Source organism: Paramormyrops kingsleyae, chromosome 23 (genome assembly GCF_048594095.1).
Source record: "Paramormyrops kingsleyae isolate MSU_618 chromosome 23, PKINGS_0.4, whole genome shotgun sequence".
Lineage (NCBI taxonomy): Eukaryota > Metazoa > Chordata > Actinopteri > Osteoglossiformes > Mormyridae > Paramormyrops > Paramormyrops kingsleyae.
In genome coordinates, this window is record NC_132819.1 from 18,715,399 (window position 1) to 18,776,346 (window position 60,948).

Here is a 60,948-nt window from a genome sequence, read left to right on the forward strand (position 1 = left end):
CCCGCTCCCCCCACACACACAGACACACACACACAAAATGCACGTATGACACAGCGGAGGCCCAGCCCACCCACCATAAAACAGCAGCAGTAGGGCAGTACATTCAGGGGACCCCCGGGACCTTCCAAGATACACACACCTGAGCAGAAGCCTCCAGGACACAAGGGGGAGCTCTGGGCCCGGTTGTGGGCCCCTACCCACTTTTTGATCACTTAAGATCTACAAGGAGGGCAGCCGATTCAGCCCAAGAGCGTAAACAAACTGTTGGACGAGCAGGACATACGCCTAGCAAATTTGTCTGTGGTGGACTTTGGCTGTAGAACATCAACATCTCCAAACAGGTTGTCTGGTCTTTAAGCCAGAACCCTCCCCCTTCTACCATGAGCAGCAATTTGGTGTGAATGAGAATCGGCAGGATACAGTAACCCATCCTAAAGAGAAGTACATTCCTATCAGGTCGCCATGAGCACGTCTCCCACGTTTTGTTTTTCTTGTTTCAGTTTTGGTATTTTCATCACATTAAAATCCTGCAGGATTAAATCAAGGAGGTAACTACACTTAGGCTGAGAGGTAATGCTGTATATGGACACGAACACAAAAGACAATTTGAGGTAATAATCACTAAATTACTACATTACATAATGTCTCAATTACTTAAGCTCCCAAAATCCAAGACTCTGGGAAGCTACCTGAGTTTATTGTCCCCTCCCTCTTTTTTTTATATTTTTTTTATTTTTAAGATTATATTATAAGCATTAAAAGCGGTCCAAGACCATGCACTTAACTAACATTCTTCCATTTTGGTAACTCCATACGGGTATCAGGAAAAACGAGATCACAAAACAGGTTAGCAGAGCCATATGCCCAAAGGGACAAACGAATCCACACCCCCCACCCCCTCCCCGGCGTGCGATCCTGCCGTTTGGCTTCGCTGCTGGGATACGACGTCGCCAACTACATCTTGGAGAAAAAAATCTACTGGGAAAAGCAGCACGTTTCTAACTTTGTTCAGGCAACCGTTCCAACACCAGCTCCGCCTTCCAGATCGGCTGCAGTCATCCACAACAGCGTCAACACCACGTACACACTGAACACTCACAAAAGCAAACGACATGTTCAGACCCTCTTAAGGTACCAGAGGTGGCATGTTAAAGGTCACATGGAGAGGTATGTTAATTATGGGTAGGGTTAGAGTTAAGATAGGACTGGAATATTTGGTCTCAGATCCAGTGAGTCTCCTGCTTTGGCCAATAATGAGGTATTAATAGACAGCAGGACCTCAAAGAACAATTAAAAGTTGATTTCGTTCATTTAGCTATGGATGCAGGAAATCTTTGGCAGTTACAGGAGATGTACCGTACAGAGAATCAAGCATACAGTGGTTTCTACGGTATCACCATCTCAACACGATTCAGTTCCTGCAGGGTCATGCCTGGGCTTTGTAAAGCTATTTTTTGAAGGGGACGGGCAATGTAATCTAAAGCTCACAACAAAACCAACCCCCAAAACATTGAAAACACACACTTTTTGGTATGGTCACAATTTAAAAAAAAAAAAAAAAAAAAGAAACAAAAAAAAAACATTTTGCTTTGATACAAAACACTTCTCTACTATGACTTCTTTTAAAGCATGCGAAACAAGTTAAAATATTTTTCCTCTTACAGAGTGAAGACCTAAGGATCTTTGTGAGAGCACTCGTTTCAAAGGGATGAATGTTTTACATAATACTGAAACACAAACATCATCAGCGTAGCTCTTGTGTTCGCAGCAGCAGACTCAAGCTAGTTCACGCACCCCCACCCCACCCCGGCAATGTGCTAACAACTCGGTAAATAGTTTATTCTCAATATATACTTATAAAACATAGCTCTTTTCCCACGTTTCATTTGCTTTCTTAAAATAAGTTAAATTTCTTCAAGGACGTCTGAACTAACCACGTCTAAGCTACTACAATCATTCCACTGAGGTAAATTCGATTTTGTGCTGAAGCAGAGGTCATACGGAGGTCAATGGGGGGGGGGGGTTCAGGTTCGGTGTGGTGCCGTCGAGGAACGAAGCCATGTTCCAATGAGCATGACCAGCTTGTGAGGAGCAGGGGATGGAGACCAGGCTGGACTCTCAGCAAATGTCAGACCAAAAAAAAAAAAAAAAAAGTAACATTCCTCAAGCTCTACTTCTTGCTCGACGTTGGACAATTTGGAACCGGTCTATCTACATGTGACGCCCTAAAATGACCACCTCCCCTCCCCACAGCTCCAGCTTAACAGGTTTCCAGGTTAAAGGAACCTGCGGTGATGACACTGACCTCCTGAACCTGGCACCCTGGGATTTCGATCTGTCACCCGTGCCAGCCATTTGGCAACAAACCATTTCACGGGATACTTTTTTGGCACATTCCTTTAGACGTGTCCTATCCGGCGTCCCGATAAAACAAAAGGCACCATTCACTAGACAGCGTAACGAAAGGTAACTGAATGTTTCTGAAGGGTCTTTTGTGCCACCATACACCCCAGAAACGTGGCAAACGTCACACTGATTTCGGATATACGGAGCAGTGAAAAGGGACTGACTGAACCAAGAGAAAGATGAACGGGACCCACTTCAGAGGAACTAATCCACATGTGCTCTTACTTCATTGCTGGATTTTTAGCAGAATAACGGAGTACAGAGCAGTAAATTTGTTTGCTGCTTTACACGGATTAACCGGACTAATCCAGCACAAATGCCTACAAGATCAACGAGATCAGGGCTTTGCAAGAGAATTGATCACCGAATACAGAAACCCTAGACAATTTTGAGGAACCAAAATTTTTTGACCATGTCTGTTGAATGGGATCCTCAGAAACATTTCTTGTGAATAGGGATTTAGTATACTGCGCAATTAACATTTACAAATACAACTAAGAGGGTAACAGATTACAAATCTTAGGGCCGACCCCTTTTAGGAGATTTTAGCATGGATGCTGAAAGAGGAAGAGAGCACTTTCTGCAAGTTAGCATTAGACAGGTCAATTACATGCACTCTGAAGAGCATCTGATACCATCAATTTTAGATTCATTGAGCAGTCTGTGGCGTCACTTTCTGAATAAAGCAGTTTCACTGCACATGTCCTTGCAGTACACCTGTTCGGGAAGTGCAGAGCAGCTGAGAAAACCAACATCACTTACAGAGCTGCACAGTTTGGGTGATGAGGCTCATGTCTTGGGACACAGGTAGACTTCACCTGGTCAAGAAATACCTGTAACCATACACTTGAAGAAAGCGCTCTGGGGGGAAGAGGAGGAGGAGCTGACAAGGCCTGAAATTCTACAATGATGTTTCGCTTGGAGAAACTATATATTCTACGTACAATCATGTCAATGAGAGTCGCGAGACTGTCTCAGCCATCACTTCTCGAATTTACGCATAGCATGATGTTAGTGCTTTTTCTGGGAGGGTGGGGAGGCCAGGTTAGTTACTCACTATATTATATATAAAAACTGTCAAAAAAGACTTTTAAAAAAATACCCAACACTAAAGACTAATTGGGCCACCACACAGAAGTTTATCTGCGGTTCTTTTGTCTAGCTGAAGCGGGAGGCATGATTCTCCAGTTGGCCTGCGTGCATCAGCACCAAAAACTTCCCAGATTCAAAAAAAAAAAAAGGAACCCAATAAATAGAAACCGACAGCAGTAGTCGTGCAAAGGATTGGATTTCATCCGAAGCTCCAGAGCCAATAGGAGCGTGTTTTACTGAGCGCCCAATCACAAAGCGCCGCTCTTCAGCGGTCACATGCATCGGACCTCGGGGCCGAGTGCCAGTCTGCCGCGTCCTCTGGCCACTCTTAAGTGAAGGAAATGAAAATGGCCCGAATTAAGTAAAATTAATTTTACTCAAACTAAATTGTCTGTCTACTTTTTGGTACCAAGTTAGGATAGAATACATGCTGTCCTGCATGTTCAATCTACCAAGACTAAGAATACAATAAAATCTCCACGCAGGAGTTCTCAATTTATAGCTCTTAAATTGACTGAAAGCCTCTTTAACACTAATTATTTATATGATCTTTAGATTCTACATCAATTATTGAGCATTATATCACCTCTAACACTACCAAAAACCTCATCCAAACTTTTTTTTTTTTTTTAAACTTCTGTTCAATACAGTTGGTCCCGTTATAAAGTGACAGGATTTCATGTAAATCACAGATTTTCCTGGCACCACATTAAGGTTGCCATTTTGATTTCCACTTTATCACACATGGGGAAAAAGACTTCCTGTTTTAGTTTCCAGGTAAGAGATGGAGGTAAACTCAAAACTACATTGAAGAAAGAAAAAAACTCAAATTCCACCAGTATACTGAACCGCAGACAGGAATCACTGCTGCAACACTTTTCATCTGAGACGTAGCCACGTGGACCTCATCTTCAAAACATTCAGGATTCGAATTGTCTAAATGTGCACAGTAAAACTATTTAACCAAAATCTGTGCAAAAACGTATTTTGCTTGCAAAACAGAAAAAATAAACACTGAGGTAGACTCTTCTTTGTAAAACTTCGCTGACTAAATCTCTGCACAACAAATGCAAGTACATTCATATATAGACTACATGAGGTAGGTATGATGCAGAGAGCACAATATTTCAAGAAGGTGAGAAATTCCCTGAGAATCAGTTAAAGGAAACTGTAGGAGGCACATCAGAGTCCACACTGCCCCCTAAAGGAACAGGAGACGTCAGAAGTTCTACCGATCCTCGGGAGACGTCAGTCATCGAGTCGGCGGCAGACTCCTGATGTGCTCATCAAATCCCCCTCTTCCGTTTCTTCTTCTGTCAACCCTCCCCAAGAGCTCTGGGGTCAGAACTTGAGGATTCGGTTGTTTCCAAAATCGACGACGACAATCACGCCATCTGGCATGACGGCGACACCCGACGGGCGATCCATCTGCCCAAAGCCATTACCCTGAGTCCCAAACTTGCATAAGAAGTTACCGTTGGGCTCAAACACTTGGACACGGTGGTTGCGGGAGTCTGCGACTATGATACGGTTCTCTTGGTCGACGGCAACCCCCTGCGGACGTAGGAACTGCCCATTACCGGTGCCCTCTGAACCCAGAAAACGAGCCGACTGACAGTCCGGCCGAATGACCAGCAGCCTGTGGTTGTTGAAGTCTGTCACCACCAGGTGGCCCTCGTGATTGAAAGCCACGCCCCTCGGTGAGTCAAAATGCTTCCAGAGGGCGCCTTCAAAACCATACTTGTTCAGGAAAACCCCATCGGGCCCGAAGAGCTGGATGCGATGGTTACGGGTGTCTGAGACTAGGATCTTGCCCTCGAGGTTGACAGCCACGTCCCAGGGGTAGTTGAATTGCCCATTCTTGGTGCCTTTCTCCCCAAACTTCAGGAGGAACTGTCCCTCGAAGGTGAAAATCTGAATGCGGTGATTGTCCTTGTCGGCCACGATGATCCGCCTCTGGCCATCACAGGCCACGCCAGCTGGTCGGTCAAACTGGCCTGGCCGCGAGCCCAGCGAGCCGAACTTATGGTGAAATGTGCCACAGGGCTTGAATATCTGGATGCGATTGTTGCTGCGGTCAGCTACCACTACGTAGCCCTCCTTGTCCACACAGACGCCCCACGGCCGGCACAGTTGTCCATCACCCTCCCCCTCACCCCCGAAGGAGGCTATCGGAATGCCCACCGACTGGTAGTTGCGGCCCGATTTGACCAGCACCTTGAAGGGGCTGCCCTCAATGTGCTGGTTGCTGATAAACACGGACACTATATGCTCCCCTTCCATCTTAGGCAAGTAGCTGACTGTGTAGGTGCCGTTCTGGTGGTCCAGCACATCGGCTGTGGATACGGTCCCGTCCGACCCCACGACTACAGCTGAGATGGCGTCGCCTCCTGAGAGGCGGGGCTCTCCGTCATGGTCGTACCCCACTACTGTGAATGAGGCAACTTTGCCCTTGAGCGCTCCCCGCAGGCCCTCCCCCGAGGCCTTGGTGACGGGCGCAAAGGCGCCACTGCTGACGAGGCCCATGGACTTGATGGCAATGAAGAGTGCCTGATCCGGCGGAGTGAACATGAAGCGGTCATCCTCCTGAGGCTGCAACAGGCCCCTGAGCGCCTTCAACTCCTGGATCTGCACCAGCATGCGTTCGCGGGCCAGGAGGATGTCCATGTTGCGGCCCTCGTCCAGCACCTGCTGTACTGCTGCAATGGTGCCATCCAGCTTGCTGAGGTTCTGGTGAAGCTTCTCCACCTGCAGGTAAAGGGACTTGGCCTTCACCTGCCGGATCTTCTCCACCTACCAAGAAGTCAAAGTAGCAGGTGTCACACACAGAAATATCCTGGAGGAGTGACCTCTGGGTGCAAGCCGAACTGGACCACTCACCTTCCACAGCAGCTCACACTCTCGTTCCTCCAGGGCCTTCCGGTACCGCAGGGCGACTGCTTTCACCTCTGTCTGGACCACCTTGGCTTTGATCTCCACCTGCTCGGCGATGGCCTGGACCTTCTCCATGCTAAGCTGAAGCATACGTACATAAGAGAGACTATTTAGGCCAGTGTTTCCCAATCCAGTCCTCGGGGACCCACAGACAGACCACATTTTTTGCCAGTTCTAAAAATGTGGACTGTCTAGCAGGGAGCTGGGTGGGAGCAAAAACGTGGACCGTTCATGGGTCCCCAAGGACCGGATTGGGAAACACCGATTTAATTGGCTGAACTGAACAAAACAGGGTTCCAAGAAATCAGTCTTTGATTTGTAGTCCAAGCCTAGACGGCTATAAAGACCCAGAAGACACACTGACCAAGTCAAAATAAACAGAGAAAAAGGGATACACTACTGCAGATATGAAAGCATATGGATACTGTAGCTATCTGCATCTCCAAACATTTACTCTGGTCAAAGCTGTATTCAAATAACAGAACCTTTAAGCAAACTTTGGATCGCAATAGGAATGAATGCACGGAGCTCTTTATCAGGACCACAAAAGATCTATCACTAATTCACAACAACCACATTCCTGTTGCCATTGAAAGGCTGTTGTTGACAAAGCCCTTCCTTCCGCCAGTGGCTGGGGGGGGGGGGGGGGGGGGCAACTGGTCACACACACACCCCTGCCCGCGAGTGTGACAGAGATCACACTGGGATAAGGGCTCCTTTGTGACACAGGAGAACCGCCAAATTCAGGGTCACAAACACGGAGCCGTTCATAAACCCCAAAGGGCCTGACAAAGGCCAATGGGATGGGGTGGGGGGGGGGGGGGTAACCTCCTTCCCAGCAGCAGCCATTTCAAGTTGGACCGCTAAAGGGGCAGTAAAATTTGGGAAGCGGGAAGTGGGGAGGAGAAGTCGGGGGGTAGGGAGAATGAGAAACGATTCACAGCAGGCCCCGAATCCCAAGAGACAGGAGGAGACACGCGTCAGACGTACCATAAGGGGGGGGGGGGGGGGGGGGGGGTGCCAGCCAGCACCTCAGGATACAACCGGACGGGACCAGATTTAAGGCAGTGGCACGAACACCAAAGCCCGTCTGGTTTAGCGACACTAAGCAGCAATCCCACTGAGGACAATTGACTCCCAGACATTCAACTAAATATTTAACTGACAGACACCCGCAATATACGTTTCTACCCAAGTCATTTACCGTTAGCCCTTATTTCCAGTTAAATCAGCTACAATATTCTGTGTAATACCTTCCATAAGAGAATTTTACAACATTTTCGCAAATTATAGTTTCTTCATATCAACAAGTATTGCTACCATCACCAATTGCTTGATAAATGGCAAAAAACAAAAACAAATTAAAAATCCTGAGGTCTGCCCCCCCCGCCCCTAGTGCTCCTTTTTTTCCCCATGGGCTGTAACAGTACATGTATTCGTCATGTACAATTAGTACATAATTTTCCATTCATTAAACACAATGAAACTAATATATTAATTTACTGACATGGCTAGAACCTAGATTCACAAGTAGATGTTCAACACAGAAAACATAATGCTACTACTACTAAACATACTAATCGTGGCTATGGATTGGTTACGGCTAGTACAATAATTGATTGTTTAGGAACAGTAGATTACACAGAGAGTACTTGATAAGACTAAGACTGTCTGCCGGCTCTGTTGTACTGAACTTCGATGTGTCGCAAGTGTTTCCAGCAGCAGCATGAAATGACATCTCCTCAGTGTTTACGACCGGAGGCAGCAAAGCAGAACCCGCCTCCACAAGACAGTCTTCCTATGGCATTTAAATCACTTTGCCAGGAAATTCAGGCCTGGCGTACTTAGTAGTAGAGAACAAATTATTTACATGGGATTGAGTTCAATTTGATTGTTGCGCTATTTTCTTTTTTTTTTTAATACATAAAATTGTTTCTACAACGTGCAAATAAATGTCTATGGTTTTGTCATTCAGAGACACAGACAGATGCATTGCCTTTTATTTTTTTAACTGTTACAAATTGGGCTTGAAGTTTTAATAAGTTATTAAAATAAAATTGTTTTCCCTGCCGAACTGATATCGCACCAAACCCAAAACAAAAGGTTTTTACCAAGCCGTGAACTTTGTGTACCATTACGCCCCTAATTACTAAGGATCCCAGCTGCACATAAAAACACGATGATCAGAGTCCCTGAAGGGTAACAGGGAATGGCCTCTCAGCTTCACCACGCAGGTATGTATGCTACGCTAACAGGATTACTGGGCATCATCAGAAATGGGAAACCGGCCCCCATATCCACACACCCCCAGCACTAACCCAGATATTCTCCTCCGGTGTCCACCAGTGCCAGACAAACATTCGACCAGTCCGAACGCGTCAATACACACACCTTCACCCTCCAAAACAACACGACATGGGACTCGGGCCAGAAGCCTTGACGAGACCCACGATTCCCAGCGGCTAATGGAGACCTGACAGGGGGGCTAAGGGCCGGACCACCAGCACACTCAGCGACTCCCTGCGCCACCTGCTGGGTGGGATGGGGGTCAGCACCCATGCTGCTAAACCACATTTCATAGAAAGGGGATTTATGCACTCTGCTAGCATCCAACAAAACGAAAATCGGGTTAAAACGCGTTAAAATGTGGCACACAAAGATTAACCGATTTGATGGCATAATCGTGTAAAACGAGAGTACAGCTGCATGGTGAAGACTAGGCTTAGTGACACACCGTGAATAAAGGGTGGAGGCCGAGTGTGGAGGGAAAAAATGGCCAAACCCAGGCAAATGCGGGCCCCTGGAGACAAAGGGAGCGGAGCAGCCAATCAGAGGTGTCGGACGAAGCGGCTCCAGAAGGCCTGGGGGTCACAAGTTCAGGGTCAGAGGTCAGGCAAGATAATACTCTGAGCTGGGGTTGGGCATTTACTGGCAGGGAACTGAGTGCGGTTTGTTTACCAAGGTTAACTCTTGGGAGACTAACAAATGAGCAAAGCTTTCCTGGGGGGTGGAGATGGGATGGGGGGTAGGGCTGGACACATCGCAATGGCTTTCGATCCAAAAGGGGGGGGAAAAAAAAAAAAAAAAAAAGAGCCAAGCATGGCGCCATTGCGGATGGCCAGACGGGGGAGCCCTGCAAGAGAGGGACGTGAGCAACCCCTGATACTAAGCAGCTACTGTGGCAACGGTGACCCCGCCAGTCAAGGAGCCCAAGTTGGAAAGTTCCAGAAGACTGCCAGTTCCTTTTAAACGGACGAGGCGGACGCAAAGGTCAAATGAGAGGGTAAGAGAAAAAAAGACAAGAGCCAGGTAATGAAATGTTCCAAACAGGCCCCCCTAGATAAAATAAGGCCCCCGCCCCCCGGCAGAGGGGTCCCTGATGGCCAACCATTACTGGCACCGTATAATTCCAGCCTGTGTTTGCAAGCCTATAAACTCCACCGGTAATGAGATGGCATTTTCCTTTAGCCCAGACTTCTGAGAATCCAGTCATAAGCCAGGTCTGACCACCAGAAACGGGATCATATGATCCCCCACCCGTATTCAGATCCCAGCAGCCCACTGAATCACCCTACAGGAGTATGAGTAACAGTCCAGGCCGTACGTAAAGGACGCAGGCGTCGTAATAGTACTCAATCACATCTGCATCTTTCTCTGCATCACTCTGATTGTAGACAAACCGGCACACGGCTCTGTGAGAGCAGGGGGTGTGAGGACCCCCCCACACATAGGGGTTCTGGCTGGACCCGCTTTACAGGCTCAAAGACGGAGCACACAAACATCTGTCAAAAGCAGTGCGGACCTGTTCTGCAATGTTGAGAAGTTCCTGAAATGTTCCACTGTGAGCTCTGTAGAGGTCTCTCCCACAAACCCTGCAGATCCACCCCCCTACTCCACCAGCAGGATGAGCAGAGGGAGGGGCTGGCCCTCTTTAAAAACTTTATTTGACCAGGACAAATGGGCGCTTTGCAGTGCCACCCCCCCACCCTGCCGAATGGCCACCCCCCCCCCCCCCACACACACCTTTGAAGTGGCAGGATGACTGAAGCATTTCCTCTGTGTCGTGGCTCATCCATCAAACCCCAGGAGGAGGGGGGGGGGGGGGCTAGCCCACTGTCAGAGCTCCCCCGGGGAGGAGGAGGGGGGGGGGCATCCTCCTTCCCGTGGGAGGGGCCGATTCCATTGGAAAATCACCACATTTGCTCACAAGCCCTTTCAGAGACCCTGCCATTGTTCCCCAGCTGCATCCACCCCAGACGCACGTAGCACGTACGCACACACACGCACGTACGCACACACACGCACGTACGCACACACACGCACGTACGCACACACACGCACGTACGCACACACACGCACATACGCACATACGCACACACACGCACATACGCACACACTCACAGTCCACTAAATGCAACATTCACCAATTAAAAACGTCACAACAGGTTTCTTTGCCAGATACTACTAAATGACCAGTCAACAACAGGGAATTCTGGGATACGGCCACCCTGTTCCACTCTCCCATGTACACATCTCTCCACTTCGGTGATTTGCTTATTGCTTCATCCAGTGGGACCATGTAAAAATCTGTACCCTACGTGCCCCCCATGGATAAATCTTCATATTCTCTTCTGATTTAAAGAAAAAGGGGCCAAAGGCTTTCACCACCGGTTCCTCTTGTCCATACCCCCCCCCCCCACCATGGCATCCAGGCCCCCTCCATCAGGGAAAATGACGCACCTGAACAGCCTGCCTCCCTTGCTGAGCGTCGGCCAGAAGCTGGATGGTGACGGCCCGCGAGTCCTGCAGCGCCTCCTGCAGGTAGGTGAAGCTGTGGCCTGCATGCCGGCCCACGCTGCACTCCCGACAGATGGGCACTGAGCAGGTGTCGCAGAAGAAGCAGAACACCTGAGGAATGGGGGCGGGGGGGGGGGGGGGAGGGGGGATGTGAGAAAGAGGGGGTGAGCTTCACGCAGAAGTGGACTCTAGCTTCTCAGAACTGAAGGGCAATATTCGTAATTCAACAGTGGAACAATGTGGGTAGCGACTCCTATGGTGGACACAAGGGGGCGCTAGTGTACATCAACCATGCCACACATTTCTGGACACAAGCACGGGGGTCACAGCCAGCGTGACGATTTCAGAAGACCTATGAGAATATCAAAATAAAACGTCTCCCCTCCGCACAGTACATCCACTTCTGCGTGTGAACTTGGCTGTCGTGAAAATCCAGTGTGGATTTTTTTCCCTCCGGTTTCTCTCCTCCGGGGGAAATTCACTGTCCCCCCGCGACCCGGAAAAATGACAAGTAACGCGTGACGGGGACAGTGAAATCGATGGGCCTGTCAATAGGAGAACCAAAGAGCTTGGGTCCAATTAGCACCAGATGGATGATCTTCGTTAGCAGCACGTGCCCTGGTGGAGGGGGATTCCGGTATGAAAAACACGTCACAGAAATAACAGAGAAGTGAAGAACAACAGCGAGCTGATAACGGGCTGAGAAGGTGATTTGGAGGGCAAAGAGTGTGGGGGGGTGGGGGGGTGGTCTAAGGATCAGCCAGATGAGAAACGAGTGATTTTAAGGCCTTTGCTAAAGCTTTAACTATAACTTTTAACTCAATTATAAAAATATTCATTTTTTCCCAGCCATATTCCCCCAGTAGCTCCCTGCTGGCACCAATAAAAGGTAAATCTAAAGCAAAACATCCCCCCCCCCAGCGTGAATGAAGCTTCCAGATGCTCACAGGAGCAAGTGACCCTGCAAAGCAGACACCATGAGACACTCACAACACAACACGGACCCCCGCTGCACCAAGGGAACGGGGGGGGGGGCCTCAGTGGCCCAATGGAAATCACTCCATCTATAATGGATGACTCCCACACCCACCCCCCGGGTGAATGTGATGACGACGCAGCCCAACCCTCACCGAGCATCCTCGGCATCCATGCACCCCCTCCCCCCCCCCCCCCCGAGACCCACCCCTCCCCCAGGCCCTGCCCTGCCCCCAACATTTCCTAAATTCCAGGGTCAGCCGGGAACAAAGGCCTCTGGTGGGGGGGGCGCTCATTCCCCGCATCTACAAATCAGCTCTGGCAACATCCCATAATGTCCTCTGAGCCCAGCAATGAGAATTCTGTGTCCATTTACACGCTTCACCGTTTTCCTCGCCACTGTATCACGAGTGACACAATGCTCGTGTTTCACAGAAGCCACCCCCTCACCCCCTGATTATAAACACTGTCTTCCCACAGGAAGAAAATCAATTTATTGATTTTACAGGATTCCATCTCCTGTTTCCAAGATTAAAATTCCCACTCTTCCCAGTAGATGCTGTACAGCCAGTTTCCCCACTAGGATGTCCTGACGATGCATCTCTCACACACACACCAGACAGAAGACAACATTGGGTTCTACCATGAAAAGGCTTAAATGAATTTCTAAAAAATAAAACACTGATGCTCAAAAATTAATATTACTGCGTTATAGCTTAAGAACCGCACATTAATCCAACTGTAAATGTTAATTATGGGTGGAAGATGGTCTGCAGTGGGGGCAGGGGCTGGCATGTGGAGCCCCCCCCCCACACTAACCAGAAAACCCACCCAGGAAAACCCTGGGAGCATCAACACATGCAGCGTGCGCCCCATGTCCGTCAAGAGGTCCAAGACCCTGAAGACTGGTGGGGGGTCAACAACCAGCAGCTGAGAGTACAGCAGCGGGACTCCATGTTGTCAATCTGAACAAAGAACGCCGCCCTCAAAAGACAAAGCATAACGCTGAAGTGACCTCCCCACCCTTGTACCTGTACAGGTATCACTCGACATCACTGATACACGATCCGGTCCTGGGCCACATCTCACACCTCAACTCCTCTCCGCTCATCGGAGCAATTCCTAAATCGCAATTTTAAACCCTTAACATCCCTCAGTAAACCCATGCGACCTCAGTAAATACCTGCACAAAATACCCGCTCATCCCTCTGAGTCAGCTCTCACCAATTACAGTTAAATATACAACTAATTACATCCAACTCTAAACACAACAGGAGGTGGCATCGCCTACATACTCACACAGGGAGTGTCGATCCGGCCCAAACCGGTACCACAGTAGCAGCACCGATGCCTCGCCCACACACCAGCGTCACCTTTGACCCAATGTGACATGGGCCGGCACGGAACATGGGTTGAGCTACTCAGAAAAACCTGGATTAATTCCGGTAACATCGCGGAGTTTTCATCAGGCATCCCGAGATGGGCCGGCGGCGACAAGGGGCTAATCGGACAGTGAGATCACCCACCCGACTCGGGTCACACACCCTGCAGCTTCCTAATTTTAACGGTCGTGTGGGGGGCAAAGTTCATGGTTGTAGAAGCTTAGGGGGGGGGCGGATGCAGGGGCTCGGGAGCCCTCGGAAGGGAGAAGTCACCGTCCGGGGGGCCCGCAGCTGCGTAGGAAGGACGCTCGCTACCGAACATGCGGGAGGAGACCTGGGGAGCACATGGAGCTTCAGATAAAGAAACATCTGGGGGTGTTCAGGGGTTCAATCAGTGCCACACAGCAGGGGGCGCTGTGGGCTTGAGGAAATGATTAACACAGGCAGAGTCGAGGTCATGATCAGGGACAGTCCAGCTGAAGATTCGGGGTGGGGTGGGGGGCATCGCCATCAGCCCAATCAGCCAGGGCCCCCCAGAGGCACGGTATAACCCCTCTGCTTTTTTGCTCAACGAAATTCCACTCCAGAACCAGCCCCCCTCCATCCATCCATATTCCCCACCTGCGAGCAGCCATCTCTCTGGAGCCGCCGTTAATCATCAGTACAACTGCCGGTTCCCCCCTCCCCCCCTTCTCAGCCATGGAGCAGAGCGGAGGCGGGGCGCACAGTGACAGCAGAGTTCATTCACCTATGGGAAGCCGGACCATGGTGGGCTCAGTGAACGTCGCTGAAGAACTCAAGACCCCCGCTGGACAACCCCAAAAGGGAGCGAACCGAGCGTGCGAGGGCCCCGGTGAGCGAGGGCCCCGGCGAGCGAGGGCCCGGGCATTCCCTTTCCATGTTGTCAGCATGCATTTCTAAGAATCCTAGCCTACTGGCCTACAAGGGAGTTTTGGCAGCAGGACACTGTACTGCAGTGAGAGCAAGAGGATCACTGTTACAGGTTTTTTTTTCTGGGGGGGTGGGGGGTGTTACTGTGACAAGTTATTGCACATTATTGTTGTATATTTCATAATCACAGATTGTTACAGGTTCCCAAGGCAAACTACACAGATAAAAATGAGAAGCATGTAACTGGATATCTGTAGGTAGCTAACTACTTAGGCAGTAACGAACACTGCATACTTAGGCATTAACGAACACTGCATACTTAGGCATTAACGAACACTGCATACACGTACCTGAGAGAGAGGCACACCGCAGCTACATGAGATGACTCAGAACTAGACACGGACCTCATGTGGCACCCCCCCCCCCCCCCCGCCCGTATGAATAACACCCCAGGTAACTAAAAATCTACAATCCAATGACATAGATGCAGCAGGCCACGTGAGTGTGAATTCTGACTTACCCGGGGTGTTACAGAACAGGACACGTCTATCGTGGTGCACAGGGTCGAAAAGACGATCTCTCAGCTTCAGCACAGAGCAAGCAGTAAATCATAGGTACCGGATCAGGCATCAGAACTCAAAACTCAATCTTACCAAGCGCCTAGCAGTGAGTGACTGAGTGAATGAATGTTCTCTTTATTAAAGGAAATTGAGGAGGAGAAGAATTCTGTGACCGCTGCAAAGTAGTTTGCATCTGATCAATGTGTTTTCAGTGACAAAACATCGATCTACCCTGTTGCTATGGATGTTCTTAGAGCCAGTGGAACATGCAAGACAGCAACAGAAAATTACATGTCTGGCCCCCCTTCCCAGAAAGCCAGCTGCACAGAGCCAGTTACAGGAGGAGCAGAGAAGCTGATAAAGTCAGTGGTGCTGGCTTTCAGAGATGGACGCCGATCTCCATCAAGAGGCTTCTTAAGATCCACGCCCCGCCTCACGCTCCTCCGTTAGCAAACAAAGGCCGCTGGGAGATCCCACCAGACGAGAAGTCTCGGTCCTGACGTCCCTCACGTGAGATTCCCTTGTGTGGAATGAGCTGCCAAACCACATCCAGTCATCAGAATCCTTCTCCACCTTCAAGAAACGCCTCAAGACCAATCTGCTCCAAGAATACCCCTACCAGCCCGATGCCATTCCGTGCTCCCCAAATTATCGTAATGTTGCACGCTCCACCAGATTGAGTAGTTTGTCTTATTAGGTTCTTACTTTGTTAGTAGTTCTTGTGTAGCTCCTGCTCCAGTGCTGCTTACACCTGGGCATCCGTTGGACGCTCAGCCTAGCTGCACTTACGCCAACTCTACTCATCAACAGCACATGTGTTTGCAATGTGCCATTTGCCCCAACCGTACGTGTTGGGATCACTGCGGCACGGGTGGATTATCGGGGACCACAACCAGCCACAGGTTATCACAGAGAGCCTGAGAAGGCACCAGAAGAACCACCCAGCTCCCCATGATGGGAGACGATGGCTGCTGCTTGGTGGGGCACTAAGTAAAGCAGACCCTCGTAGGCAGATACCCCCCTAGGGTAATTATCAGTGATCAGGGTGGGATGGGGAGGAGTGGTGCAGGGCAGGGAGCAGTCGCACACACACAAACACACACACACCCACCCACACACCATCCCCCACTCCCACCCTGAAGGCAGACTGACGGTTTAATATGGAGCCACTGGGACATTCTAAATGGGGTGGGGTCATCCACCAGCAAGACGCCACACAACTGCTCAGTGTTTAAGGGCTCCCCCCCCCCCCTTTTCATCCTTAACACACTCTCCTGGTGGAACATTCCAGAAGGAAAGGCAGCGGCTGAGTTAGCGCGAGGAGTGCCAAGGGGGACCAGATGAATCACCGTCTCTGAAGACCCACTGGAGACTGAGCGCGAGTGACCGTCTAAACCTCAAAGTGGGGGTCCGACGGAATGACTCACCTTCAAGGCCACCACCCTGCTGGCGTGTAAAGCCGGGCCCGTGCTGCCTTTTCTCAAAATAAGGCCAATCCTTTGTGCCCCCCCCCCCCCCCCCATGCTGGGAGCCAGGATCTTCTCAGACCGGGTTGATAACGGGGCCCATTCGAGCAGTGACCACCTTCAAAGAGGCTGGGTTGACAGGACACCCAGGGCTATTTTCAACACCCCCCCCCCAATCTCCCAATGAGAAAAAGCCTCTTCAGTAGGTTTGCTGAAAATAACAATAAGAGTGAAACCCACTGATCAAGGACAAAGGGGGGGCCCCGGGCCGCTAACAGTTACTGCAGCCTTCGCTAAAACCCAGCACCACCAGCCCATCTCCGGAACATGTCAACATGCGGCGAATCCTTGCGGATTCAATTAAAGTCTTACTATGCATAAACTGTTTTTTTTTTTTTTTAAAGTTTGATTCATACATAAGCCAGAAGCCAGAGCAAAATTTGTGATGGACACTTTGAATTTACAATGAAACCATCATCTGGGTTCCTGACAGTCCTGGGGGGGGGGCACTTCTGTGGAGGTCACCGGATGCCTCAAAGCCATACGCCAGCCGCAGCCATATCTAAGGAATTAAAGCCCTCCACACATTTAAAGGCCTTCTCTCTGATTTATGAGGGAGGGGGGGGGACTAAGAAAGGCCGCCCCCCACCCCACAGCCTTTAAGCACATTGCAAAGGCACGCAGCAAGCATTTAACGCAACATCAGCCCTCTCAGGTTACAAAGCAGGCAGGATCTGGACGACCAGCAGGTACCAATATAAATGTTCGCTTAAAAAATGGCTTCTGTCCGTGCAGCTGATTTACCAAAATTCTGAGCCCCCCCCCCCCCCCCCAGTTGACAAAACCAAACTTTTATCTCCTAAAGGGAGCACGTGGGACAGAGTTATTAATCATATACCACATGTCGCGCATTACATCCCAGGGAACAGGATTTCTTATGCCGGAGACGGAATCTGCTCTGGGATAAGTGCCTGCAGATGACAACGGGGCAGAAACGGGGCAGAAACGGGGCAGAGACAGGGCCACGCCTACCCCACTGCAACCACACAGACCCCCAAAGCATCTCCCCAGTACCAGGTCGGGCACGCCGTCACCTGCGCAGGCGGATTACGGAATGATCGTTACATGGGAGGGGTTTCGGAAGGAAATAAATCATTCCAAGGAATCGGCGCTTTCCAGCTTCTAAAAGAGGGAACTTCACACTGGTCTGTGGCACAGAGCTGCCTTTATCAGACAATAACAACCAAAACATATCTAAAAGGTTACCCCAAGCCCAGCACGAGCGAATATAAAGCTGCTACTGTGTTATTTCTAGAGAATTCCACAGGGAAGTAACACTGCACCAGTCCTGGAGAAGACCAAACTTACTAGTCAGGACAGAAGCCCTGGGGGTAGAGTCAAACAGCCTGCGCACGAGGACTAAAGACGCAAAGCGAGCGAGCCTGAATGAGACCAAAAGGCTTCAGGTTCAGTCCCTGTGACGAACAAGCTGTTGGGCCTTTGAAGGGGATTCCTGAGGCACACCGCGGTAAAAAGGTGAGGTGACTAACGCAGCCTGGCACGCCAATGTATCTCCAGGTGGACCAAGAGCGTGCCGTAAACATATCCCGGAGATCTGAAGTCAGTCGGACCAAACCAAGACATCTGCCATAGATTACAGGCAACAGGACTTCCTGGAGAAAAAAAGACACCGGCCACCGGAAGAGAGGCTTGGGGGGGGGGCACATTCATCACCCCACAGTAGTGATGGTGTTAACCTTCAGGGGAGCACTGTCCTTTGGTCTGAGGGAAATGGCACTGAACAGAACCTGAAAGCCAAAGGACCCAGGATATCCAGAGACGGACCGTCAAGGCATCGAGGTACCAGGCGGAAGACCCACCAGAACCACAGCATTGTGGGATTGATTCCTCATTCGCACCGTGGTAGGAATCCACAGCAGGGGGCCTCCCCTGGCACATGACCACCGGGGAGGCGGCGCACAGCCCCAGAGAGGTGAAGATACAGTGAAGATGGGAAGCTGGAGAGGGGCAACAGGCTTAGCTAAGAAGCAGACCTCCGGCCAAGCAAGCCACTTAGCTGTCGGCCATTTCCGTCACTCCGCTCCCAGCCCAGGACTCGCTCCTTCATGAAGGTACGTACGGCCGGCGCAGCGACAGGAAGTCCCGCCTCCACCCGCATTTCCAAGAGGACCAGCGGACGTTCATTCATTTCCCGCCTCCTCCCACCAGCCGAGGGCCCCCATCTCTTAGGGCTCCCAAAAGATACGACGACATGAAAAGCTAAAACAGAAAGGCAAGTCACCCTTTAAGGTCAAAAGCAAGCCTTGTGTTTCTAGAAAACGGAGCGAAAGAAGCTGTAAAGCGTATTTAAAGTGAGGCATCCTACAAAAAACAGGCACAGATAGAAACACAAAGACCGACAATCTATAAAAATCAGCAGGGTGAGAGGGAAAAAAAAAATCATTTAAATGATTTATAAAAAGGTGCCTTCTGGTTGGTCTTTGGATAAATGTGACACCCAGTCAGCTCTGACCTAGCGACCTTTGATTTTTGACCCTGCAGAGGGGGAAGGGATGGAGGGAAGCGAGAGATCTGGTTGTGGGGGGTTTACCCACAAGGGAGGTTGCCATGGTGACAGCGTACTCCCATCATTTGATCTGTGGTGGAGGTTGGGGGGGGGGGGGGGGGTGGTGCTGACTGGATTTACAAAAGCAGTGCTTCTGGCTGTAAGAAGCCTCCGTAAGGGGTCGAACCGGTAACCTATTTACCCGGTGAGTCACCAGAAGACAAGCTGGTGAGCTGGCGGTCTCTGCTCGTCAAGCGGCTGAGGAGGAGCAGAGAGCAGGAGCAGAGAGCAGGAGCGTCGCTCTGTGTCGCTGTTAATGAAATACCAGGAGTCATAAGACGGCCATGTGTGGCTTTGAGGGGTCAGGCTGGTGGGGGGGGGAGGGGGTTGGGGGGGGGCAGTTCCTGGTTGAAACCGCTTATTTCCAGAATACGGACCAGGGAGTGAGGGAGGCAGTGTATATGGGAGGGAGGGGGGGGGGGATTCCCCAAAAGAAGATCATTTTCGAAATGTAAAACACCTAAATCAATCAAATCTCAGTCTTCTTCATATTATGCTAAACATTCTGCAGGAGTTTTAAACGATCACAGATCAGATACGTCCCTGGCCGGCAGAATACCTCTGACAGGAGATCACACGCTCACACCCACCCCTATCTGAGCAGCGAGGCAGAGTCCCGCATGAAGAGGCTTCGCTCTTCACAGAGCAGCAGCTTGCTAACTCCACCCAGTCCTCCATCTGATTTTGGGCTTCCTGCTATCTCCTCTCCAGATGCTCTGTCCCTCCCTCTACACCTCCACCCCAGTGGTGTTACACCCCAGGAAATGCCTTATAAAGTACAGCTTCCCCAGAAAATCTCATTAAACATTCCTGTCGAAGAGCTCTCCACAGACTTAAGTCACATGACAGTGTTAATTAGCCACAATTAGTCTTTACTCACAGCCTCGTCAGAGGGGTACCGCCCCCTCCCCCCATATTTATAGCCTGGGAGTGAACACAGCAATGCACATCTCCTCTCACAGACCTCTATCAGCCCACGACTGAAGCCCACTGACCATCATCTCTCCATTTTGAGGGTCCACTCCAGTTAAACCACTGCAATCTGCTCCGGAACTCCAGGGCAGGGCAGCTATGCCGCCAAATCAGCTCCGGACCCGCAGAGACGACTCAGCGGGAAAGTCACATGGGTCCCGGCACGGGAATTAATTCATTAACCCAAAAGAAACACCCAGAACATCTAATTCAACCTAAATGAATAACTAAATGCCAAGCAAATACTTTCATTAACCCCAAAATGGGCGATAATGTGCGTTTTTTGGTTCTGAGCCAAAGCATATAATTAACAAGCCTCGAAGCGCTTTGAATCCATTGCGGTTGGAGATGCAGACAGTCCAGTCGGACGGCATAGCGCGTCCCTCCCCATGCTGGCCCACACGCCCCCAACGCCCAGCAAGTCCCAGGACTGGATGGCGGACTGTTCTGCAGACGTGTCCAAACATCGCCACGTCACTCACATCTACGATCACCCGCACACCCTCTTTTACACGTATGCTGGGGGCGATACTGAACTCCCTCCCTCCTCCCTCCTCCCCCCCCCCCCCAGCTCTTATTTCCCTCCCATAAAACCCCCGATCGTTTCAGCTCGGACACGTCAAGTAGAGTGGGAAGCGACACCAAAGAGCCCTCGTTTAAGGTTTAAGCCTCGCGTTCCGGCACACGGAATGGTGGTAGAACCATAAGGCAAACAGGGGTGCAACATGGGCACCTTTCCGGGCATCAGACCGACACACATCCGTCACATACAGAGAGACAGAGGGAGATTAGTAGCAGGCTGTACCTGAACAGCCAACCAGCACTGAGGGCAAAGCGATTCTTCAATCAGAGAGGCTGAAACCGAATCGATTCAAAGATTGTTACCCACGGCAACACTAGGACAGGCCTGCATCCTCACTTAAAAAAAATGGTACACAGACACCCTGAGAGAGCAGAAGCCAAATCATGAGGACAAACATGCATGGGGGGGGGGGGGGGCTGTCCACAACGGGGAAAAAAAACAAACGGGGTCCAGGAATCTGTGGCGCCAACCACGAGAGTCCAGCAGCTCCCATTCGGAGAATCTTTCTGCAGACCAGCAGCTGCTCCGAAGGCCGCAGTTACTGGGTTTTGTGGAAACACTGGTGAGAATCAGTGGTGATTACAAACATAAAAAAGACAGACATCCCCACATGCGCGAAGGCCATACTGAGCTGTATTCTTAATCACTTCCCACAGACTCCGATTAAGGTGATTATCAACCCCTGAACCACCAAAACTGCTAGAAAGGCAACGATAAAGACAAAAAAAAAAAAAACTGATGAAAAAGGATTAATAAACATTTCATGAAGCCTTTTCCTACAGTGTTTTTTTTTCAGGTTCTCTACCTTGTGGGGGGAGACAGACTGAAATGTCCCCAGTCAGACAGGATGCTAAACTCAAAAAACCACCCCCCCCCCCATAAAATGGACAGAGCTTGGGGCCCTCACGCCTCCGGCCAGCCTCACACCACACCTCAAGGACACCCCCCCCCCGCCACCCCAACACACACACAGACACACAATGGCACTGGCCACGCCATAGTCAGTCCACCCCCCCACCCCACAAACAATGGAAGCTTCTGGCAAAGTATTTACATGTGAATGGAGACCATCATTAGCCAACTGTAGCGATACATGAAATGGCCCCTGATCCGGGGGGCTGGACCAGCATTCTTCCATAAGAACGTGGGCCGATTGGCAGGGGGGGGGGGGGGGATATTCCAATCTCCAGACAGCAGCACGATTTGGACAAAGTACAAGGGTCATCCAGAGCAGCCAGATCCCTAAAACAGTACTCAGTCACATGCCACCCACAAAGAGACGGAAATCAACAAATCTTTAAGAATTCATACTCAAAAAAAGACCTTAATTCCATTTAGTCAGGTTCGTTGACTTTAACGGCATGCTAGCAAGCAGAACTATATTGACAGCGAGCAAATGGACGGAAAAACACACCGAACGACGAAAAAGGCTGAAGCTTCATAAACAATTATAAAAACTAAAAAAGAAAAACATCTTGAACATCTTAAGTCAAGAAAGCCTCTGGCTTGACTTTACTAAAAACCTGTTAGAGAGAGTCTGTAAAATGCTAAACACACCAAAGGGAGTTAAAAACCAAACCAAAAAGACAGTACAACTAAACCAGCTTAATAGTCAAAGTAGTGTTACATGCAGGACATACAAGCGGATCTTCACCTTCACCAAGCATGTGGGTCAGCCTGTATGCCCAATAGGACACCCTGTATAAATGACCTGATCACATTGGTTTTTAAAACTGACCGTAGCACCATTAGTACCTTAATTCCATATCATCAACATATTTGCTCATCCTCCACTGCCTGTCATTAATAACCACACAGATTAGGAAGCTCTTAGCTTTATTTGATTTATAGCCACTCAGGGTAAATTCAGCAAAAACGCCCACATGTCCTACCGGGCGAATACAGTCACCCTGACAGCCGGCGGAGAGCTGGCTCATGGCGGTGGCTCCTGTCCTCCCACGACGGAGATCAGCCAGCTGAGATGTGAAAACCAGAGGCCGTGAAGGAGGGCAGAATCCCAAGGCCATCCCACCCAGAGACCTATCCGCCGGAGGATCTCCGACGATCCTGCTTACGGCCGACCTTGCAGATATAAGAGGACAGCGAGAGTGCTTTCCCGTTCTCATCTCACCCCCCCAGCTCCTCTTTACCGCAGGAGAATCATCAGCAGGTCATTATCTCAGTAAGGCCAGAGGACATGTTCCACCTGGACTGCGGCAGCCTTAAAGGACAGAAGGAGGCAAGATTCTGGCACTTCAAACACATCCATGTCACTGCGAGGATCCGTTTTCAGAGCGACATCAGCAGTGGTACAGCAGTGGTACAGCAGAATATATGATACTTGTAGTAGACGACAGACGCGACGGTGCCAATGTGGCGATTTCAGGGAGGTTACAGGGTCATTGCCCAAATGAACGACAACGTTTGTTTCTTTGACCATTTAATACGCAGTATCCGTCTGTTGATTTGTTCTTTTAATACCAAGTTTCAACTGGAGTTCTATTCCATCTGTTTTTATTGCTTCAATCTTTCCATACTTTAATTTACCTCCCACTGTGCAGCACTTTAGTCTGTCAACTTGTTTGACTTTGAAAACATACTATACAAATAAACTGATTGATTGATTGATTGACTGACTGACTGACGGTCTAATGTGATTCATGGAATTCAACAGGCCATCAGACAGGGAGACCAGGCCTGAGCAGAGAGAGCATCACACTGTAAGACATGACCACCAGCAGCCATCCCCCCACAGATAAGATGGGAGACAGACCATTGTAAGCGGCATCCATCTTGTCTGGAGCCCCATAATGCACTGCAGGTCATCACAAGACACTGGAACTGCTGCTAAACTCATTAGTGCGTCATGTTTTCCCGGACAGACTGAATCTCTTTGCAGTCTGGCCACATGAGTGCCTACATATTCCAACCCTAATTAAAAACCACTATTAAAATAATATGCACTTCACATCCATCAGTTCAACCAACAATTCAGAAACCTAAACCCACATTCTCCAGTAAGGACTCCTCTGTAGATACTCACATAAGGAATATGTTGACAAAGATCAACTGCTCATTGCATGTCAGAGGGATGATTGATATTTTTACCCTTTCTACACCACACTCCCTCATCAACAGATAGAGGGGTCAATAACAATCTGGTCCAATACAACTTGTATTATGCAATGCCAAGCCGTAATACAACCACGATGCATCTCGCCCAATATGACTGCTGATTCAATGACATGGAACTTAACGCGTAAAAGCGGCACGCATCCATTGCACTTTTGGCAAACAATCAAAAATTAAACGAATGAAGAAAACGAATAAAGACGGAAAGCAGATGCCTTGGCGTGTTTTTTCCCCCTCCTACATCACGGCTCCTCCGGACCTCGACGTCGAGCAAGGAAATCAGCGCCCCGGACCAAAGCCAATTTACACCGAGAAGAGTAGCTTTACGCACAGAAAGAAACGGGTCAGACCCAATAACAGACTCCAAACAAGCAGAAACTCGAAAACCAGGAGTGAAGATCCAAAAAAGTAGGCCCACATACACACACTCAAACACAGATACACACACACCAGAAGACCCTCCACACACCCCAATGCACATGTACTTTCTGAAATAATCAAAACGCATTAATAATTAAGGCTCACTCAGCTGTACATGTCCTGCTTAACCGCACCTCGCCATCAACAAAATAACCCGCAGGCTCTTTAAACCAGAAGACTATCTACACTTAGGAGCGTGAGCGACTCTCAGAGGATGAGATCCCTCAGCTGATCTGCTAAAACTGCGCTAGAATAACACAGACATAACAACCGTGGACTCACCTCGTTGTCGTGATGCTGGCAGAAGCTCATCCGGTCCTGGAAGATGGGAAGCAGAGAGTAACTGGAATGGAAGGATTGGGAGAGGGTGACTGGGGCGCCGGAGCCGCCGGTGCGCACTCCCAGGTGGAGGCTCTCCACCAGCCGCTCGATGAAGTGGTCCTTGGTAAGGCGGACCCTCTGGTGGGCTCGGACGCAGTTATCGCACAGGTACTCCTGGCAGTCCAGGCAGTGTGAGGTAGCGGGGTTGCCCTCATCGCACGAACTGCAGTGCGGCTCCCCCAGGCGGTGGGGCCGAAGCAGCCCGCCGTGCGGCCGTTGGTAGCCCCCGCCGCCGCCCCGGCACCCGTTCTTGGTCTGCTCTTCAGAGGACACCACCACATCCAGCAGGTTGCTGAAGAGGAAGTTGGACGACGGCAGCGACTCCACCCCGGACTCGGAGATGGAGACTTTTTGGTCACAGGTGGGACAGCGGAGCTTCAGGGGGTCGCCCGGATGGCGCTGTCCCTCCAGGCACTGCCTGCAAAAGGCATGAAGGCAGGGCAGGACGTGGAGCCTGCGGGTGGATGAGGTAGAGGAGCTGGAAGTCTGCGATGAGGAGGATGAGGTAGAGGAGCTGGAGGAGATGGGAGCGGAGGAGCCGCACAGCTCCTTGCACAGCGGACATGTTTGCAAGTCGGAGTCTGGAAATGACGCCATGTCGGACTGGAAAGTAGATAGTTATTAAAACGCACCCTCTAAAGCAGACATCTGCTTCACTTGGCAAAATCGTTCCTGCGCAGTTAATTGTAGCTAAACAGCGGATATTCGGGTCCGGCTTCTAATAAACATCTGAAATTACATGCGCCCATCAAAAACGTTTCGGTGGAAAAAAATTAAATGCTTGTACCTGATACACAATACATGTACGGGTGGAGGCCTAATTGCTTGTGTCGGCCGAATTGCTTGATTTTAGAGACAATTTCTGATATTCATTAATTCTTGTCATTCGGGAAACGCCGGCTATTACTACTTCTGTCCAAATTTTGCAATCCTCTTCATCGCCAGCTGCAAAGAGCGCTCACGTTTACTGTTTTTTTTTAAGTCATTGGTAATTTAGCCTCATTTTGAGGGTTTATTTTGTAATCCTGCGATATCCAGCTGCTGCATTCCCGTGAAACGCGGAATCCGTCGCGAGGCTGCCGCTCCTGCCCTCCTCCCCCAAGCACCGCATGTCCATGAGGGCTTCCTAAAGCCAGCTCCTTATCAGTCTCACTGATCCGAACATGAATGTATCTTTTTTTTACCAGTGAAAATAACAAAGGCCCGGGTTTTTTTGTGTGTGTCCCTTCCTCAGTCCACCATCGGGTCCCCTCCAGCGGACGGCAGCTGCGGTCGGCCGAGGAGCGCTTGAATAATTCATCAAAGCATTTGATCGGGAGCAATGCGACACCGCGCAGCTCCCGCCGTGTCAGTTTCCCCCGCGATCGCGTCTCAAAACGCGGATCCTCCAAAAGAGCCCCGCCGTGAGCCACCCAAACCCGCAAGCATGTGCACTCAAACTGCGGAAAGAGCCGAGTCTCTCCGGACGGGAAAGCCCGTGCTTGTTCTTCAGCTTTCCTCTCAGCGTCCGACCGAAAAAGAAAAGCACGCACCTATCCTTAATATTGCGCAAACAGACAGTGCAGTAATGGAAAAAAAAAACCAACGTGTGCGTGTCTGGCTCAATTTAAAGTGCGCCTTCCTTACTGCGTGAGCCAGGAGCGCTTGCTACGTGCCAGCCAGCAGGACTCGTTTTGCCGATGAGACTCCCTATAATCCCGATCGGGGTGAACACACTTCCGCCTGATCATTTAGGGGCCAGGCCAAAGCATGGGGGGGCAGGGCGTTACACTCTTCCACTGCTGAACTCGGCGATCCGCACACGGCGCAACCATGCAGGTGCGCTATGCTGCCATCCTCACCTGAAAGTGCGATAAACTGTCACGCCGGGCTTAATGCTCACTGATCAACCCGGTTCGGTTCGGTTCGGAAAGCCAGCCGCAATTATGTGAATTACATGCAGGATCCTCTAGACCTGGTCTCACTACACATCAAGGTTGGGGCCATTCCGGAATGCATTGATCAATTCCAGTCCAAATCAGGAAATTGAACTGGAGCTGGGATTGGAAAGAAAAACTACAGGGAACAGAATTGGAGTTGAATTTGAATTTCAGGGAGATTTAGGTTCCAATCCCAGTTCCATTTCCTGATTTGGACTGGAATTGATCAATGCATTCCGGAATGGCCCCAACCCTGCCACACATATGTCTTAGTCTGTGTCATTTAACTATTGGAGGACGAATCGCGTTTTGTTGCTGTTAAAGAATTACATTCCCCGTGTAAGAAAAACATCATTGTTTTGTCATTAACGAGATATGATGGTTAGTGGTTACTGGGTTGTAACACCACATAGAGAATAATGAAAAGGTTCTCAGCGAACCGAAATCCGTAAGGCGTCTTTAAGAAATATTAACATATTGCAAACCGAATTGTGCTTATGAAACCAAACTCGAATGCACATCCAAAAGATCGAAGTGTTATCTTTGTCGTTTCATTGTTTAGTTTTATATTTTTAAAGAGCAGATTGACCTTGGCAACCACACGATCTGGAAGTGTGGTGATCTGTTTTTCCTTTCTCCCAGTTTGTTATAGCGTGTAACCCCATTGTAATTAACATTTAACTAACAATACACCCTGGCCGCTAATTAGTAGCTTCAGAACCGCCAGTAACAATCCTGAGATGCTTGGACTACACGGCAGGGCTATTTGATCCCGTAATTTTTTCTGAGGAATCCGCCTTTTAAAACGAAGACCACGTAGATAAAACGGAGTGTAAGCAACACACACCCCTATATACACGCCATGCGTCCCCTTAGGCCCGTGTGTTATATGAATGTAGACTGTTTCTGCTCGAATTTTAACCTTCTTTCGAATAGCCAAGGTGACACCGACATGATTTATTATTGGAAATTGTGTAGAAATCATGGGAAATTAGCAGCTTTTGTTATATTTATTTTACTAATGGAGAAAACAAAACGAATATGGCGAGTAAGATCAAACAAGAAAAAACAGCTCGTTTTACATGATGCGAATATAATTTCATTCGTTTATATGTAACCAGTGTAATGGTATATTTACTGCATGTAGGCCTACCTTTACCATGTAATGGAAATATATTTCATACATTTCTGTTGAATGCTATTGCGTTGTAAATAGACGCCAGAAAGGCTGCAAAATCTTTTTGATTTTGTGAATGAATTTTAATTTATTTCAGAATATTGTATCAATATTTCAGGATCCTGAGACTCCCAACAATAGATAAATAATTTTAATCTTAATTGTACAGAAGTAGACAGACGGTATTATAAAATAAGGAGTGCGTGTAATATTTATGATAATTTGTTTTGGCTACTCCCAGGGTCGATCGATAGAAATAAGATGGAAAATCTTAGAAAAGAATCGGATTTGTTCCTACATTTAGCCTGGTTAACTAGAACACCACCGACAGTGATAGGCCATTAATTTCAGTGTATCTTTACTTCATATTTTTTTATTAATCTTTGTACAATGTAGTGTATAAAGCCAGACAATCTGGTTTGTGTTTGTGCTGTGACTTTAACGTTACATATGGTATATTTCTGTCGTCTCCGTACCGCGTTGTCCACACTTGCCCGTGGGGAATAGCAGCAACACTGGAAGAAAAGCTTTTAATGTCCCATCCCCTTCTGGCACTTCTGAGGGTTTGGGTGGGATTCCAGATGTGAGCATGCCCAGTAAAGCAGTGGGTCGCCAAGCAGTAAGACGCAGCGCAGAAAAGGACCTTTCGACCCCAATAATCCGATCCTTTATGAAAAGCAGCTCTGGATCGCTCCTGCTTTCGCCCCATCTGTCCTCACAAGCAGCTGCTCTGTCCAAAGATGCCGCAGCCATTTACTCCAGGAGGAAGCCAGGGCCCCCTCCGGCCAAAACAGCACACTTAAGAAATTCATTAAGCGCCGCCGCGTCCGATCACACGCAGCATATGATCGGAGCCGCTCCGGTTTTCCGGGAAGACCACAATGCAATTTTTGTGCTTTTGCCAAATCTGACCCACAAATTGGCGTCATTCTATATTCCTGAACTGCTGGAGTTAATTCAATAAGTGCATACTCCATGACATTCCAGGAAAAAAATGTGAAATAACAAGCAAACGGGGGAAAGGGACGCACGATGATTGGTGACTACCATGTGACATATTTCCAAAAATATACTTTTAAAGGATCTCGCTTAATGGATGTTCCATCCATCTTCCAACCGCTTGTCCCGGACAGGTTTGCAGGGTTAAATGGATGTTCATCGCTTTAGAAAGGCATAATCATACGAAAACGACGTAAACCATTTTATATTCCAAATTTCGGTTTTAGATTGAACCCCAATACTGGTAAATCTCACCAAAATCCTTTTAAAAAAAAAAATAAACGACACTCAGTGGTCGAGGATAAAACGCTCGTGATATTAGTAATTTAATTCGAGCTGATTTTAAACAGGCAGCAGAATGAAACTGCACACAACTGACACTGATTTTGACTGTTGAGTTATGAATTAGTAGAAAATCGCTTATTAGCTGAATTAATGGACAGTGCATTGAAATCCGGAGATCCATAAACAACCCCAGCAGCGCTTGATGAATCTCTTGGGTCTTTGGTAACGATCACCCTGCCTCTCGTTATTTAAACAGAAATACTGCCGTGGTGCAAACAAGCAGCCATGGCTGTGAGTCAGGCAGGGCTGGGCCCCTTTACGGTGTCTGTGATTGAGCACCATTGCCTGGGGCAAAAACTCCACAGCGTCAGGAAGTAGTCAAGCTAGCGGAGTGCTGCTCAATTGGGGGTCTTTAAATTAACACCTTCACACCCCCTCCGAAGGGGAGCGCGGAGCCAGGCCTGTGGAGGGCCAATCCATCTTCGGGGCCGCCAGTCAATGAGCGGCAGAGATGCAGAGATGTTTAGATCTCATGCTGATCTCAAATGCCCCCCCACCCCCATACTTCCTAACACAGGAAAGACCAGTCTTGCTCTAGAACCTTCTGGGGTGTGTCTCTTTTGATTTACGCCAGACCCAACATTAGACCCCCCTGGGTCATAAGTGTTTGGTTCACCTCTCTAAAACAGTCTGCGAAAACCGGCAAGTCTTTTAATGACAATCAATGACATACCACAAAATAACATTCAGAAACAGCATCGCTCAGAGTTCATGGTCCACAGTTCATGTCACAGATCTGACAGACTCATGCGTCCCTTAGTTTGATTTTTAAAACGCCAAAACTTGCAGAGTGCAGCTTCCAAGGCAAAAAAAAAAACACTCGCTAGATAGCACACTCCCCCTAGTGGAGATATTAAATATCTGCATTCAATTATCTATTCAAGAATTTATGAACCTGCTCTTAAATCAACGTCACTGATACAGTACTAACATCACGGTAAGTTTTGTGCAAGTATGTCTACAAATATATTTTAAATGCCCTTATAAATCACATCAGTGTGTGTACTGTATGTGAAAGTTTGAATTATTCCACATTATAAAATATAGAAATAACTAATTGTTATTCACAGTAAGGTAACACACATAATTACTAAGTAATTTCTTCTCAATTATATTCAGATTTTTTCATTAAAAGTAAGGAAAGAACAAAATAAAATATTAATTTAAAGAACCCTTAGTAACCTTTACCTATCTGTGCCATTCTCAAAGATGATTGAGACAGACCTTAAGGTCAACCAGTCAGTGACACAAGTCTATAAAGCCATCAAATAAGCAAATAATTAATTTAGGGCAGGGCTTTTCAAATCTGGCCCTCGATTCCAAATTCGGGCCTTGTTTTCAGTTCTCCCCGGTAGTTAGTTTAATAATTACTGATTCTGATTGGTCAGAGGCTTCACACCTGGCTCACAGGTAAAGGAAGGCTGGAAAACCAGCAGTGCTCAGACCTCGAGGACCGTGATTTGAACAGCCCTGATTTAGAGAACCGATGCAGAATTACGAGCGATAAAATGTCAGTAGTCTGCTTTAAAAAAACGAGATGGTTGAGAAGTACAAACTACTTTAAAACAGACGTGCAGATTGAAAGTATTTGAGTATAAACACGTTTTTAAATTGAAAAAAAGACCATTCAAGTACGCTGTGACTGCCATGCGAAGTTGAGATTTTTTGCAGCGTGGGTGGTAGCCCACCCTTGCCCCCTCCCCCCCACGGCCCTTAACCCTACTGTGTAGACAAACAAAGTGAAGACCAGCAGAGGAAGCTCACAGGTCACCCTAAGAGAACAGCCAGATCCCGGAGGCCCAGGTCACATTCTGAACAAGCCACCCACTATAGATTATTATTTAGCATTATAATATTTATTTATCATTTAACATTTAGTGAACGTAATCCTTAGGACATAAACATGTGACCTTATGGCATTGTAGCCCAATTATTGCTGCATGAACTAGCCTCAGAGTTTCTGTAACTGTATCTTATTTCCGCCCTGGTTGTATGAATCTTATTCATCTCTGTTGTTTACCGCTATGATCAAGGCCAAAGAGTATAATTGGCTTTAATATGCGGCCAGCGAAAGCTTCCAAAGGCTGCTGCTGCGCAACCACAGAGACACCTGGGTTCCCACGGCTCGTCTGGGCGTCTTGCCTGGACCTTTGTCACGGTGCCCTTGGCTGACTCCGCACCCTCTGCCATTACTATACAAAACATTGCGGTGGCCATTTTGGCATGACTGTGCTTCCAGAGAATATGATTGACAATTCTATCAAAAGGGAAGTAATTGGACGCCAAAGAAGACAGGGAGTAATGGTAAGACACATAGGGGTGAGGATTACCTGAGCCCTGGAAAAGGAAGCACCATGATTGGTCCAGAGAGGATGATGCTTAGGACACGCACCCCTCTGAAGAGATATGAAAAACGTATAAAAGCCGGTGTACCTTTGAATGACGGACTCTTGCGCAAGTGTCACATATTGAATGCAACCGCTGTTGGATATAATAAAGGACTAAGTTTTGGATTCTAACCAAGCGACTTCTAACTGCTAATTTGGCCCTATTGGAATAACCACAAGACCGTGAGCCAGCACACACTCCAGCCCCCCACCCAGGACAGCGTGGGCTCGAGCCCCCCCACCTGGCCTGATGCTTGATGATCAGAGTGGGGTTAGGGAATCTGGGCCTCTGGTTCCTGACAGTGTTTTGGACACTCCCAGAGGTCAGATCCTGTGGGTCTGTATCTGAGGAAAGATACTGCTTACCAGTTACAGGTTCTTGCGAACGGATAACAAAACATTCCACAAAGACTGGAGGCCAGGAAAAGTCAGACCCACTTTATCAACAGGGGTGCAGCCCAAAGAGAGGGAAGCCCAGCTCAGGAAGCTTGGAGAACAGCATGACATTGAGTGGTTAGCATGCTGAGTGGCTAGCATGTTGGGTGGCTAGCATGTTGGGTGGCTAGCATGTTGAGTGGCTAGCATGTTGGGTGGCTAGCATGCTGAGTGGCTAGCATGTTGGGTGGCTAGCATGTTGGGTGGCTAGCATGCTGAGTGGCCACTCATGGTTCCACCGTGCTCCAGGTAATTCAGCTTCAAAGCAGGCTGGAATCCACGGACATCTCCCAGGTAGCCATGAAATCTACCGCGCTGAGCACCATGCTTCTCTTACCATGCTGGTAGATGTCCCATAAGGGATGGTGGGCAAAAGTGGACATCAAGAAACTACAGGAGCTCTTCATGCTGAACCTTTGCAATTATAAGATCTTGGCTATGGAGAAACCGATTATGGATTTAGCCCTAAGGAAATACGCAAATATTTAAAAACACAATTAAATTACCATTGATTACCCTTGTGATGTTAATAAGCCAATGAGAGGAAGGTGCTCAGGACCTCAGGGTGCCTGTTCATGCCAGTTGCAATGGTCATCTGAGCCAGCAGATGGCCCTGTTCATACGTCTGCACTGAGGAATTTATTAACTGTGGGCAGACATGAGACCTATTTACATTTATTTAACAGATGATTTTATCCAAAGTGATATATAATGGAGAAAGAAGGGTGTGGCTGTCCCTGGGGCAGTTGCCGGTAAAGGCCCTTGATCAGAGGGCCAACAGTGAAATCACTCTGCTGACCCTGGGATTTGAACTGACAACATTTTGATTGCTAGCAGTATCCTAACCTGCTGAGCCACACTCCACTAATCTAGTGCAGTGTTTCACAATGCAGTCCTTAGGGCCCACAGGCAGTCCAAGTTTTTGCTTCCTCCCAGCTCCCAGTAGGAGCAAAAATGTGGACTGCTGGCGGGAGCGGGGAAGGAGCAAAATGGGGGAAAAATGTGAACCGGCTGTGGGTCCCTGAGGACCGGATTGGGAAACACTGATCTAGAGGACTCTGCAGTGTGTATATCAGGGGTCTCCAACTCCGGTCCTGGAGAGGTACTATCCAGTAGGGTTTCTATCCTACCTGGCTTCTGATGAGCCACACCTGTTCTCAGGTAAATACCAGGAGCAGGTGTGGCTCATCAGAAACCAAGTGGGACAGAAAACCTACTGGATAGTAGCTCTCCAGGACCGGAGCTGGAGACCCCTGGTGTATATCAATCAATAAAAAAGAAAAACACATGAATCCAATTTGAAAGTCCAAGATCTAACCAGTTATTGTAGGAGTTGTGGTGAGCCTGGGACTGAACCCAGCATGCTTAGGGTATTAGGCCGGAACCAAGGATGGGATGCCAGTCCATCACAGGGCTCACACAGGCAAACGGCATCAGAGACAGTCAGGTGACCCCAGAACAACCAATTCGAAAAGACTACAGCAAAAACTACAAAGAGATCATGCTGTGGGTTAGGATGGACATTCACCTCCAGCCCGACCGTGATCATGGATTGGCTTGTTGCCCCCATGCCACATGGGTGCCTGGGATCATCACTCTGGGTGTAAGGAGGAGAGGATGGGCACGGTGTTAAACAATGGACTCCGTATGATAAGCGAAGAGCAAAACTTCCAGATGTAATTTAAAATTTAACTGAAACAGTTTGGAAAGTGATTGATTCTATGTCTGGGAATTGAGTCTATCTACCAAAATAAAATGTTCAGTCGTTTAAGTTACTCCTCTATTATATTTGTCAATCCTATTATGGATTTTACTGATGACATCAAAGGGTAAGTTTTTTATAGTCACATCTTGTGGTCAAGTAACATCTAAATACAGACACATTGGTGTGTTTATTTTATTTATTTATTATTAAAATGCAAATTTGTTTAAACAAATAGTTTATTACACGTCAAGAACATTTTTAATAAAATACCGTAACGTCTACTAATCTTCCACATGCACAGAAAATCGACGCAAAATCCCCTCGTAGGTTCCATAAGAGGGCGCCATATCTCTTCGAACCAAAATCCCTTCAGTTCAGTTTGCTCAGGGTAGGGCCGTAGGAAGGAACTTCTCAATCCCCAAACACCTCATAGCATGAAACAAGTTAATTCAGTGCAAAACATAACAGATTTACATAAAAAATAGAATTGATTCTTTTTCAAGGATTGCTGGAATTTTGTGATGTAAGTGTTATCCTTAAACAATACGGTTAATTATAGGGGTGAAGGACAAAGTAATTAAAGGAAGAGGGATAATGCGAGGTAAATTAGCTCAATCATCTTAGGATACATTTGAATCGTGGCGGTTCAGGTCCAACAATTTTCAAGTGCATAGAGTTTTTCTTCAAAGCCGTTAGTAGTTTTGAATAAAGCTCGTTACGGCATGTTTGCTTAAACAGGCTTAGATTTCATCCTTTTTCGTCCTTCTCCAGATGTGGTTTAAAAATATATATATTATAAATGGGCCAATGGTAGCTGTTTAGCCATAATGTTTGCACAAGCAGCATAAAACAAAATAGGCGCGAGTTAAAAACATAAAACGGGAAGTTCTAAATATTAATACGTAATTTTAATAATTAATAAGAAAACAATTCACATTGAAATGTAGTGAAGAATCAAAATAATTACAAAAAATATTTTCATTAATGTGAATTGGTGGACCCACCCAGGCTAACCCTTAGATCCATCTATGCCCAGATTTGTTTTACAATTACGATTACAAGTCTTTTTTCTAAATCAACAGTTTTCATCACGTTATCTCAGCTTTTGCAAGGTTTAGCCAGCCACGGCTTGAAATCAGAGCGATAAAGAGCAAAGGTGTTACGGTCACATGATCTGTACCGTCATGTGATCTTTTGGCAGCGAATCAAACCGCCAATAGCAACGCTGGGTGAACCGAAGAAACATGAAATTATACGGAAGCACACTGCTTATCATTTCATTGCCGTTTGATGTACGATAAGCAAAAAATTATTCATCGCCTGATGAGGGCTTTAAATACTTCATCTTCAGCTATTCTGGTAGAGAAATGCGTTAGATAAATGCATTACATAAAAGCCGACTGATGCAAGGGGGCAAACAAGATTCCCCTCCCTGTCACGGTCTTTTGCAGTCAGCATTCCAAAACCATATTTAACTTTATTCAAATGGGATATTTCATTTCCGTAACTTAGAATTTAATGAGTTTGCACACCCATGTTTTGTGCTAGTGACCAGTTGGCTCTAAGGATGCTTTACATGTCTTATTCCAGTGCTAACTCACTGGATGTGCGAAGTATTAACCAGTAACACAGCCAGTGAAGAAACTAGTTTGTTCAAACATCCCACCTAAGAGATATTGATTGATATGAGGGGCACCGGCAGGGCGGGGATGCTGGCCAATGCTTGGCTGATATTACGGTAATACCGTATTTATATTACCGACTAAGGGCGGATTCGCTGATGGGGGCTAGAGAGTGGTAAAAAAGTTCTTGCCAGCTAATATTGCCTCAGTTGAATGGCGGAACAACAGATTTCTGGGACATTGCGCATCATTTGCGGGTGTCAGGGAGCTGGTGTCACTTTGCGGGAGACTCCGGGAACTTCCGGGAGATCTGGGACGTATAGCTTCTGGCTCACATGATCATAGCAGCAATCCAGCTTTGTGTACCGTCCTCTTAGATATCCAGTGCGCAGCAGACAGACTTCACATAGCCTAAAGAGACTTATACTCAGTCACGAGCACAGTAATGCTTCCGTGTCATCTTGAGCTGCATAGAGGAACATCTTTCTAAATAAGAGTGTACAGGAAGTATGCTTGGGGGGCATTACCCACCTGTGCCCACCAACGGTTTGAGGGCTTCAGCATGAACTCCTCAACTTTTACAAAGAAACGATTTGCTGGGCCAGGCAGCGATAAAGAACAGGGCACAGAGAGAGGGGGAAATGTTAATTAAACAAGGATAGAAGGGAAATTAAAAGGAATACCTAACAGGAAATGATTCATCCAAGCAGAGCCATCAGGCTGGTTTCTCTGTCTCGCAGCCGACCATCTCATCTTCCCCGTAGCTCCACTCAGATGGTTTAAATGGGCCTTTAATGAGTCAATCAGTCTCCTTAACTGGAACCACCTGGGCATGTTTAGCTGGGAAAGCATTCGAGGGCCTGGAATCCTCGTTACCGGGGGAGAACCTGCGGAATCCAGCCCCCCCGTCCCCATTCTGCCCCTCGCCTCCTGCGGTCACCACGGCAACAGTTGCTAAATGTAGCGCTAGGAGAAAGGATGGAGGGCAGATGTTAGCCGCCGTTAAAAACATTCTCAGTTGGGGGGGGGGGCATCGTTTAATACCTCGTCACCAGCCTCTCCGTGGCACCAGCACCCATCTGATTAAGAACAGAGGGGGGGGCTAATCAGGATTCATTTCAGCAGTCAGATCCAATATGCGGCAAGTACTGTGTATTCACTGGAACGTCATTCTGCTTGGCAGCAGTTATAACAGTGACTGTTTGCAATGTGAAAATGCACTGGCATTTGATGTGGGCGCCCATGTTTTTAACCATTAACCAGATGGACCAAACCGCTCTGTGTCGCCCTCTGTGGGCTCATTCCGATTTGGCCCCTGCAGCATGGCAGGATTTGGGGTCGGTCAGGTCAGTCCACACATGGAGCGCGTCCCACGTCGTTTCTTGTTTGGGCATCTTCACGGGATCTGGAATGGCCAATGACCAGCTGTGGGTGTAGGGGACTGGGCTGCTTTTCCACCAAAAGAGATGCTTTTCCATACATTTCAATGTTTTTTTTATTTTCAACAAAATTCCAGCTTTCTGTGCTAGATCGTCTGCTCACTTTGAGTATAATAATAATAATTATTATTATGATTATTATTATTAGATTTTAATTGTATTAATAATGTAAGTTATTATATTATACATTGTGTTATTACACAAATTTCATTTAATCGACATTGAACAACTTTTACTTCTTTACTCCCATCGTCTGTATATTTATTTTGTGATTTGTCAGCACTGGGGGTTCTGGTTGTGACGCTTGTCATAATTGTAATAATTAGTATTTATTTTTCATAATCGGTATAAACCTCTTTGAGTAGAACCACAATGTCGCAAGTGAACCACCCAAAGAGTGAAGAGCAAGTTGGCCTCTAGGGGGAGCTCGAGAGCAACTTCAGCACCATCCCTGTATTGCAAGATAATGAAATATTTTCTACAGCCGGGATCAAATCAGATTTGCAAGATTTGAAAGTGTAAATACGATATAACCTTGTCCTACCACACTGTTTCAGGTTCCAAGCGTGCAGCCGAGTATGAACGCAGATATGAATAGAAATAAACAGGATAGCAACGTGTGAAATGTGCTGAAAATACAAATTGTGAAAACGAGCTGCTGTGTTCGTGACCCCCGCAAAAGAGCTCCAGGAACAGGAAGTGAAAGCGAGGCTAATATTGAACCAAAAGGCTCATGAAGCAAAGTTTTTAGGGAAATACATTTTTCATGAGACCAACGATGCATGTGACATCCAAAACCATCAGATTTATATACATATATTGAAGTGTATTTGCATAATACTCAAATTATCATTAAATTTCAGAATTGTATAAAAGACAAATCCAAAAGCAAAACAATATTTAAATGTATTCAATCAAGTGCAATAAACTGTCCTCAAAAACCTATTATATGCTCAAACATATACACAAAAATACACCTATAAATGAAATCTAATTGCAAACGATTCACAACAACATTTTGTTAGCAGTCATTCAGTCCAAAATGACCCTGACCCCCCCAGCACAAGCATGGAGCTGCAGCTTTACAGACACACTGTCTCTGTGCCTCCTCTCTCAGTTCGGGGGGGGGGGGGGGGGGGGCTTCTTCTCCACTGTGGCCATCTGGATTTTTCCCTTCTTCAAGGTAAAGACAATGGAGTGACAATTTCAACGCAAAATTTAAGAAACATGCAAGACTTTTGATGGATTCACTGATGTGGAGTGAAGTTGCGTTCTTCAGGTGTCAGCGCATAAAAGCTCAAAACCTGCGACATGGCCACATCTTCTCAGCAGAGCTGCGCGCTGTCGCATGGGCGTCCCCCCCGCAGCTGCCGATCGCGGTGGGGGTGTGACCCTGGTGTTGGGAAGTAGCCGGGCTTCACTTCGGCGGCCTGATTCACAACACCAGCTGCCCCACCCCCCCAGGTCACCGGCACCCCCCCCCCTACCCACGGCTTGCCGTCCGTCGACCTGTGGGCGGAGAAAATCCAGATGAGCCGCGACAAATTTCAGGCAACATTACATTCGCTAAGTGGCTCCTGTTGGCTTAAATCTGGGCCCCTCTGCCAGTTGGAGTCGGCATCTGGTGTCCAAAAGTAGAACTGACCTGCCCCCCCCACAAAAAAAACAAAACAGAAAACACCCTCAGATGTTGTTTTATTCAAGCCTTAGAGGCAGGAGGATCCGTATGGAAAAGACCACCCGTATTGTCTCAGTGTAAAAGTGCCATTACAGCCTGCTGATGTTGCATTTATGATTAAAAAATTCATAAGGACCTGATGAATTGGCCCCACAAACACGTACTTTAAGCTCTTTAAGCCTGTGACTTCGCTAGGCAGCCGCACAGGACGAGCTTCGCTTTGTGACAGTTGCAGCACCCACAGGAATCACGATGCTGCTGCGAGGCCTCTGACGCAGCCGCTGTCAGCGTGCGCGTATGTGTCGCGGTGTGTGTGTGTGTATGTGTGAGAGAAAAGCCTTTTATTCCCACAGTGTGAAACTGAAAGTCTGACGGGGAATCCAGGCTGAGGCAGGCGAGGCAGTTGTCTCCCCTGATTCGACATGAGTGTGGCAGACCCGCCGTTGACACCTGACAGACTTTACCCACAATCCCCTGCTCTGTTCTTCAAGCACCCCTGCCACCTAAGCCGCTTCCCCGAGCTGAGATTCGTAATTGCATGGTGCGGAGACAGGCTTTTAAGCCTGCGCTTTGCATGCGAGATGACGGGCATTAAGGGGGCCAGACGACAGAGTTAAACCTCGAGAGTGAGGTTCAACGCACGGTTCACACGTATTTGGTTTTCAAATGAAAGCCTCACTTCCTGTCCTCCAGCATGTCTCCCTTACTCTCCCACTCACTCTTGACACACTCACCGTGTCGGCAAAAATAACATGAATCTGGAGGCAGGACTCAAGGGAAGGCTTTCAGCAAGCCGCACTCACACTTGCTACATGGATTACACCCTCTTTCAGATCGTTTCACAAGGTCAGAGGTGGGGAACCTGTTCCACGGAGGGCTGGTGTGGGTGCAGGTTTTTGGGATGACCTCTCAATCAGCCAATAACAGTGGGTCCCCAGGACTGGAGTTGAGAACCACTGTTTTATTATTGGCTGATGGAGAGGCTATCCGAAAAACCCGCCCCGCCCCGCCCTCCATGGAACAGGTTCCCCATCCCTGTACTAGGTGGATCTTTTGATGGCACGATACATCCTACGAGTCCCAAAATGTGACTACGGCGTGATCTGGGCCACTCGGAGCCAGAGCGAAACCACTCCTTACCATTTGGCCCAGTGACCTCGACCAACTGGTGAGACCTGTTTCCAGGAGAGACATCCGTCCGCTAGTCCGTCTGTCGGCTCTCTGAAATGACATCCCTCCATCGCGTTCCTGCCTAATCCCCCATTTTCTCGCCCCCCTGAACATCCTCCCCCCCCCCCCCCCCCGCAGGGTCAATCCCATTGTCACGGGGTTTGAGCCAAGAGCTGCTTTACGGTTTCAATTAAACGGCTTTGAGTGCCGACCCCGGACTCTGGATGACTGCCAGTGTCCTTCAGGCGAACAATATCACTGCTCTTGGTGGGGGTGTGCAACCCCCCTCCCCCCCCCGACACGCACATGTCCCACAACAACCCGCACGTGCCGTACACGTGTCCTGCATGTGAAGCATTGACACTCTTAGGGGAGTAACGTCAAGGTGGGACCCACCTGCCCAACTTAGCTGTCCCCAGAGGCTATGATGCAACGGGACACCCCCTCTGCAGCATCATAGGAAGACTGAAGTATGTTAGAAGAGGCTGACCACAGATACCAGCCCATTCAGCCTAAACCTGTTCTGCTATTACTGTGGCGGTGAATCCAGCTTGTTCATCAATCTGATTAATTGTCATAATTAGGTCAGAGGTGACCACTGAAACCACAGTTATATGGAGTAAATATCACTCTTAGCAGAGCTTCTGTTGAATACAGCCATTTATATAATTCCATAAAACTGGCGACCCTATTTCCTCAATTCCAGGAAGTGACATCACCATCTGTAATTGACCCATGTAGTTCCTGTACTGAGCCATGTCCTGTGAATGCTAACGACTGGCTGTGAAACAGTACCGTGAATCAGGGCAGAGACAAAAAAGTGAAGCAGTCAGATACCGTACAGCGTCCTGGAAGAGAACATGGCAGGAGTCCCATCCCAAATCTGGCAGGTGTTCCACACTGGGGACCGTAATGTGTCACCCTGACACTGAGCGTAAACCCCAGTGTGATTAATAATAAAGGTATCAGGATTTAACGGAGCAGGCCTCAGCATAGCCTATGGATCCCTTTGACCAATCCAGCCTTCCCAAAGGTTGTCAAGGTAACAGATTCAGTTCGCAGAATTAAGGCAAGGACCTGTGTGGCAGTGTTTGGGACATGCCAAATGAACATCAGTCGTGAATACTGACAGAAATGCGTCACATTTGTCATAAAACAGCCACTACCTTGTACCTTCCTTTTACTCTGCTCTGCTGTCCTACATTGTAGGGTGGACTCTGCGTCATTTTATTGATGCCATTTTTCTGTTTTGAAAATCTTTTCATTCTGCCCATATTAATATTTCACTTTATACAGAAATTTAATAAACAGGGATTTAATGAGGACAGTGAAATAACTGATAAAATGACATGAATACATCGAAAGAACAGGGCATCGGGTCCTTGACTGATTAGTCCATTAAAGGAGGCAGAACTCGAAAAGCTTCTGCACATCGTAAAACAGCGTTTTTCGCACTGTGACGAGAAATAGAGCCGAATGACCGTTAATCTTATCGCAGGGCCAACAGCTGACTGCGAGGGACAGCAATGCGATATTTCTGCAGCGGACCGGCAATTTCTGCGGTCACTGATGCAGCTGGATCCGTCCGGCTTGAGGTGGGCCACCTTTCTTAGCACAAGCTCAGATGTTTCCTGGTCTAAATTTAGCTTGAGGTGGTGAGGACTGGGATGGGTGGTTTGCAGACATCTGCTGCCTCTCAGTAATGCCGTGACGGATTTGCGTCGTGCATTTTGCGGCCGATGGACAGGCCAGGTAGGAAATACGATAATGAGAAGCAGTATGAAGAATTATCATGCGCAGTTTGGAGACCAGTACCAGGGGCTGGTTGTCTCCATGGGATCTTTCAGGCCTCTTCTGAAGGCCAGGCTGTCGTGGAGCCGGCCCAGAAATCCACAGACAGCTTCGAGACGTCTCTCTCTGGAGCACACCATTAACGGGGACCTTCTGTCTGACCAATTAAGGGTCAAAAGACAACGAACTCCAAGTCATACAGATGCTCAGATCGCAAAGACGCTTCATCTCAAGACGCCCACCAGAGGGCTTCATCTCACCAAGGCCCATCTCCCGACCGTCCACCATCATCTGGAGTTTGCCAGAAGGTCACTGGCTGTCCCTCAGGTTCTTCCCTGGCACGTCCAAGCCACCCTGCTGGTGTCACTGCTCACCTCACAGAAGCATGGAGGGAGCCAGGCATGGGGAGGCAGTTGTACCGTAACCAGCTACGGTCCCCGGAAAGTTCTGCTGTACCCCCACATTTCATAATCTTTTTCAATTGTGCAAATGAATCGAGGATCAACCTGAAAACCCCCAAAGTCACCTAGGATGGGGGTGTCCATTAAGCAACTAAGAGATCCAACCTAATGTGTATCTCGGCAACCGTCTTCCTGCCAGAGTCAGTCTGCTGGCTGCTCTGCAAGCGTGTGAAAGAGCAGACTGGGGACTGCACACGTGTGTGTGTGTGTGTGTGCGTGTGTGTGTGTGTGGATTATGTCCCCACACAGGTCCCCACAAAGATCTGCTAATGCAATCAAAAAACTAAAAAAGCCAAAAGTCTTAAGGTTAGGGTTGGGAAGGGATTAAGGTGTTCATGTTAGGATTAGAGTTTTCCCCATAGGAATGAATGGAGAGTCCCCACAAAGATATAATTACAAACCTGTGTGTGTGTGTGTGTGTGAGAGAGAGAGCGCGATGTGTATGTGTATAAGGAATCCAGGAGGCACGTACCAAAGCCCTGGTTCCATGGCAGCCCTGTTTCGAAGCTGTTGTGAAGCTGCCCGCTCTGCCTCCTTTCTGAAAGGCACTCGCGCGTACCACATGCACACATGCGCGACGCATGCAGATACACACGTTTGCTTTTCTGCCTCCCATTTGCTTGCTTCAGTAGATGAATGTCAACCAGACCGAAATGGGGGTATCAGGGAAACGTGAGCAGCACTGAGGGGTAACAAGATCGAGGGGATTTTTTATTTTGTGGGAAATTATGACTCCCGTAAATGTAGAAGCTATGATTCCTTAAATGGCATACTTTAGGAGCTCTGTGCAGGTGCAGTGTGTTAATTAAAGCGAGGTAACCCGGGTCCCTTCTCCGACCCCCCTCCCAAGGTGTGCCGAGCTGGTGCTGTACCCAGATTAGAAGGAAGCATCTCTTTCCATGCCACTGCATCTGTGCTGTGCGATACCAGGAAGGCTCAGACTAAGCACCCTGACCACCCGTATTACGCATGCACGCCACGCCGCATGCAACTGCGTGATGAATTCGCAAGTTGCGTCTTTCCAAGAAATGTAGACGCTACGGTGAGGGTGAGGGAGCACGTCTATCAGAAGTCGCTGTCACAGTCCCAGGCAGAGGCTGCCTCGCGTTCAGACGAATAGCGCACAGCTGCATGTGGGCAAAGGACCAGCCTCGAGTCTGTGTCCCCATAGAGGCAGAAAGAGTCATTTTATCGTCTAAAATGACCTAATGTAACTGAAGATAGAGGCTTAAACAAAATCAGATGCTTATTGGAATTCAAGTAAAATTAGTCGAATGGTTTTATTTAACGTTTTATTCATGTAGCAGAGGATCTGGACTTTTTACAACACGGCCACATACACGCACACAAAGACTGCTGACACACATACAGACACACACACACACACACACACACAGACGCACACGCACTGCCTTCCCTATTCACCCCGCATGGCGTGGGAGAGCCCAGGCAGCCGGTGGCGGATCATGCTCTCCGGCTGGCCCTGGGCCCCCTGCTTCCAAACCAGGTCGCTGTTTTGCCGTTAAACAGTGAAGAGCCTTGCAACGGACGCAGCTTATTATTAGTCCCCGGCCGTGACAGCGTATGGGTGCCTAGGGACAGCCTTGGCGGGGGGGGGGGTCTTTCCTGGTGGGCGTCTGGCCTACACCTATATGCCAAGATGACATCCAGCAGCATCAGAAATTATTCATACACACTAAATTTCACTGTGTGTAAAATATAAATATATAAAAACTCAGGGCTGCATGAGAATCACAAGCTAAACGAATCGGCAGATAAGAGAATCTAATTAGCAGTAATTAACACCAGAGCATTTTTTAAATTCTGAGCTAGAAAAAATATTTCTGCATCAGATATAGATAAAATGAAGCAGATTGTCTGTGAATGTCAAGAAAGAGCCCTGACTGTACCACGTCCCAAACTCATACTCACCATGATAGATAGCCAGAGATGTGAATCAAAGAGCACCTTTAAACTCCATAATTTAGGGGTGCAGGAAAGGTTTTCAGGCTGGACATTTAGACAGAAAAAATATATATTTTTTAGGAGATATTTTTCTCCTACAATAAAAATGGCTATACTGGTCATTTAAAAAAAAAAAAAAAAGATATTTTCAGACATTTATTAAAGGTGGATTAAAATCACAGGAGCCTTCCCATAATCCTTTGAGGGTGCAGAGCAGTGATGTAGAAAGTCATCGGCAATAAGACAGATGGTGATATTTGATAGGTTCCAGTCTTGAAGACCATATGTACTTTATATCACCGTCTTTAACCTTTCGTCCTATTTTATTTTATTCCTAATTATTGTCTAAATCTTTTTTATATTTAGCTTTTTGATCACACGACTAGGTGATTAATAATTCCCCTCCTACGCAGTCACTCATTATTCTTCTCTACTTACCTGTGCTGAGTTTTGTTGTTTAATATACTTGCTAAATAGATAAATGCAAATTAACTCAGGATCTCTTTTGGCAGCTGTGTGCGAATAATTCCAAACAGGCACAGCTCTGGAAAAGCGGGGAAGGCCTGCAGCGGAGACGGACAGCTCAAGGATTTGCCGATTGTATTTTTACGGACAAAAATATCCGTAATCTCCGCGCTACGGAAAAGCCCAAAAGGACTGAATTCTTAATTAGCTCCGCAAACTTGGAATACGAAACAGACGAATTATCTGGCTAAGAGAATCTGCTTTGTCCAGTGCGATGTCGCCTAATCTGCTCATTGCGCAAGAAGAAGACAAGCGGCAAGCATGACAGAAACGGGGGGATTTGTGACAGAGTGACAATTAACCTTCAGAGAATTTCATAAATAGGGGTGATAGTCAGGCAGGGCTGTGCTAAGAGTGACAACGATCTACAAAATGAACAATGGCCTTAAAATATTCAGAATCTCACTTTCTGACTGCAAAGGCAGCATTGCCCTCATGAAAAAAAAAAGCATCGCTAAAGATTTGCACGAAAAGCAACGTCAGTTTTTGTTCCATAAAAAACAAGATTATCTACAGTTATTTTAGAGCGAAGACAGATTAAAGCTTGCTCAGATCCACCCCCCCCACGCGATTGTTCAACTGTTAAAAAATAGTTAAAGATCGCTTGACAGCATCATTTGACAGCAGCTAGCGGACTGTGCCGGGCCTGTATGCTGGCCGAGGCGTGCTGGCGGTTTAGGGGGGCGGCAGGCTGTGTGCAGTGCCGGCGGTTTAGGGGGCGGCAGGCTGTGTGCAGTGCCGGCGGTTTAGGGGGGCGGCAGGCTGTATGCAGTGCCGGATTCCGCGGCTGGAGCTGGCTAATTGAACGTGGATAAGGAGATTTCGCACGGCGTGCGGATCCCAGAGACGGGCGCGTGCCCCAGCCCCGGGTGCCAAGCCGCTCAAAGGGGTAATTGGTCTGGCCCTGCTGCTCACAATGGCCACGCTGCCTCTTTCACTGCCCGCTTTTGTGCCTGGATTACCGGGGGGGGCGGGGGGGCTCATGGAGTCCGGACCCCCAGCGTGGTTTCTTCCTGTGCCAGAAACCTGCTTCCACATTTTTTTTATGGGACTTTAGCAATTCCTTGGGACTGCATTTACCCACAATGCAATTGACGTTCCTGTCTGAGTGGCAGCTTAGGACAGGAGCGCCGGTACATTAACCATAACGTGGGGATGGCTACACTGTTTCTGAAAGGAATCGCAGTCTCAGCCATTACAGTTTATGACTTTGTCGTGACACAGGGCTATGCCCTGTTGTTGTGTGGCTCAGCGGTTTACGGTGTTGTGATCGGAAGGTCACTGGTTTGAATCCCTTGGCTGGTAAAGTGATGGTTCCACTGAGCCCCTGAGACAGGGCATTAACCCCAGTTGCTCCAGGGATGGTCCGACCTGCTTTCTCAGTTGTATGTCACTTTGGATAAGAGCGGCTGCTGAATTAATGAAATGCAAACAGCAAACGGCGAGTGTGGATTCAAGGATGCTCCCCCTTTTCAATTAAATAACAACATAAATACATAAATGTAATTAATATAACCAAATAAGAAGGGACTTGACCCTAAAAAGAGCTAGTTTAAATGCATATAGGATTCAGGCAGGTTCAGAATTAAAGGCAGGGTGCTACCTGACACGTGCTGGCAGAAATGCAAGACGGCAGGCGCTAGCAGTGCAGATGGGAGGCGGACGCGGCATAGAGATGGTGTCACGGCCGTGCGGGGAATGCGGGGCGAGCGGGCGCTACAGGGAGGCGGGATCACGGCCGTGCGGGGAATGCGGGGCGAGCGGGCTCTACAGGGAGGCGGGATCACGGCCGTGCGGGGAATGCGGGGCGAGCGGGCTCTACAGGGAGGCGGGATCACGGCCGTGCGGGGAATGCGGGGCGAGCGGGCTCTACAGGGAGGCGGGATCACGGCCGTGCGGGGAATGCGGGGCGAGCGGGCGCTACAGGGAGGCGGGACCACGGCCGTGCGGGAAATGCGGGGCGAGCGGGCGCTACAGGGAGGCGGGACCACGGCCGTGCGGGGAATGCGGGGCGAGCGGGCGCTACAGGGAGGCGGGATCACGGCCGTGCGGGGAATGCGGGGCGAGCGGGCGCTACAGGGAGGCGCGATCACGGGCGTGCGGGGAATGCGGGGCGAGCGGGCGCTACAGGGAGGCGGGATCACGGCCGTGCGGGGAATGCGGGGCGAGCGGGCTCTACAGGGAGGCGCGATCACGGGCGTGCGGGGAATGCGGGGCGAGCGGGCGCTACAGGGAGGCGGGACCACGGCCGTGCGGGGAATGCGGGGCGAGCGGGCGCTACAGGGAGGCGGGATCACGGCCGTGCGGGGAATGCGGGGCGAGCGGGCGCTACAGGGAGGCGGGACCACGGCCGTGCGGGGAATGCGGGGCGAGCGGGCGGTACAGGGAGGCGCGATCACGGCCGTGCGGGGAATGCGGGGCGAGCGGGCGGTACAGGGAGGCGCGATCACGGCCGTGCGGGGAATGCGGGGCGAGCGGGCGCTACAGGGAGGCGTGATCACGGGCGTGTTTAAACCACCATACCATGCCAGCTGCAGTACAATATTTATCACATAGAGGGAGCTGGCGTTGGGTTTTACTTACAGTTCCAGAATTTTCCTTGCTGCCTTGGTTGGATGGATAGATGGATGGATGGATGGATGGATGGGCCTTGGTACTGTCCACCCTCTGGTGACCCTGGGGCCCTGTGAACGAAACAAGACAAACGGACTGATGTGCTTTTCTCATAAAGAGCAGGAGAGCTGACATGTTATGGGGGGGGGTGGTCCAGGTGTGTCCCTTGTCTGGACACCGTCCATCCTGCTGGGATCTGGGAGCCGGATTCTACACCCCTCATCTAAGCTTCGGAGGACAGTGATGAATATTTAGGTTCACATATTACACACTGGTGCATCTTTCACTGCGATCCTGATTACAGCTGCATAATGTGCTCTTAGGAACGCATCAATTAGACGGGAGCTATGAATATTCAGCAAGAGCTAGAGGAACGTGGGGGGGGGGTGCTGACTGGCTTCACACGTATAGACACATGGGCACACACCCACCCACACAACCACACACACACACAAACACACACACACTGTGCGTCAATAATGAGACCTGCAGCAAACATTCATTGTGTAACATTTTAAAAAGACATTCACTTAAAAACATTAACTACATTGTTATTATGATTATAAATAATAATAAATTGTAACATTTTAAAAAGACATTCACTTAAAAACATTAACTACATTGTTATTATGATTATAAATAATAATAAATAATATACGTGGGGGCAGCATGGTGGTGCAGTGGTTAGCACTGTTGATTCGCACCTCTGACACCAGTGTTTGAATCTTCACCGTGGCTCCATGTGTGTGGAGTTTGCATGTTCTGCTCGTGGGGTTTCCTTTTGGGTACTCTGCCCCCCCCCCCACAGATGGGCGGTTCCCCACACATGGGGATGCCCCTAGGCATGTATGGTGTGTGAGCGCGCCCTGCAATGGGTTGGCACCCCACCCTGAGTTGTTCCCTGTCTTATGCCAGTAGTCTCTGGGAACCCTGACTAGGACAAGTGGAAAAGGGATGAATGGATGGATGGATAGATTCTGTTACGGCTGTTACCATACAGCATGTCAATCCCACTAATTACAAATCAATTTCTTAATGTGTACAAGCACGTATATAAGCTGAAACAGTTTATTTCAGTTTATATGCTTTGGTTTCAACACCAGGCACACACACCTTCACTGGTTGCTATGACCGGTTGCCACGAGCAACACATCTTCTGTAAAGCTGTCAGTCAAATGTCAGTGTCTCTTGAAAGGAGCCAGTTCTTGTGTTGAACTGTTTTCCTGCCTTCCATCCAAAGGGCCCAGATTCTCCCCATTTTAACGCAGACAACCAGCAGCGTCACATTTCAGGCACCTTCAGGCAGTGTACATTAAGTCCTTCGTCAAAGATCTTTGCTGGGATTTGATCCAGCAGTTTTCCTGTCTGGGTCCTTAAGCCCGGGGCTGCCCGCGGATTTGCCCGTTTCCTCTTTTTACTATGACACTGATTAACTGTCATTGAGGGGGGTTGCTGCAGGTATAGCCCTCTCAATCGTCGCCCATCAACAATCTGTGGGGGCTGCAGCCCCTGGAAGACGAGGTAAGCAAGCGAGCCGGCAGGAATCCGCACCCCCTTACCATCTCCCGCCAGACCCTCACCAGCAAGTCCATATGACCAGCCCCCGTCAATCCGTTAAACTTTCATCTTCCCGTAACACACCTGCAGGCCGCATCCAGGCTAGAGATCCGCAGAAGGCGGGAGGGATTAAACATGGCCGAAATAATCTCCTTCAGGAGGCCCTGCTCCAGGCTAATTTGGTTACCTTAGTTACATGTTTCTATGAAGTCAAAGCACTATATATACAGACACACACACACGCACACACAGATATATCTGCATTTGCGTACAATTAAATTCTAGAATCTCCATCTGGGAACAATAAAGCTAATTCTAATTCTAAAATTGCAAATGTATACAGTCACACCACTGTGTTCACTGTGCAGGTGCCATTTATGCTGAATATACTGAATACACCCAGAATGTCACACACATACTCATATATTTTGGATTTCGACTTATCAGGAATATAAACGTATGGTCAGAGGATCAGAAATAAGCAGAGTCTGTTCTCTGGCCAAAATGCTGCAGGGTCCCACAGCTCTCGGGAAATCAAAATTGTGGACCTGAAGCACTATTCACCAGCGTTTCCGGGGCTGAATTACACTAAACGAAAGCTGGCTAGACACAGAACAGTGAGACGGGTGTCAAAATAGCGACCAGTAATTAAAATGCATCAGGGGTAACAGTGACAGTCAGCGGCCTTTATATATTTACACTGAAGGTGAAATCTCAATGGCAACAGGACATTCAGGAATTTAGCATAGCTACATGAAGGGCTATGTCAGCGGCCAAGGGTATTTACCGATTTTAACCTGCAGGGGGCAGAAGGCTGTAGCGATTGTGAAATCCTGAGACCATTCATCATGTCGCCAGACACTAAGATTTGCTGGTCGCAGGTCAAGCGTCCAATTATCACCAGACAGGAGAACGCAGTACAGGAAGGAGGGCATACAGCATACCAGCCATCCACCGAGCTGCACTTCTCATTCTGACCACCAGTCTGTGCTCATCTGTTTGGGTCGCCTTGGGGGATGGAGACCTACACATTGTGGGGACGCATTTAATTTGTGTCGCAACATGAAAACAATAATCCTGCCGAGTTTGATAATGCAACGTTATTAACAATAACAGAAAATCTCTCCTTTCCTCATCCTTTAAATATTTAAGTCCTGTCATCTATTTCATCACTGTCTTTGGGGAATGTAACATTTGAGGAGAATTTCATACTGTATGTTTCACAATAGCGTCCCGGCCTGGATTGCAACAATAAGGCCGGTCTCTGGCAGCTTACAGAATTCGGGCCAAAATTTCCACGTTCCCCATACTATCCTGGCAGACCGCATGCATTTTTCTGCTGTCACCCGCAACCACCACGAAGCACAAACATTCCTGTTGTGCATTTAGGCAGCACTCTGACACGCCCATGCTAATTTGTTAGACCACATCCCGCTGACCGCCTCTGCATTTCCGACCGGATTGCTGCGGACACAGTCGACCGTCGGCTCTAAACCACTAACATCCACGGCTAGCAGTGACTTTCCTAACCAACATCCGTCAGTCTCACAAGGGCTAATCTATTTATCGCGTAGCACCGTTACTGAATCAACAGCGTGCTAATAAAGGTCGTTATCCTCTAACCAGCCTGATCAAAATGCATTTGGGCTCCTCGCACCCTGTTCCCACGCGTCTCCTCCGTGGAGGGGAAGCGGCCATTTTTTAGAACTCATGCTCTCTTCAGGCTGAACTTTCCATAGTAAATTGGCTAATGTGTGTTGCCATGGAGTTCTAAGCTTTGTGGTGGGGGGGGGGAATATTTATTTGTTATATTTCAATCAGTCTGCCCATTCTTTTTTTACGAGTCACAACCTAGCATGAAAAATCAAACACAAATACCGACGCCTCCAAAAGCTTCAAATCTGTTGTAGGGGAAATCGGAGAAACACATGGAAAGAAAGAATGATCGGTGTCAGAAAGGTTTGCAGGATATGTTCACTTTCACGGTCTCTCCCAGGATCACAATGTTGGCTGTCACGAGCCCCAGACCTCCGTCCTCGCCACCCCCCCCCCCCAACTCATCCCCATGTGTAGGGAAACACCCCTCTGATATGCTTAAACCCAGAACATTCGGAAGTATTTCCATCGCAGCATCACTGCCTTACAGTCACGGATCAGTGCGACTTTATATGAAGAAATTGTGGGCATCATAATATGAATTTAAAAAAGATATTTTTTTTGCTGTTGTATTCCTCATTTATTTTATTTTATTTTACTTTTATAATTTTCACCCTGTCTGACCTAAATGGTTTAGCGATTGTCATATCATGATGAATCGCGTAAGCCATCTGTGCCTTCATAAATCATATAAATCATAAAACATCCTTACACTGAACAGACTCTTTAAGTTTCTCCAAATACACCCTGAATAAACAAATAAATATTAATAAAATAACAGGAGCTCTTGCTAATATTCTGACACAGTGACCTGAAGATTAGGTCACTTTGATCATCTTGATTTTAGGGGCAGGCAATGTTTTGGAAATTTCCATTTTAAGATGAGCAGGCCTCCGTGAGATGTTGGGGTGGGGGGGTGGGGAGGGGGTTTATATAAAGGGTGAAAAATGATTCAATGCAAAATTAATTCAGAGAAGAGCATCATTATATCTCATATTCTGCTGTGGTGCGTTTTGGAAGCACAAAACCATCCGACGGACTTGCTGGCAGTATCTGTGAAGTGTGATTATTTATATACTTATATGAATGTGTATCGTCAGCTACGCTAAAAGAACAGGGGAACAGCATATAAAGGTAATTCCCATGTTGATCATGTTTAACATATCGGACAAGTTCATGCGCTAATATTAGGTAAAGATATACAGCACACTAGATATCGAATAAAAATCTGCAAAAGTTACACACAAATATCTACTTCAAAGATGTTTCATATCTGTATTTTTAACAGGCATATAAATGTGAGAATTCCCCTTGAAAATACAGAAATAAATGTCTGTACATATCAACTTTCTCGCTCTTAAAATTTCTCTTGTAATCATGCTATAAAAACACTGTCCAGCATTCATAACCAATCAAAAACTATATCCATCAAAATATTACGAGCAATAAATGGATATATTTTAAATGTAAAATAGATAACATACAATAAAGTGGTTACATTCTGAAACTCAGCATACTCAAGCCTTCAAATGTAACAGGATTACAGAAGTAAAAGACAAAGTGAAAGTTAAAAAATAATAATAAAAAATTTAATATTAAGCTGCGCTCTAGTATTATATTACATTATTATATATAAATATATACACATATCATATTATATACTGTGTGTTTTATATAATAATGCTACAACTGCATACATTTAGTTAAGAAAAGCATTAAAAAAAAACATTGCTTTATGTTTTTAAAAAATGATAATCCATACTGATTTCTGTTTTGTTTTTTGTCATTTATGTATTAGAACTAAAATATGTTAGCAAATACTTTTTCCATTACAATTAATTTTAGTTTGTTGAAGAGATTTTTGTATTTAAATTCAGGTGACGATGTGGGATAACTTAGAGCATCTCTGAAAAAACATTACTGAAATATAATTACATCCAAAATAATAAGATTAAAATAAATGCCTGAAATACCTGCAGTAAAATAATGATTTGCGTCAAATAATGAACAAAACAAAGGACCGCGGTCTCCAGACAGATAGTGGACGTATAGAGACATCTGCTCGTTGCTCCGCCTGGATAAACGGGTATAACTGGACCCAGCACTGGAGGAGGCTGGGAAATCAGCAAACGCTGCTCGCAGAACATTTCTGCAACATTCATGTGACATTTATAAAACAGCATGCGTCGTCGTGAAAGGCTCGGTCGCCCATACACCCACACCCCTCAATCACTCCCCCAGCATGCTAAGGTGTAACGCACCCACGCACACACTCTCTGACGGCGCCAGAAGAAGTAGGGCGTGCGTGATCTCAAACTGGATCCTCCAATCACGTGACAGACATTACGGGTCTCCGCTCCGCCCCCCCAAAGCCCCCACCCCCCAATGAGCTGCACCTCAGATACTAACCCCCAGCTGCATTATTGATAGATGTTAACCGCTCTCTTATATTAAACTGGGCCCTGCATGGCTGCCTCCACAAGGGGAGGAATTCACCAGACCCCATTACCCCCATTCCTGTCCCCCCCCCAGGCCAGAACTGTATTGGCATTCATTCGTAAACGACAAATGTGGCAACGGAAGCTGCCGCCTTCTAGCTGTTGAACTGCACCTCCCTTTTGTCTGCTTGCCCCCCCACCCCACCCTGCCCCCACCCAGGCAGAGACTCGAATACCATCACATTATCGGCTATTTCAGCACAGTCCCCAGTCTGCTATTTACGGTGCAGTATGAGAGGTCACAGAAATCTGGTTACATTTTCATTTAGCCCCAAAGAGAACTCGAAAAACGGTGCTTATTAATTGATTTTTATTTTTTTTTTTTTTAATGAATCTGTCTGCAATTAAGTATGAAAAAGCAAAGTGACAGATCCCAGATCTCACCATGGTAAATTACAGAGAAAAGCGTTTGTGAGTATCACTGTGGCCTGATCGTAGGGAGGATGCAGGGGTTTATCCGACGGGGATATTTCACGCAAAATGGACGTTGGATTCTCAGGATGTCAGCATGCTATAGGCTGGAAGCCCCGCCCTGTTTGTGAGTCGGGGAACAGCGGCCACCAGCCAGCACTGCGGGTGGTCAGGAAGAAGGATTCTTTCCAGGACAGGAAGAGCCTGAACGATGCGAGAACCCTGCAGCGAGGGCCCCTGTCACTGCTCGCATGTGCAGACACTCACCGTACGCTCCCGCAGACACCTGCTACACGCTAATAACCAACACGCAGACATACAGACGGGCATGTACTCACCAAGGTACACGCATGCCTAGGTGGAGACCTTCAGGGAAACGCCAATGCAGATGGGTGTGTAACCATGCAATAACATGGGGGTTTGGTGAGTCGCTGACTCTGGTATCTTGTCCTCTGCGTACGTTTAACGCGGAGGCTGTGATGGCGCCGGGCACTTACACACAGCACATCGCCACGCCAGTATTTGTATGGCCTCTGCTTACAGTTAGCGCAGAGGCTAATACGACGCATGGCGCAATGCTGCTAACTTGGAGTGGGAACTGGTAGAGAATCGATATTATATTGACATTTTGTTGCTGATTCGATATGTATCACAATTTTGTTGTGTTTTTGGTGATGAGCAGTTCAGGTCTACATTTAAAGTAACGACAAGGGCTGCAACAATACACATATTCGTGGTGTTACATCATTTTTGGTTCCATATGCACAATAATACATTGAATACACAATGTGACACAGACGGAACCTAAATTCACAAGTAGATGTTCAGCATGAAAAACATAATGCTAATTGTGGCTATGAGTTGGTTATGGTTACTGCTGGAGAGTTGAAAGACCCTCCCACATCAGTTAAATCAGTGGTTTGGGGGCATTTTAGCTTCCCCACCAACTATACCAACACCAATGAGAATAAGTCATTGATAAGACCAAGACTGTCTGTTGGCTCTATTATGCTCGGATATGTTGCTGAAAACACATCCAACATGCTAACTCATTTGACACAATATCATCCGTGTATGTGTACGACCGCGGCAAGGCAGATGCAGCCTCTGCAGGATAATCTCCCGGCGGCATTTCCGCCGTTTTTCTCTGTAATTCTATACCGGGCTGAGAAATAACTGTAAACTAAATATATGTGGCCATGCTTAGCAATGCAGAACATGGGATTTAGTTCATTATGACTGTCATGATGCAGTCTTATTTTTGAATTTTTATTTATTTTACTTTATTTTCACTGTGCAAATGAGCATCTCTTAGGGGTTTTGTTATTCAAACACATAGACAGTCTCGCTGTTTGTTTGGTTTACAGCTGTTCCTATATTGTGTTTGTAGTTTTAATAATACACAATTCCAAAAGAAATCCTGTTTCCCCGCTGTATCAAAATTGCGCCAGTCTGTGAACCCATCAGATAGTCATGCTCATCTCTAGGTGTCTGTTTACTTTATAGAATTCAGAGTTTGCCCAGACTTTGGATTTAAATTGAGACAGCGCTGGAAAAGTCTCTGCAGGCTTGCTCATCCACCGTAGTGCCGTGGTAGGCTGGCACGCGTCTGTCTCCTAATAAAATCACGCCAGCTGCACATTATTAGAAGTAACAAATGTAACCAACATAATTACAGCAAGTTGTTTAAATCAATATTAAGAAATTGATTTTTAACTCTCTTGGAGAAATAAAAATCGTCACAGAATCAGGATTTGTAACTGAAATTTTTTTCTCCATCCCTACTGCTATCCTTATGTCCTCTGTGTATAGTTAGCACAGAGGCTAACACTGCGCACATCACTATGTCGCTAACTGTACAGCTCCTGTGTATAATTGACACAGAACCTAACACAGAGCACAACGCTGAGCCATTAACAGTACGGCCTCTGTTTACGAATAGCACAGAGGCTAACACTGATTAGCACAGAGGCTAACGCCGATTAGCACAGAGGCTAACACTGAGCACATCACTATGCCGCTAACCATACAGCCTGTGTACGATTAGCACAGCGGCTAACACAGAACATGCCGCTTTGCCACTCAACATACAGTCTCTGAGTCCCCTGCCAGGCATGTAGGTACCCAAGACCATGAAATTTGGCTCGCGGACCTTGCCCCGAGACACACCTGAGTGAGGGTCAAGGGGAGTCTTACAAAAAAAAACATCAAAATGAAATCCTGCGCCTCTGTAGACATGCCTCTGATAAGCTATGACTGATGTTTTTTTGAATAGCTACGAATGATGACATGCCTTTAATTAGCTTCTAACAATGATGTGTCTATGACTAGCTATGAACTATGAGGTGCCTTCAATTAGCTACGAATGATGACTTAAAGCAGCCCCGGTGGACAGGCCAATCACAGATTAGCATCTCGGGTTGAATTATCCTTATCTCTCTGCAGGATCCAATTTAATTCATAGCCTGCAAGCTTATTTGAGTGCTAAGAAAATGCTTTCCATTAAAAAAAATAGCTATAAAAAACTGCAGGGAAGCTTGCAAAATCTAATTTGAAAAGTTTTTTTACACTTAACACATTATTCCACATCTGATGAAAGACCAATTGAAAATGCTATCTTTATTATTGCATTTAAAAATTTGGAATATTTTAAATGTTCTACATGATAAAGAATGAAAACAAGATTAGGATTCAAAGTTACCATAAATTCACTGGGGTACAGATCAGGAAAAAATACATATAATATTTTTAAATATATATATATAAATTACATCAAGGTAATTTAAGAAATGCAGCTGGATTTCAGAGGGAAATATGTTTCCCGATGAAATGCCTGAAGTCAGCGTCACTTTGAAGCGTCCCTTTTGATTCCCCAGCCCTCAATTTCGCCCCTGAAACATGCAGAGGCACAGAGGCATGCCCCGAATGCACAGGCGTGCCCAGGACGGCCAGAGCGACTGGAAAACGCCCTCGTCACCGGCACAGCCACAGAGAACAAAGCACCGCTACCTGCTTCCATATGCTGTGATAGTCGGGTCCCCACCCCCCACCCGTCAGCGGCCGCCAGAATGTTTTAAATACCGCTGGTGGGAGACTGGAGGCGAGACGGCCACAGCCTCGAGCTCTGTGATCTCAGCATGAGGCTATACAGAAAAAATATATATTCTCTATATACATATAAAATGATCATTTATAAAAACCATAATGTGACAAATAGAAATGTCTAGGATTTAATTTTTTCTCATTTAAATGTTTTATTTCTTGCATTCTTGAATAAAGTGTATTCAACAAAAAAAAAAAATATATATATATATATATATATATATATATATATATATATATATTAACAACCTACAATGACTATATTAACAATATGTAGTGGTGAATTTACCTTGAAATTATTTCTTGTCATTTTGTCTTCGTCTTATGTTTTGCCTCACCTATATTGTATAATTGCATTATGTTAAATAATTTGTAAAAAGGAATATTTTGTCAGACAGAAATTCATAAAATTCATGAAAAAATACAATAAATTTATCAGTATTTTTTGGAAGATATTTATGATGATGATGAAATTTAATTGTTCTGATAAATAAAATATATTATTTGGTAAAAGAGAGACAGTGAGATGGTTCATTTAAATACTGGTTAAAATGCATCAGAGTGACTGAATCAGAGTGACGACGCGGTTTAAATGTGACACGTCTATTTCAGCTGACATTTAACAACATTTAAAAGTACAGCTTTTGTGGCAAACATTACTGATAATTTCTCTCAGTTCCGTCAGTCAGGAAACTGATTGTGAGAATATTTTAGGAAAAATATATTTTCAGAATGACGAAGTAAAATTCCTATGTTTCAATCAAGAACAGCCATTTTCTCACATACCGAATCAAATGAGTTATACAATTCAATGGATAAACCAACCATCCATCCATCCATCCTTCCATCCATCCATCTTCCACCTGCTTATCCGGTTCAGGGTTGTGGGGTGAAGTAGTTAATTCTATTTATTTATTTTCAACTATAACGCCCGGTCATTACGCTGACGATGCCACACCCTGTGCTGAACGGTGCGTCCAGTGAATAAACAACTCGGTGATGCCAAATGAATGCGGGGTGAGCTTTAAACGACGGAAAGGTGCGGCGTCTGTCCGTAACGTCTGGGGCCCTCGCAGACGGCGGGTTGGGAGTCGCTGACGGTGCCGCTTACGGTTAAACACGACTGTTCCTGACTATTTTAATTAAAATTGTATTAGATCCTAAGACAGATGATCATGTGTGTACTTAGGAAAAGGAAAGCAATAAGATACAGTGTGACGCGTTTGGTTAAAATACAATGATGTCAATAGGTTAATTACAAATTAAGAAAATAAATTAAAAAAAAGTAGAAACAGTAGAGCGGCAAACAGCTCCCCCAGCCCGCACTGGCGGTCGGACGTGTTACGGGAAACGAGGCAGCCGCAACACGGACCTTGCGCTGAGAGGGAGGGGGGACAAAGGAGAATGAGGAGGAGCGCTCGGAATGCAGGCTCCATGGGGGGGGAAATCCGCCGGTTTCTGTGTGAAGATTCTAGGCCCCTGTGTGGGGTCTGGCTGCCTGCCGCACACCACGGGCTCCGGCGTTCCGGCGTTCCGGCCTGGTGACGGACCTGTGATCTGGGGGGGCCACGGACACAAAGGGCACTAACGTTCCCATCTTTTTCCCCCGACATGCGATAGGAACCACGGGCAGGCAGGAGGGACACGGAGAACACGCAGCGATGAGAGATCCAGGTTCCATGAAGGACAGAGAGGCACAGCACCTGACTCCATGCAGGTGAGGAAAACGACAGAGCCCTTCGCAAGGGGGGACAACCCCCCCACCCCCCCCCAAAAAAAACCCCAAATATTACAACATGTCTAATGATAATTTTTATCGCAGCAAGATCTGGCGTGTCAGTGTCCCAACATGATGTGTGACAGCTGACATGCGGAGAGCGACTGATGCTTGGCGGTGGGGGGGGGAGGGGCCCAAGAACCCGTAATGGGCGGGTGCTCATCAAAACCGAGCACATTGGTGAGTGAGGGTAAAAGGGGGGGGGGGGGGGGTCATCTGACATCTCTCAGACTGTGATGGGGAGACATGCCTGTGTGTGTATGATGTGTCCGCACCCTTCCAGCCCACCTCCCCCGGGTGATCGATCGATCCGTGCTCCCAGACCAAGCCCCCCCTCCCCGAGGCTGCTCCCCACCAAAGTCAGCCAGGAAGAAAGCGGATACACCCAGCCTCGATCCGTAAGCGAAGGCGCTTCCTCCCGGACTAGAGCCCTGTCCGATATGGATCTATTCTGTATTGCGCACCTGGAATCATTCGACTGGAGCGATCCGGTTCGTGCACAGGGAATTTCGTTTTGGAAAACTTTTTTCCTGGCATAGTAGAGAGTTAAAGGGAACTCCTTTGTCGCGTGAAAATGGCAACACCGATATACACTGTCACACGGATACACACCGTCACACGGATTCACACCGTCACACGGATACAAACCGTCACACGGATACACACCGTCACACGGATACACAATGTCACATAGATACACACTGTTGCACGGATACACACTGTCACATAGATACACACTGTCACATAGATACACATTGTCACTTGCAAGCGCAAGGACTTCAGGCGTCTCCGGAGTCACGGCATTTCAACGCGAGCGCATTCTGAAGATGTTTTACATGTTTGTCTGGATGCCACTCTCAATGTTTTAATGCAATCAGAGTTCATCAACTTGTGGCAGAAGGCAGCAAACTCCTGGAAGGAGACAGGAGCTGGAGGTGTAATAATGGGGGGGAGCTCAGTGGGGCGCCAGTAGCGAGGAGGTTGCAGCCCCCATGCAGCTCTGGGGACACCGTCAGCCGTTCGTCCCATACGACGAGGCACCCAAGCGACAGTGCATGTGACAGGCGGGGGCCTTACCTTGCACGAGTTCCCCCCAAGCCCCGGTGGATTTGGCCATCTCCTCGGTGCCCCCCTGACGCTGACACCTGAAGCCCGCTCTTCCTGGCGGCTTGCTGGCCCGGCGCTCCCCTGCCGGAGAATGGGATTCACTCGGTAAAGCCTCGCACAGAGAACAGAGGATCGCGCAGGAGTGGGGGTTTGTACTGCTGGATCGTACCATTCAGTGAACCCCCCCCTCACCCACTGCCGCAGCTTGGTCTCTTCCTGCTATGTCTCACCGATGAAGCTGCCCCCCCCCCCCCCCTCACACACACACACACACACATACACACAAAACCTCTCATTAAAATGCAAGAACTCCAAGGGTGGAGGATAGAGAGGTGGGGGAAAATCGTGAATGTATTTAGCGAGGCTCTCGCTCTCCGTGCAGCAGCTCTCTGCGCTGCTGTGATGCTCTGACTGCCGACCGAAGCAGGGGTGTAAGTGGAAAGGAGAGCGGCCCTCCTGCTGGCCCAGAGGGGGGCGCTGGTGGGGTCAGAAACGCGAGAGCAGCATCACAAGACCCGCCTTTGCCAGGTCAGGTCAGCGAGGCCGCAGAGCAGAGAGGGGGCCCGGCGGAGCGTGGGCGGTGAGGTCGGCCGGTGCGTGCGTGCGTGCGGGCGGGCGGGCGATGCTCGCTCGCTGATTGATTACACAGGTGATGAGTCACGGAAATGTACGCCATGGAGGTGCGGGTGTAAAGCCATTTGTCACTCTTTGTCATGTGCATTAAGAGTGGCACATCGCACGTCCCGCCCACATGTTTGTTTGTTTTTTCTTTAACTCTGCCGTGCCCCCGTTTCTCGACAGCGACCTGCGTAACCCGGGACGCTAAACTGGGCCTCGAGCCTTCAGATGCACCGGCCACACAAAGCAGTCCTGCCAGACTTCCCCTTCTGCCATTTTCTGGCAGCCATTTTGCTGCTTCATCCCTGAAACAAACACATCTCTCCCCGTTTGCTCTTGGATACGGCGTCTCAAACCCCGAACGACCCAGGCCAAAGAAGGAAAACCACACGACCAGCACCTACATTCTCAGCATAGATACTGATGAGACTCCCTCCTTTTCTGTCTTCATCACTCCATATGCTCATGGTACAGAGATGGTGTCCATATCTCAGTTTAATAATTATTGCTAGTTTTTAAACAGCAAACCACCTTCCTGAGAGACATCATACGTTTTCCACAGCAGTAAAGTGAAAACTAAAGACGCCATTAGTTTAAGAAATTAGTCTGTCATGAAGAGAGTTTCTTACATGCAGGATAATTTCTCACCACGTCATTTAGGGAGACGATGCACAGCTGGGACAGAAATGGCGTTAACGCAGTTTTATACGATGCTTCGCGTAAAAATAACGTTTTTTTTAAGGATCATGGACTTTCTCAAATTATACAAATAAATAAACAGATTTAAATTTAAAAAGTAAAACTGGTTCTAATTTCCTGTACAAACAGTAATTTAGGATTCCAGAAAAATCGATGTCCCTTAGAACATCGTGAACATTTTAATGTTTTCGCCATGGGATTTAAAGAATATCTAGCCTATTAATGCGATCAATATGAGTCCAGATCTCACGCCATAGCCATTGCACACACAGGAAACCACGCTGCAGTTTGCCTCAATTCTTTAAATGCGTTACTGGGGTTTTTCCAAAGGCAATGTCATATTTTCAAAATTACTTTTATGTATTTTTTTATTTCAGTAGTCCATATTCTTCAAATTTAAAAAACATAGGAAATTAATAACACAAAGAACATAAAATGTATGTGTTTTACCTGAAAATGCAATGTTTTTTTTTTTAAATACTACTACTACTACTACTACTAATAATAATAATAATAATAATAATATGCCTAATACTTTCTAAAAATGACTATATTTCATCGAGAAAGTACACATAACGCCATGGAGTTACCTGACGAGATACAAGCCGAGTTTCCTACGTGCAGTTAGGGGTGGGAAGCCGGTGTTACCCCTCTGCCCCGGTTAGCCGCAGACAC

General features: G+C 47.6%; 1 protein-coding gene and 1 long non-coding RNA gene across 3 annotated transcripts; both read right to left on the minus strand.

Moving 5' to 3' along the window:
* Nucleotides 1-1,551: 1,551 nt before the first annotated feature.
* LOC111852045 (E3 ubiquitin-protein ligase TRIM71) lies at nucleotides 1,552-26,309 on the minus strand. 2 transcript variants are annotated; one of them, XM_023827547.2, is made up of 4 exons: nucleotides 24,519-26,309; nucleotides 11,173-11,340; nucleotides 6,379-6,513; nucleotides 1,552-6,291 (listed from the first exon to the last, which is right to left on the minus strand). In XM_023827547.2, the coding sequence occupies exons 1-4, from the start codon at nucleotides 25,212-25,214 to the stop codon at nucleotides 4,840-4,842; spliced, it is 2,451 nt and encodes an 816-aa protein (XP_023683315.1). In that variant the 5' UTR covers nucleotides 25,215-26,309; the 3' UTR covers nucleotides 1,552-4,839. The 2 variants fall into 2 exon arrangements, with proteins under 2 accessions (XP_023683315.1, XP_072561894.1); XM_072705793.1 differs by lacking the exon at nucleotides 24,519-26,309 and adding an exon at nucleotides 22,577-22,909.
* An 11,462-nt stretch (nucleotides 26,310-37,771) lies between these two features.
* Nucleotides 37,772-59,062, minus strand: LOC111852170 (uncharacterized). Its single transcript, XR_002840173.2, has 3 exons — nucleotides 58,927-59,062; nucleotides 46,819-46,919; nucleotides 37,772-38,154 (listed from the first exon to the last, which is right to left on the minus strand). It is a non-coding gene; the product is annotated as an uncharacterized lncRNA (long non-coding RNA).
* Between the last annotated feature and the right edge of the window lie 1,886 nt (nucleotides 59,063-60,948).

Bases quoted from the DNA above. Each gene is read 5' to 3' on its own strand.
- LOC111852045 (XM_023827547.2), bottom strand. From the start codon at position 25,214: ATGGCGTCATTTCCAGACTCCGACTTGCAAACATGTCCGCTGTGCAAG. The intron at 11,341-24,518 runs GTGAGTCCACGG...CCCATTCCTCAG, and splicing joins GCCAGCATCACGACAACGAG to GTGTTCTGCTTCTTCTGCGA. The intron at 6,292-6,378 runs GTGAGTGGTCCA...ACTTCTTGGTAG, and splicing joins AGTGTGAGCTGCTGTGGAAG to GTGGAGAAGATCCGGCAGGT.